Below are 72,089 nucleotides of genomic sequence, written 5' to 3' on the forward strand. Positions count from 1 at the left end.
TAGCCTTGTTTATTTGTCCATCCCATTTCTATCGCAAAAACAAGAAGAACTAGAAAATAAATTGAACATATCATGATATCTAGATCTTGCAAAGTTCTGGTGCAACGAATACTATTTGAATGAAGAAAATAAGATTCAATTTACAAGTATTTCTTTTTTTTCTTCTAAAATATGGCATGCTTCTAGTTTTTTATTAAAGCTTTTGAAGAATTGTAGAGTCTCCATTTATTAAATTAATTAGTGACCTTTGTTATACGATAAGCACATGTAGAAAATTACATTAAATATTGCTTATTACATTCTGGTTACATACGTCTTAGAACGAGACAGCTGAAGCTCACTCAGAAAGGCCGCAGGATACACATTTGAGACCAAAAGAAAATCCGCTGCGGAGGTCAGAAGCAGACGGCGAATAGAAAATATTAATTGAACACAAGCTGACAATGGTTATGCTTGCCCTATATGTGGCAAAATATGTAGGTCACAGCTGGGGCTGCATAGTTACGGAAATTTCTTACTAATTGGCTACTCTACCATGCGAAGACAAGCCTTATTATTATTTTTACATCCTGTTTTTAAAACACTTACATTTATATGCATACAATAATAAACGTAATCGCTAAGAATTGTTTGCTTGAACATCAGTGTTATATAGGGTAGTAAATAACTATCCCCCATAACTAAATACAGCGTCTTCTACTATAAAGAAAGTTTCAAAAATTGTGTATTTTTATGAAAAAAAAAAGCTTGCATATTTAATTTTACAAAGAAAACTGTTCGCTTTCAAATGATTCAACAACTGTAGCACCAGAACTTTGGTTTAGAAAATCATGAAGTTGTATTTTGAATCTCTTTTCTAGTTTTTGAGATGTAAATAAGACGGACGGCCGACAGACAATTCAAAACTAAAAATTTAGAGATTATATAACTGGAAATCCAGCACATTGACCAAAAAAAAATTAAATAAATATAGAATGTAAGCAATGAAAAAACAACAACAAATGCATGTCCATCTACAAACAAGTATATCAATGGAAATACACAACTTAAAAAAAAACAACAACAAGGTTACAAAAGACTGTTTGTGTGGAAACACAAACTCAAAATCGGCCCCCGAAGTGGTCCTCCCAGGCAGGCTTCAATATTTTCAGAAAGAACATCCAAATGAAATTATATCAAAGACAAATGAGAGATAAGAATGGAGAAAGAAGGTTAACAGATCTTGTGTAGTGCCCCAACGGTCCCGCAGATCAAAGGATAGGTAAAAGTGAATATAAAGTTAGATGTGAACCTGGCCTTGCTAGTTCCCCTTTTAGACCTTGTGGTCTATAGGGCAGATGATGCAAAGTTCATCTGTTTTTGTGGCCTACGGTTAACGAGGGTGTCATGTAGCCACCACAAAGACCAACCGCCTTTACTTTTCCCCAACTAACGTCAGGTACCCATTAGAGCTGAGTGGACTCAGAGGCGCCCAAAGATTCCAAATTTGAAAATCCCAGTCTTCACCAGGATTCGGACCTGGGACCCCCAAGCGCTTTACCGCTCAGCCACGCGCCTACCCTGGCCTAACTGATGTCTTATAATTGATCTCATTGTTTTGAAAAGGCTCAACCTCTTAATCGATTCCTCCAAAAAAAAAAAAAATAATAAAAAATACCGCAATATAAAAAAAGGTTTAGGAAAATAAATCTTACAAGATTACTATTCGTTTTAAATTAGGTATTATTTATAATGCATACTAATTAGCTTTTTCTCTTTAAAAAACTGCTTGCATAACTGATTAAAAAAAATTAGACTATTCGCTTTCAGAAAAAGAAAGTTGCCGTTGCATCAGAACTTTGAATGGTCTAAAATATTGTGATGTCGGATTTTCAATATCTTTTCTAGTTTACGAGCTCTAAACGGGACGGACGGACAGACGGACAGACATTTCGCACAAAACTAATAGCGTCTTTTCCCCTTTCGGGGGCCGCTAAAAATGAGAATACATGAGCAACGTAAGACTTTTGTTGTTTAGACCTTATATCAAACTTAGATTCTGTAGCGAAACTTTATCGTCATATAAAGTAATGGTTCAGTTGGGGGAAAACCTCTTGCCATTAGTGCAAAACGTGGAGTCAAGAAAACATTTCTAGTGTGCAAAAAGTAGATTGAAAAACCCCAAAGTGATGTTTGAAAACTGGAATAAAAACCTCAGCCAAACATGAAAATGAAAAACTATTTTTTTTTGTTTGCTAAAAGTGAATTAATAAACCCAGCCAATCATTTGAAAAGTTGTGTATAAAACCCAGCTAATCACTATTAAAACGTAGGTTTAAACCTCGCCCCCCCCCCCTCCAAATAAAAACTGATCGAATTTTCTAAGAGTAGCAAAAGTGAGATCTACGTTTAAGTAAGTAAGCAAGAGGGACTTGGGGATGGGTAAGGCTAAAAAAAAGTCTACTAAAATTCAAGAAACTGTTTGAGAAAATGAAAGCGAACTACAATGACTAATTCTATAAGCGTTGCCGGTGGGACCGGGGCGTGTGTAAGGTTCAATCCTTCTCTAAGATTTCATGCATTGATCTGCCTGCCCATGAATAAAGTGCAGTGAATAGCAAGTATGATGTTGAAGGAGCCGATTGTTTTAAACTTAAAGAATAGCAGGATATTGTTTGTACACACCTCACAAAATGCATTTTTGAAGCTCAGAATCATGCAAAAAAGTGGAATGAAGAACCGATCGCTACACTCTCCCACACATTCTTTTAAATCCTTGTAAAAGAAGATGTGAAGTACTCCTTTCAGACTTTGCGATCTATTGGGCAGATAATGTTAAGGTCATTCGTTTCTTTGGACTACGGTTAACGAGCAGAATGTCATGTGGCCAGCACAACGACCAACCGCCGTTCCTCTCCATAATTTAAGTCAGGTACCCATCATTAAAAAATTCTAAATCCCAGTCTACACAGAGATTCAAACCCAGGGCCAGCTTAAAAACTCAGCCACCGCGCCCCCTCTTTAAATCCTTGAATGTTCATGTAACCAATATTCTCCCGTGGAGCAGTTGGAAAGTGAACCACTATTCACAATTTAGTCTTCTCTTTACACATTAAGTTTCGTCCCTTATAGATGTAAGTAAGTAAAGTACTAATCTCATTTCAGACCTTGTCATCTATAGGGCAGATGATGTAAATGTCATCTGTTTCTTTTGCCTACGGTTAACGAGGGTGTCATGTGGCCACCACAACGACCAACAACCTTTACATTTCTCCAACTAAAGTCAGGTACCCATTAGAGCTGGGTGGAATCAGAGGCGCCCAAAGATCCCGAAATTAAGAATCCCAGTCTTCATCGTTTCAGAAGCCGAGGGCTTTACCGCTCAGCCACGGCGCCTCCTATAGATGTAGACTTTACTTTTTTTTCCCTGATAATTAAAGAACGTAGAGAAATGAAATAGCCCCAGTACCCAACGGTAGGTACTTTATAATATAGACACGGAACTCAGAGGACAGACCAACGTTTTACTTTGGTGCACTGATTAGGTCATCATGTTCTGACTCAAGCTTGGGTGAAATAGATCCTATCAGTTACATCATCATTGTAAGCGAGACATGGGTATCGAGATAATTGAGCAAACAAGGTCACTTCCTTGTTTCTAAAAGTTAATAAGTATGATTTCAAGTCTGGGCCTGGGACTTCCTCTTTTATCACATGTCATTAATGACGTATTGGAATACATTATTACATAGCGTCTTTAGGGTTGTTTTTATTTGGGAAGAGTATCTTAAGGTCAAGGACACGCTTTCTCACCAAACCAAAGGCTTTCTATTTATTAAGACTGATACATGACACGAGCTTACTGTACAAATGTAGCCACATCGTTTGTTCCTTTTTGTTTGTTTGTATAACGTCTTCTAGTAGGTAAATCTATTTATAGACATAGTGATTTTAGTACTAATAGAATTTTAATCAATCGTCCAATAAATATCTTTCTAATATCTATCTATCTATCTATCTATCTATCTATCTATCTCTTTCTCTCTGTATCTCTCTCAGAGATAACCCAAATGTTTATTTAGTTTTTACAAAGCTTCTATGAGCCCACTCCCTTTCTCTGGTAAATAAGTTTGTACACGTAATTTCTCCCACTCCGAAATTCGGATTAAGTTGAATAATTTCTTTTACCTGACAATATTAGATTCAATTAAAAAAATTAGCAAATTAGTTAATGATATATTGGCAATTAATTATTTTGTTTGGTATCTCGGACAAGGGAAAGAAAATTGTACTTGACTGATGTGATGGTATAAGTTGAATTAGTTCCCTTTAATTTGCAGAGAGAAAAGTTTGTTTGTTCTCCACCCCTTCCCCAACTGGTCTATACAAATGATATCAGAATTGTGTAGTATTGAAACTAAAAGCATGAAATAGCGTTAAACAAAAACAATTGGTAAAAATATTACTAATCACATCGGTATATTATTTTAGTCAATATTTTTGTTTTACAAATTCAATTACATGACTGATCCAAACTAATTCATAGAAATTTGCTTAATATAAGCTTTGTTTTTTTAATGAATCTGTACATATTGTACCAGTTATGGATAAAATATACATAATCTGGTAAAAGAAAAGTTGATAGAGCTCACCATAGGTCTTCAATAACATTACGTCATTGTAGAACTTTGATATGTTTTATATGTCTCCATATTTATATTCAGGTAAACACCAGCAAAAAATACAAAAATAAAACACTATTTCTCCCGGCTCTTACTCTCTGAAGACTGAGTAGTGGAGAACTCTTGTCTAGGTAGTGTGTACAGTCAGAGTATAGCCTGTGTTTTGTTGGTCCTGTTCTCAGTGTTCAATTTATCTAAAAGAAAAACAAGCTAAGTTTAGCACCCCAGAAATATTAAAGGCAACGTAAAAATTGTCCGAATGATCAAACGTCACATTTAGTACATTTAGTAACGATATTTGTTTTAAAAAAATGCCGATAATTTTTTCCAATTTTTTCTATGCAAAAGAGAAAACCCATTTTTTTTCTATATCTTTAAATAAATTTAACATTAGACTCGGCAGAATAAACAACAGGTGCCCACTCTTCCGAAACAAAAAAAAAAGAAAATTAATGATATAGGCCTAATCTCCGAAATAGGTTTAAATGATAGATAATTAGATAGATTATAAAATTTGAAAAAAAAAATAGGTCGATTCCTCGCAGACACCTGTATCTGTCATTACGACCTATATATTAAAACTTTCTTTAGTCAATATAATAATAAAAGCTTATCCTAAAATGTCGTATATTTATTTACAATTTTTGTTTATTTAATGTTTGGAACATGTCAACTAGAAGTTAAATTGGAGCTTTTTAAAGAAAAAAAAGGCAGAGAACTGAGGAAAGATTAACAATTTAACAACATTAGATCGTTTCTTTACAAAGACTGCTTTGGGGCCCCATGAGTGCATTCATCTGCATATAATATAACGAAGTAACAAAAATAAAGATTTATAAATTAGAAATCCAAGAGTATAGAGGATACGGCATAAAAACTATATCAACAACAGAGTGTTAAGTGAATTAGAGTAAAGATGAGAATTTTTACTGGTTAGGAAAGGGGTCCGTCAAAAACTGTCTCATTAAAAAAATCAATTAAGTTTTTTAGCAAACAAGACAAAAAGCTTGTTCTATACCAAACAGACTAATGCTGAAAAATATAGCAGAGAATGTTGTTTTTTTTTATTCGTCATGCATGAAATATCGTGTTTTTCTAAGACAAAATGTAATGAATTTATCCAAATTATGAAACATAAAGTAAGAGTCATAACCTTTGATGATTTGAGAACTGCGTAGATCTTACGATTATCTGTAGACTCCACTCCAGCCCAGTCCTATATTGATCAGCGGACCGTAAATGTGAGGTATGTTTAACCAGATGTTTGTTTCCTATTGAATTCCTACTATCCTTGAGATAGGAGAAAGTATGGCTAAGATAATGTACAGTTACTTAGAGATAGGTAGCCAAACAGGAGAAAGTATGGCTAAGATAATGTACAGCTTACTTAGAGATAGGTAGCCAAACAGGAGAATGAAAGGCTAAGATAGTGTATAACTTTCCAAGAGATGAGCCAAACAGAAGAAAGTATGCCTAAGATAGTGTACAGCTTTCTTAAAAAAACAGTGATTATATTATTATTATCTTTATTATTATAATAGATTAGATTAAATGTTGAGGCCAGCCCTAAGATTTCTGAGCAAGAAACAAGTACTGCCAGATATATTCCATGTACTGGGAAGCATGAAGAATGACAGGAGCGTCCGTCTTTGTGACTGCATAAATGACGGATTGATGTGTATAAATGTGTTATGCAGAAATACAGAGTCTAAATTTGTTTCAAGAATTTCCTACATTTCTTCAATTCGGGACAATGCTTGGACAATCCAGCATCCACTGCACACAACCATGGGAATGGGAGCCAATCTTTTCAGAAATCTTGTTGCTTTGCTCATCTCGTCCTGTTATGCTACTAGGAGGTATAGTGAGGGTTACATGTACATACATGGTAACATGGCCATGTCTTTTCCATTATTTTGCCATATTAAAAAAAAAAAAATCGTCCCGAGACATGACGTTAAACTGCGCTCCTCTTTCCTTAGCACTTTTGAAGCTCAAAAGTGCCCTACTTCTTTTCTATCATTGTGTCTGCCTCCTCTTTTCCTAAGTCTGCCTTCATTGATCATCACACTGTCTCCTTAACTTTAAATTCTCACTACGTCCTAGACCAGTCCGTCTGCCGTGGACTGCGACGGGTAAGGGGGGATAAAGAGATCCTGGTGTTTGAGTGGTGGCTATCTGAGGATAAACCACAACAACACAATACTTTGGCTCCAAGTTCCCCTAGACCTGAGACCCAGATGGCCCGCTCTGGGTCAACCGGCTGGTCATGCCGAGCTACCAGCATAGGTCGTCGACCTATGCTGGAGGGCGGTGGCTGGAGGGTCAATCAGGGAGCTGCTGTATCGGACACATGTCCGATGTAGCAGCTGACTGAGTATAGCACCTGTGTAGCCCTGGCGGGCTCATTCTGGACATCCGAATGGCCCGTCCCCTTGTTGGACTCGATGGCGGATGGGGAGCACAGGTGCCGAATTAACCAAAATATATATGGACAAAAAAACACACACAAAACTACTTGCCCCAGACCTATGTCTGGGCAAGAAACGACGAATTGACGATAAAAAAGAGGAGGTCCCAAAAAGCTGTGCCACCTGGCCATCATTTCTGGTGGTTAGATGCACAGAGGAGGGAAAAAGCCTGACCAAGTTGAGCCCTTTTATTATCTATAAGGGACTCAAGTCAGTAGTGGGAGAGCCCAAGAGTGTGTCTAAGCTACACAAAACAATGGAACTCCTTGTAGAAGTAGACAGCATGACACACTCTGATGGGCTTTTAAGATGCAGAAGACTCTGTGATCTCCAAGTGGAAGTCATGCCACACAAGAGTCTGAACACCAGCAGAGGTGTAATCAGCTCTAGGGACCTACTGGAATGTTCCGAGAAGGAAATAGTGGAGGGCATTGAAGGAGTCACCCATGCCCGGCGCATTACCAGGCGCAGGGAGGGTGAGGAGGTCAAAACCGCCACTATTATCCTCACATTCGGAACTAGGACACCGCCAGAGTATGTGAAGGCAGGATACCTACGAGTTCCAGTGAGGCCCTACATACCTAACCCCATGAGGTGCTTCAAGTGCCAGGGTTATGGACACGGCGCGGCAGTCTGAAAGAGGAACACTGTGTGTGCCAGATGTGCTGGAGAGGGTCATGAGGACAAGGGCTGCACAGCCCAGTTCAAATGCCCAAACTGTCAAGCTGGCCACTCAGCCTACTCCAAGGACTGCCCTGTGTGGAAACAGGAGGTTGCCGTGCAGGAGTACAAGGCAAGAAACGGATGTACCTTTAGCCAGGCGAAATCGGCTGTACTGGCCCTACCCAAGGGCCAATTCGGCTTGACAAAGACCTACGCCCAGGCTGTTGCTAAGAAAGGAAGATCCATAGCCACACAGACGGACACATTGACCCCACCACCCCCTCCTCCTCCCCCAACTCAGAAGAAAACACCGCCAAAGAACACACCTCTGAAGAAACAAGAAAGCCCTGTTGTCATGCTAAAGAACAGGTTCTCTGTGCTCGCTGATGAGAGCATGGAGACTGAGCAGCATGTCAAAACCAATACTCCGGGAGAACCCGGAGACATCATGTCTGACACAGGTTCTCCTCAGAGAACCCAGCCAGACACCCCAACCTCTACTGAGTTAGAGGTTGACCAACTCCCTAAGGGGAGAAATCAAAGCGGAGAGGATGCCCGAGGTGAGAGAGGAGGAAATAACCTCCTCTCTAACCAGAGGGATCTCCCCTCTCCAGAGAGAAAGACTTCCCCCAAAAGGGGGTTGTCCTCCTCTCCATCCAAACCCAAGAATAAAAATACCAAGGTCACTGGAATAAAGGGAAACCCCTCCGGGGGCCTCCCAAGGCCAAATAGCTCCAAGTAGGTCATCTAGAATAAGCCATGGATTCCAGAATTGTACAGTGGAATTGTAGAGGCCTCAAGGCCAACTACGAGGAAATGCAGCTACTGATGGACTCTGAGACTCCTGTAGCTGTCTGCTTACAGGAAACATTTCTAAAAGATTGCATCAGCTTCCGAAGCTACCGTGCTTACACCAAGAATGTTGAGGATGCAGAGAGAGCATCAGGTGGAGTCTGTATCCTTGTGAAGGATAGCATCCCCCATGAGAGGGTAGAACTACAGACCACACTACAGGCCGTAGCAGCTAGGATAACCCTTCACAAGGTTATCACTTGCTGCAGCCTGTATCTACCACCAGGCGCTCCATTAAACCGAACAGACATGGAGGACCTATTGAAACAACTCCCCCGGCCTTATTTAATCCTTGGGGATTTCAATGCCCATAACACCATGTGGGGATCCAACAATACCGACACAAGAGGTCGTATGCTGGAGGATATCTTCCTCCAACATGATTTATGCATACTTAATGATGCATCACCGACCTACTTGCACCCAGGAACTGGATCATTCACATGCATTGACCTCACCGTATGCGTCCCCGGACTTCTGGACGATTTTAAATGGTCAGTTAGCAATGATCTACGGGGAAGTGATCACTTCCCAATCATCATTACTAACAATCTCCCTTCATTGGGACGACCTCAGCGGTGGAAACTGAATAAGGCCGATTGGGAACAATTCCAAAAAAGATGCTCTGAGGATATCACAGAAAATATCCTCCATGAACAGAACCCAGCTGATACCTTTGCTAGCAAGCTACTAAGTATAGCCAGGAAAGTTGTACCCCTAACCTCTGCAAATCCAAAACGGCCTAGCAAACCATGGTTTGATACAGCTTGCAAAAGTGCTATTGGTGATAGGAAAAAACGACTGGCTGCATTTATAAAGAATCCTTCCCAGGAAAACCTAAAGCTATTCAGGATAGCTAGAGCAAAGGCTAGACAAACCATACGGTCAGCCAAAAGGAATTCCTGGAGAAGTTTTGTCGGCAGTCTGGATGCCAAAACTTCTGCTAGAGCGGTTTGGAAGGCAGTAAGGCGAATCAAAGGGAAAGAATCAAATGCAATAGGGCATTTGAAAAACCAAGGACGAACTGTCACGTCTCCCAGAGAAATAGCTGACTGCTTTGCATCCTCAAAAGCAGAAAAATCATCCACTGCACACTACACGCCAGAGTTCCAAAAAGTCAAAACCAGGGAGGAAAGACACCCCATTGATTTCAGGTCAGAGAACAATGAAGACTACAACAAACCGTTCTCGCTTGAGGAACTGAGGGAATCGCTGGACAAGTCACATGACACAGCGCCTGGAGAAGACGAAATCCATTACCAGTTCCTCAAGCACCTTCCCGAACCCTCATTGGCAGTCCTACTAGGGGTCTATAACTGTGTGTGGCAAACAGGCGCTTTCCCAAACAGCTGGAGGAAAGCCACAGTTATACCGATACCTAAACCGGGAAGAGACGGCTTTGACCCAGCTAACTATCGACCAATAGCACTAACAAGCTGCATCTGCAAAACCATGGAAAGAATGATTAACAGTAGGCTGGTCTGGTACCTGGAAAGGAATAAAGTAATCTCAAACTACCAGTGCGGATTCCGGCAGGGGCGGACAACAACTGACCACCTGGTAAGGCTGGAAGCTTATATTAGAAATGCATTACTCAGAAGAGAACATCTAGTAGCTGTATTCTTCGATATAGAAAAGGCCTATGACACAACCTGGAAACATGGCATTCTACGTGACCTGGCGCTTATGGGGCTTAAGGGACACCTCCCCCGTTTTGTGGAGGAATTCCTGAAAGACCGAAAATTTCAGGTCCGAGTGGGCAACTCCGCTTCTGACACTCATGACCAGGAAATGGGTGTACCCCAGGGCAGCATTCTGTCAGTCACCCTGTTCAACATTAAAATAAATAGCATCATAAATGCGCTGTCCCCTAGCATAGAGTGCTCTTTGTATGTTGATGACTTTGTCATTCTTACTTATGGGAAAAACATGAACACCTTAGAAAGGAAATTACAGTTATGTTTAAACAAAATTCAGGGTTGGGCAAACTATAATGGTTTCAAATTCTCTGACTCCAAAACAGTTAGTATGCATTTTTGTAATCTAAGGGGGCTCCACCCAGACCCTGAACTATTTATACACAAAAAGAAGATCCCTGTCGTGAAAACTACAAAATTTTTAGGCCTCACCTTAGATTCCAAATTTAATTTTCTCCCCCACATTAAGGAACTTAAGAAGAAATGCCAAAAGTCATTAAACATACTAAGAGTACTCAGCCATACGGACTGGGGAGCTGACAGAGATACCTTGCTGCTGCTCTATCGGAGTCTAATTCGATCCAAGCTAGACTACGGATCCATAATATATGGAGCAGCAAGGAAGTCGTACCTAAAAATACTGGAACCAATACAAAATGCTGCCCTGCGTCTCTGTCTCGGCGCGTTTCGTACATCACCTATCCCAAGTCTCAATGTGGAGGCTGGAAAACTCCCCATGGATATAAGAATGAAAAAGCTTGCAATGCAGTATATAGTCAAGCTAAAATCCAACCCAACGAACCCTGCTTTTGACCCCATATTTAACCCCACAGAGGTAGAATTATACAATCGAAGGCCTAACGTCATACAGCCGTTGGGCCTTCGAATGAGAGAACCCATCCAAAATTTAACCCCACCCATTGACCAAATCTCTAAAATAGAAACCCCTCAGAATCCTCCTTGGCTAATGAATAAACCTAAATTAAATTTATCCCTCCTTAATTTCAAAAAAGAAAATACAGACCCAAGCATACTACAAGTCCACTTTAGGGAACTGCAGGAGAGCTACGGAGATTGTGGCACCATCTACACAGACGGATCCAAAATGGAGGGAAAGGTCGCGTGTGCCTGCTCCTTTCGGAACAAAACAATCTCCCGTAGACTCCCCGATGGCTGCTCCATCTTTACGGCCGAATTGCACGCAATATTGCTTGCACTTATGGCCGTAAAAGCATCAGAAAGGAGTAAATTTATAATCTGCTCCGACTCCAAATCTGCATTGCAAGCTTTGGGGCGGATGAAGACTGACATCCCATTGGTACATAAGAGCCTGAAGCTGTTGGACCTAATAACAGCCGACCGTAGGGATGTCACCTTCATCTGGGTCCCCTCCCACGTTGGCATTGAGGGAAACGAAGCCGCAGACAGAGAAGCAAAGAGAGCCCTAAATCATGCAGTGTCAGGAACCCAAGTTCCCTACTCGGACCTGAGACAAAGTATTGCCTCTGCCACCTATCGAGAGTGGCAGAACCGATGGGAGGCTGAGACTCACAGTAAACTCAGGCAGATTGTGGCGGATGTCAGGTGGCGGCCCACATCTAAGGGTCTGACAAGGCGTGGTAGCACAACCATGTCCAGACTTAGGATTGGCCACACCTACATCACGCACTCTTTTGTACTGAAGAGAGAGGAGCCCCCACTTTGCGAGTACTGTGACTCTCGCCTCACCGTGGAACATATCCTCGTTGATTGCCCCAGATACCAGGATGTCAGGGCGAAACATTTTAGAGCCACTAATCTAAAAACACTATTTAATAATGTCGACCCTGGGAAGGTACTGGGCTTTATTCGGGAAGTGGGGCTATCTACGAAGATCTGATTTCTGAATTTGTGAACATGCACTATTTACATTAGATTTTTACCAAATATTTAAATTTTTACTACCTTTACTATTTTAACTGTGAATAGACCTTAATTTTAATTATATGACTGTATAGAATCTGGCCCTTGTTGTTTAGAGAGAGAGTAGTCCTTAAGGGACTGCAGGCACGACATGGCCTAAATTGTGCCGATGTGCCTCAAATCAACAATCAACAATCAACCATATTAAAAATGTAGAGTTGCCTCCCTTAAGTTAATACAATAGCTTTGCAATATTTGTTAAGTGTATCTATCTGTTATGGCATGCAGTTTGAACCAATAACTTACTATAGCAAGAAAATATAATATATTGCAACCTTATGACGAGTAGCAAATAGTATAATTTGGAAAATTTGTGTTACGTCATACTTTCGGAAATTCCCATTTCTAAAAGTTTCGTGCTTACTCTAGTGTTTGGGAGATTAAAAAAAACGACAACAAATAACATAAAATGTAAAATATAAAAAAATCAAGGTTTTAATGAAAACACTATTTTCCCTTTATACAGCTGACCAACCTTTGTAAAAGAGATTACTTTGCACTTAACTTCACTCAGGTGTTAATGTAATACTGTCCAATGTGGTGTCCCGCAGGTGACCGTCGACATAGTTTGTTTGTGTTGACATCATATGTGTGTCTAGCTCTACATATCGTTATGTTCCAGTCATGTTCCAGAGGTTCGGTTTTCCCTCACACGTCGGGACAGCCATTCTACCTTTTACAATAAATTGACATTTATCAATACCCGTTCTTCCACTATATACCTATTTTTTTTTCGGGCATTTACAAGTGTATAAGATTGCGAGTTAGAATAGGATACACAGGTCTGTATCCGACAGTGATGATAGAAGAGATGACTGTGGTATCGGAAATACAATATCTTGACAGGTTCCATAATTAGACGGGGGATTGGCTAGTTTCCATCTTGCGTTTTCTAGATTAAAAAGATAGCATTTTAATTCTGGCCATTCAGTATCTGACCTGCGCAAGCCTTAAAGATAGTAACCTACATGACAAAATGACCAGGTGTAATCAGTGTAATAAGTGAGAGCCTTGTACTACCACTTGTAAACTTCATTTCTGTAAAGCGCATTGATGTTAAAATTAAACTAGTTAACTTTCCCTACCAGATAAGATAATTTAAGTTCATCTGTCTCCTTAGCCAACAATTAATGAGTGTGTCATGTATCCAGCATAACGACCAACGGCCTTTACTTTTTCCAAACTAATATCTGGTACCCATTAGTGCTGGGTAGACTCAGAGGCGCCCTAAAAATCCCGAAATTAAGAATCCCAGTTTTTACCAGAATCCGAACCTGAGTCCTTCCGGCTAAGGAGCCAAGCGCTTTACTACTCATTCACCACCCCTCCTTTTTTGTAAACACACATTTTACATTTATATTTAGACTTACTGCTCCAACTTTAATGTCCAAAAAAGTATTAGATGAAATCTTCGTTAGAACACAAAGGCATTGATTTGAAGTCGATCAAGGAAAAGTCTGGCATTTCCCTTAGGTACAAAATGTATGCTTTACCCTGTAACTAGGATTTAGCATCATGTCATGTTAGATGAAGCTAAGAAGCCATAATGAATACATGACAAAATTCTTCTTTAATTTTCCTAGATTTCATACATTAACTGCAATATTATACGTCTGAACGTAACTATTTGACAAGTTACAATGCAAAGAACTTCTCTCAAGTCAATAATAGACCAATTGTTATATGCAAAAGCTACAACGAAAAAGACTCGACGTAAACAACGGTTTTTTCTAGACTGTAGGCTGAATTAAAAATATTTTTTATTCTAATTGCCTTGTACAATGACATTTACAACTATTGAAATGTGAAAGTGTTTTTTCAGTGTTTTCACGTTCACCCATTTTCATCATTAAAATATTGTTTCAAAATGAGTTCGAGTCAATATTAGCTTTCCATGAGAAATTATTCAACCAAGTTAGGCTTGGACACCAGGTACTTTATCTTGAACAGACTATTCTTCTTCGGGATTTCCGCTGTAAGATATAAATACATGTATATTCATGTTTAGGAACAATTTGAACACCGTCTTATAAGTCTAGATTTAAAAGTCTTTTGTTAGAATGTTATAAAGTGAAGTCTAGTAGATTTATACATTCGCTTAACCAGGATTTTTGTTCTTGGGAGGAGTCCCTTAAACCACCCCGACCTGCAGGCAGCTCGCTGATGTGTCGTACCACATCGTTGTAGTTGTAGTTGGCTGATGTGATACAGAGGAAGCAATATGGGGGAGTTTCCTAAATGTACTCGGCCTTTGACCTCCATTCTATACCGAGCGTCCTGAAATGTCAACCGTTGGTAATACATTACATCTACATGAATATTTCCTAGATAAAATTATGTTCAAACAGTCAGATTGGGGCAAGCTTTATTTGGCCTAGAGTTCCAACAGTGTTACACTCAATGCTTAGGACAAAGAAGAAGAAATATAAAACATTAATCACAGGAAGAATTGCGAGCGATTTTTGAGTGAAGAGGCGTCGATGATGGCCAGGAAAAAAAAACAACTATAAATAAACTTTAGAGATAGCTGATAGTCTAACAGTGTGTGTAGAACATAATTATACAGTGTATTTTTAGCGACCCCCGTAAGGGGAAAAAGCCGCATTTAGGTTTGTGCAAAATGTCCGTCTGTCCGTCTGTCCGTCTGTCACACTCAGATCTCGAAATCTAGAAGAGATTTGAAAAATATTATTTCATCATTAAATGCGGCTTGAAAAGTTTAGGTGCAACGGCTGCTTTTGGTTTTCTAAAAGCAAACCGTTTAATTTATAAAATTAATTATGCAAGCAATTTTTTCATAAAAATAAACCAATTCTAAAACAATTACGTAAATGTAAGGGAGGCAATGTTACAATATGCTAACAAAGATTGTCGTGTATTTTCAGTATCACTAAGTCAAATATATTTTTAAAACGTACAGGAAATGTTTACAACAAATATAAATAATAGTTAAAGACGTTTTTTCTGGTCAACTAGCTGCTAAAATTAAAAGAAAACATTTCTGTATGTTTATAAAGGCTAATAATGCACTTTGTATGTAAATATCACGCACATATTTTTAAATGGACTTTTTATGCAGCGATTTTCGTGCAGTAGCGTAACGTCGCAACATGATCAGGTGCTAAACCAATTCCTTAAACTTTTTTTAAAAATCAGATTTTATTTATTTTTTGTTTAGTGCCCCCATCCGAATAAAAGAAGATTATTTTTGTGCGTTTTGTCTGTTAGTCGGTATGTCCGTCACGATTAGATTAAAAAAACTAGAACTCTAAAAGCTATTGAAAATCTAATTTACCCTTTAATGTTCCTCCCGTAACATCTCAATAGTTTTAAGTATCTAAAATTGATTGTTCCGGATTTTCGTGTCAAAACTAATCAACGCCAACAAATGTTTGTTTGCTCTTCTAACTTATATTACATTCAATTTCCATGCTTAAACGTTGCAAAAACACATTATCAATAATATGTTGTTCCGTTTTTTATGTAAATAGCATATTAATGCTTAATCAAAATCTCTATACTGACTTATATTTCATTAAGTGTAAATATGTTCCGGATATTGTTTTATAAAACATGAATTATGCCTAATGATTGTTTGAAATCGTATAATTTACTAATATTACACTTATATTATTTGACAATGCGTCACTATAATTTGGTTATCAATATCAAATTGTTCCGTATTTTCATCTTTAAACAAATGTTAAAAATATCGACAATAGGTTGTTCAGGGCTTAAAAAAAAGTAATTTACTAGAATTGATTACTAAAAATTACTTTTTAGACTTATTTTTTTTGCTGAAACATAATATAGAAGTTTTGTAATCGATAAAAAAAAGTTCCGGATTTTGTTTCTTACAAATCGTCGCCAGAAATTTACGAATTTATTTAAAAATCTACTAACGCCAAATAATTGTTTGTACTCCCTCTTCTAATTAATAAACAAATAATCTTCTCATCTACGAAATAATGTTTTTACGGATTTTTATGAAAAATATTTTAACTCACTTCTCTCTTACAGTACATTTAACTTTCTACCTAAAACATTAAAAAATCTAATTATCTTTAATATTATGTTCCGATTTTTAAGGAAAACAGAATCCAAACACCAAAGTAAGGTTTGAAAATCTCTCCACATGGCTGTAGTACATCTAATTTTTATACGAGACCATCCAAAAAATTTAATTAACGGTATTACATTTATCTGAAATTCTCTTTTTCTTTTACTATTTATACAAACATCTATTATATAAACTTTTCAATTTTGTTCATACCTAAAAATTATTGCGATGTTTTGAAACGTAAAATAAAGGTTAATCAATTTTTAATAACTTTTAGTTGGTTTTTTTTTTTATATCAAGATGACGGACAGACCGACTGACAGACAAAACGCAAAAACAATGCGGCTTTGATCCTTTTTAAATAAATTCTATTAGAACTCAGTGCACCAATGTCTATGAACCCTCGTTAAATATCTCGTGTAAATAAAGACATTTTTTTATGGTACCGGTTCTACTACCCTATTGTGAGGTAATGGAATTTTTTTCCACGACGTCATATGAATGGACTCTTTAAATGTAATGCTAAAAGAACGCATTCTGTGCACCAATGTCTATTAACCCTTGAAAAATTGCTCGTATTAATGAAAACATATTTTAGTCTAACTAAGCCGTGTGACGTAGTGTTTTTTTCCTTTGACGTCATATGGAATGAATTCTTTAAATGAAATGCTTAAAGAACGCACTCGGTGCACCAAAGTCTATGAACACTCGATAAATGGCTCGTATTGATGAATGCGATTTTTAGTCTAGCTAGGCCGTGTGACGTAGTGTTTTTTTTCCCTCTGACGTTATATGGAATTAATTCTTCAAATGAAATGAAAAAAGAACTCGGTATAGTAATGTTTATTAAGCCTCGTTATGTGACTCGCGTTTAAAAAAAGAATTATATCTTGATTTAGATCTAATCTAGATTTTTTAAACTAGATCTAGATTTTTATTACAGTATATCTAGATCTGGATTTATATTCTAATTAAAATTATTTTAGAGTCTAGATCTAATATAATATACTATAACTAATCTACAATTTTTTATTTAATTTAAATTTAAATTTACGGTAATTGAATCTTTGAAACATTATTAGGCCTACTTTTGACCATCAAAATTAAATCACCTCTTGAATATTATTTGCGAATATGCAGATCCGACAGGGATCCGACTTCGACGGGGGCCGCCTCTGAGTTTGTGTAACACAAACTCTCTTTGTAATCTTGTTTATTATTAATGACAGAGCTTCATAAAAAATTATTAATTAGTTTATATCAACGTCTATACTAGATCTAAAGAGTTTATATCAGCAGTTTATACCTAGATCTTAAGAGTGTATATCAGCAGTTTATACCTAGATCTTAAGAGTGTATATCAGCAGTTTATACCTAGATCTTAAGAGTGTATATCAGCAGTTTATACCTAGATCTTAAGAGTGTATATCAGCAGTTTATACCTAGATCTTAAGAGTTTATATCAGCAGTTTATACCTAGATCTTAAGAGTGTATATCAGCAGTTTATACCTAGATCTTAAGAGTTTATATCAGCAGTTTATACCTAGATCTTAAGAGTTTATATCAGCAGTTTATACCTAGATCTTAAGAGTTTATATCAGCAGTTTATACCTAGATCTTAAGAGTTTATATCAGCAGTTTATACCTAGATCTTAAGAGTGTATATCTGCAGTTTACACCTAGATCTTAAGAGTTTATATCAGCAGCCTAGAGATTGCATAGTTATCTACTGTCTCTATTTAATGTTTGTGCTCACTACGCCTGAGACGACAGTCTAAAACTAAAGGGAATAATTCAGCTTATGCCACCACTTGTCAATTGCTATTTGTTTCCTTGTTTGAGACATCAAACTGTAAAAGACTATTCGTTATATATAGTATTTTTCGATACGACAAAACACGCAATAATGCAAACATAAACTAATGTAGCTTAAATATTATGTGTATTGTTAATAATAAGTAAATCTGCTATTTCAGACCTTGTGATCTATGGGTAAGAAGATGTTAATGTCATCTATTTCTTTGGCTAACGGTTAAAGAGCAGTGTGTCATGTGGCCAGCACAAAGACCAACCACTTTAGTTACCATCACTTAAGTCAATTACCCGTAACATTGAGGTGGACTCAGTGGAGTCTTAAAAAACGCGAAATTCAAAATGCCAGTCTTTATCGAGATTCCAACCAAGTACTCCAGTTATGGAAGCCAAGCCATTAACCACACAGCCAGTTAACAAATCGCTACTTATTTAAAATGTTTTGAGCTAAGTAAGACTTTCTATTAATCAGACTTAGTTTGGCATGCTCAGTGTGCTAACAAGAAAGTAACCATTTCTTTAAAAACTGTTAAAAATATATATGCAGTTAAAAACACGGCCACTTCTATAGTAAGTGTTTTACATAGCAAGGCAGTTAAACACATACATACATACATACATACATACATGCATTCATATATACGTACTACATATATACATTCAAACATGCATACATACACTCATACATACATGCATACATATATCATACTACATACATACATACATACATACATACATACATACATACATACATACATACATACATACATACATACATACATACATACATACATACATACATACATACATACATACATACATACATACATATATACATACATATATACATACATACATACACACATACATACACACATGCATACTTATCTTATCTTATATAATACAGACGTTACTTCAAAAAGAAGATGATTACGTCCTACACGTCATGCATTCAGTCAAGCATATTAACCAATGACCTAAACTCCGCCAAGTCACTAGTTTACCTGGCTAGCTCAGGCAAACCATTCCATGCTCTAATAGCGCTAGGGAAGAAAGAGCATTTGTACAAATTTGTCCTTTCATATGGAATGTGAAATGTGAATTTATCTTTGTGTCTTTCTGAGTATTTTATTACATTTTGTTTTTGTATTTGAAGATTATGGTTCACAGTTTCGTGAATAATTGCTACTTTACTTTTGAGTCTTCTATTCTGAAGGCTTTCTAAATTTTGTGATTTTCATAAAAGTGTTACTCTAGTCAAATGTGAATATTCGTTTGTTATGAATCTCACTGCATTATTTTGTGTCTGTTCCAGTTTCTTAATGTTTTCTTGAGGGGTCCCAAACAGAGGATGCATATTCTATTATTGGCCCTACCAAATACCATTTTTAGTTATATTTGATTTATAGAGATTTCTTTTACTAAACCCTAATGCTTTGTTTGATTTTCTGATAGTTTCATCAATATAAGAATATCACAGTTTTTCATTTATTATAACACCTAGGTATTTTGCGTTTTTAGTTTGTGTTACTGGTTTACCATGAATAAGATAAGAGGAATTAATTTGTTATATATTTATTGTTACTCTTAATAACTGACATTTTTCTGGGTGGAAAGACATGCTCCAATTTAAGTCCCATTTCTGTAATTCATCTAATTCTCGTTGTAAAATTTCTGTATCTAGAGATGCTTTTATTGTCCTATGTATTATGCTATCGTATGCGAATAATCTGACTTTTGTTCCGAAACTAATGCAATTCGGTAAATCGTTTATGTAAATTAAAAATACTAGTGGAACTTAGACTGTTTCCTGAGGTATACCTGAGTTTACTGTTATTGGTGTTGATTTAGGGCCATTTATTATTACAGTTTGTTCTCTCCCTATCAGAAAATCTTTAATCTACTGATGCAATGGACCATCAATGCCAAAATATTTTATTTTTTAAGCAAACTATGGTGGTAAACTTTTTCAAAATCTTTGGAAAAATCTAGTAAGATAGCATCTATTTGCTCACTGTTATCTAAACCTTTTGAAAAATCAGCAATTTAGACCTATTAGTTGTGTTTCACATGATCTATATTTCCTAAAGCCATGTTGATATGGGGTGAGGACATTATGTTTGTCTAAGTGGTTTATGATGTTGCTACATATTATGCTTTACATGTGATGCTGGTAATTGATACTGGTATGTAGTTTCCTGGGTCTGATTTTTTTTTTAAATAGAGGGCTGACATTAACTTCTTTCCAGTCCGTTGGTACTCTGCCCTGGTTAGAGATGCCTAAAAAGTATTTTGAACACTGGGGCTAGCTCATTGCTTAGTTCTTTGAGTAATCTAGCTGGAATACCATTAGGTCCAGAAGCTTTATTCGGCTTGATCCTGGCTAATAGTTTTTGGACTCCCATTTTCTTGTACTTCTATATCTCCTATGTTTACTTGGTTCAAATTAAGTAATATGTCTTTGTCTCATGGGGCTGAGAATGATGATGCAAAGTATTTGTTTAGGATGTTAGCTTTAGTTTCATTATCATTATGTGTTAAGTTGTCTTCTCCTTTTATTCACTCTGCAGCTGTCTGCTTACGTTTTGGGTTAGGTAATTAATTTTTCTGTACTTTTATAAACTCTTTCTGCCTGTGTTTCTTTGAATTTTCTATATAGGGTTTCCTTCTTTACAAAGCTTCTCTAATCTATTATTAAACTAGCATTTAATTATTTTATTTCATATATATTTAGGTGGTATATGATTTTCTATAATGTTTTTAAGATAGATTTTTATGAAATTCCAGAGGTCATTGACTAGTTGGTTAATGTCTTTTTCTGTATGAATGTTTTTGAAATGTAATGCAGCTTGGTGTAGCTGTGTTCGGTTACATTTGTTCCATACGTATCTTATACATACGTTCGCATTATTATGTGCTTTATATATTAGATATATATGTATGATAAAAAAATACTGCAATGAAAATTTTAAAAATTTTAATGAAGTTATTTATTTTTGTTCACATTAGAATTTAATTTTTCAATTGGAGTTCAAACAGCTGTGGAATCACTGCTCAAATATTGTATTTAGAAAGACGAACTATTTTCAGACAATGTTTAAAGCAACATAAATACAGCTTAATATATCGATCTCTATGTATCTATTCCTACAAAATTAGAAAAGAAAACTTATCTTTTAAAGAAATGTTTTACTTGTCTCATACAGCTAACTATGCAATGAATTCATAGCAAAATTTATTTTTATGAGGCAGTAAGACTCAATTCCAGTTCTAAGAGGCCGAAACTTTTGATTAGACTTTCAATCCTGTGACAGGAATCTGAATAGGTTTAAATGGTTCCTGTTTATTTAACTTAACCTGTGGGTACTCAACCACAACTGGTTTATCAGCATGACTTGCTTTAGCAATGTAAGTTGTGATGTTTCTTGAAGGAAGCTTATCTTTAGAGACATCACGGCGATTTTGTTTTAATTTATCCCACTTCACACTAATATATGTGCCTTCAACTTTTTCCAATCTCCCTTTTAAAGTAAATTCATACTGAGTTTCATCAGTAAGTCTGTTGATAACTCGACGTGCATCTGGAAACTTCTGAAATAACATTCCCCACATCCAGACTCCATCGTTGTTATCACTTTGTTTCTTAAGATCTTTGTAAAATGGATTGTTGGCGTTTCCAAAGCGAAAATTGTAGGTGGGTCTATCTCTGTTAGTTCTATATTTTTGATGGAAATTACCATTACCGTCTTCCCAGCGCAAGAATCCTCTCATTTCTGTAGAAAACTTGGTGGTAATGATTGCAGTGTATGGTACAGTTGTTCTACTTTTACTCATGATTATCTCGTATCTAGCTCCTTCCTTTGGTCCAAGCGTGATTGAAGATTGTTTAGAAAAGCCTTGAGTTTTGTCAAGAGTCTTAGTGTTTGTACCTGATGTTGAATATTCGAATTTAGTCGTATAAGAAGCTTTTCCACTGACTGACGCAATTTGAAAATTTAGTTCTATTCCAAGTTCGTGACTGTTGGAAAAAGTACTAGTGGTAGAATGAGTGACAGAGTCCTGGACCGTCTTAGTTCTATCAATAGATTCAGTCGAAGTTGAAGTCGCATTATTGTAAAGTTCTCCAATGTCTACACTTTCTGCTTGAAGTTCATCTACGACACTTTTCCCATAAATAATTTCCTTGACAGCAAATCCCCAATCTCCGAAAACCAAGTTGAGTCTTTCGCCATTTTTATCACCATTACACCCTGAGCCCCAGAACGAGTGTGTATCAGCTTCCCATGTGTCCCCATTTCTATTAAAATCTTCACCAACAGCCATTCCGTGGCAGCCATAGCACCAGCCATAACCCATGTAATGTGCTAAGGTAGCCATATTCCACAATGTCGTGTCCATGATGTGCGTCTGTATTTTACTCTTCTCGTCCATGACTAACTCTTTTTCTACTAATGTACAGCAATAAAGTTTTTTCAAAAAGTAAAGGTCATCTCCATCAGCTCGGTACAGTCCGGTTATAAAATAGTCATCTGGACAAAAACATTTACGTTTTTGACTCATGCAGACACTTATGTCAACATACTCACATTTCCCATAATTCAATGGGTGGTTGGCAGGTTTGGCGCATCTTGCATGCTCGAGGTTGAAAAGATAGCCACTCCATCTTGGCCATCCAGTATCTGACCTGTATAAGCCTTGAAGGAAGTAGCCTACAGGACAATAAGCCCAGGAGTAATCATTGTCTAGCGCAGAAGTCCAGTCCTCGTAGACTACCTGCTGTTCCACGGTATTCCAAGGAGAAGGGGGTTGACAACATTCAGCACCTTCTAAGTAAATGAGAGGATCGTCCCCCCAGTTGACAACGACATTTCTGTCCAGTCCATTGATGTAAGCGTTGATCTCATTACATTTCGATTGTCCTTTTGAATCAAAGCTGGACATCCATGAAGAATAGCTGCATTGAGAGCTGACATACTGCATCAGGCTGATGGCCACAACGATTTGTAAAATCATTTTTGTCTAGTTGAGATTGTGTGTCTGTAAAAATAAATAATAATAATCTTTATTATCGCAAGAAAAATGTTCTTACAATTTATTCCTTACACCAAACAAAACATTTTAACTATAGAATACCAAAATGTACGTTCACACACAGACTTACTCCTAATTTACAAGTGAAAAGTTTATATTACATAGTTTCTATTTAATGATTTGGTTGTCAGGGGATCAAAATAGATTTGGTGTCGGTTTGTCTTTGATATCAGTGTATTGTATCTCTGTTGTGATGGTAGTTTTTCAAATTAATGCGTGAACTACAGCGCTGTACTATATCCATAGAATACTTAATTAACTAAAGGATTTTTTTTTTCGGAAATGTTTTTTTCTGTTTTTGACGTAGCAATTAGGTCAATTAGATATTCATTATAAGACTTCAGTTAGGCCAGGTTCACATTTAACTTCACATTTGCTTTCACCTATCCTTTGATTGCTGGACAACTGGGGCACCACACGAGATCTTTCAACCTTCTTTCTCCATTTTTTTCTGTCTCTGTCAAAATATTTACACCATTGAAACTTCTGATGCAACGGCTACTTTTTTTTTCCTGTAAGGAAAAAACTTTTTCTTAAATCACTCATGCAAGCAGTTTTTCATTAAAAAAACACCACATTTACTCCACTTTTACAAATATTCACTATTAATAGTAACAAACACTTGAGGCTCCTCAGTAGGGGAGGTAAATATTTGCCATATTTTCAACACATTTATGCAAATGATTTTGAATTTCGATATTTTAAGTGCGCGCCTCTAATGAGTACCTAACTTTAAAGACCAATCAATTGAAGAGGTTTTTTTCGAAATTGAGATAACTATTGATTTGGATAATAGGTGGTATCAAATATAGTTCTTATAAAATTTGAGTTTAAAGAAATACATATTTATACTAGAAAAAATCATTTGAAAGTGTAAAAAAGTAACAAGAATTGAAATGGTGGTGTAAAGGTCGAAAGCGGAAATGACGTTTTAGGATGGAAATCGGGGAAAATGGCGAGCTCAAGACACATGACCTAGCTAGGATACTAGAACTTTTTTTTTTAACAACAAACTTAACTTATACAATTAGATTGTAACTAGATATGGATCCATATATCTATTAATAGATTTTCAGCTACGTATATTTTTAGCGGCCCCAGAATGGGGAAAAGACGCTATTAGTTTTGTGTGGCCTGTCTGCCGGCTGTCCGTCCGTCTCGTTTATATCTCAGAAACTAGAAGAGAAAATGAAAATCGGGCATCATGATATTTTAGATCATTCAAAATTCTGATGCAGCGGCTACCTTTATCTTTTCCGAAAGTGAACCATCTAATTTTTAAAATTATATATGGAAGGAGATTTTTCAAAAAAATTACACCACTTTTCAATAAAAAACTTTAGTCTTATTAAAAAGTTCACAAGCTTCTTTCTTTAATATGTGTTATCAACCCGTCGGAGTCGGATCCCTGTCGGATCTGCTTATTCGTAAGGAATATTCAAGACGTGATTTAATTTTGATGGTCAAAAGTAATAATGTTTCAAAGATTCCTTTTTGTTGTAAAAATTGTTTTTTTTGTTTGTTTTAAATGTTTCGGGTATCATGGGCGTAGCCAGGATTTTTTTTTTGGTTTTTTTTTTTTTTATATGTATTTATGTGTGCGTGTGTGTACATAATCTTTATTGCATTCTGACCATTCATTCTTTCGGAAGACGTTTATTGTGCCCTAGAATAGGTTCTTCCATGAGTTAGTGGAAAAATTGTAGATTCCCCGCCATTACTAGCAAGGGGGTCTAGGGGAGGGCTAGGGGCTCCCCCAGCGCGGGGCGAAGCCCCGCCGCCAAGCACTATTTCTGGTATTGAAAGCCAACAAAATGCTTATTCTGAGGTATCTACAGTGCATTTTCCTGCTATTAAAAAGTTTTATTTCAAAAACCTAATGTGCTATTCTTACTGACTTAGACCCTCCCGCGCCGTTTGGCGCATTTGCCGTCAATCTGTTAGGTCTGTATAGTTACGTGAAACACCATACTGCTGTGGGGAGGACCCAAGCTAACCACTGCTAATGACAAGTCTCTCCTCATCCAAGCTCTGTGAAATGATTCATATTCCTTTAAGGACTGATACTGGTAAAAAGCAAAAACAAAATCTTCGAGTTACAAAAATAGTTTCTTGCGGTTTCAACTTTGAAAGCCAACAAAATGCATATTCTGAGAAATCTACAGTGCATTTTCCTGCTATTAAAAAGTTTTATTTCAAAAACCTAATGTGCTATTCTTACTGACTTAGACCCTCCCGCGCCGTTCGGAGCATTTGACGTCAAGCTGTTTCCATAAAAATCTATCACTGGTATTGTCTGAAGCCTCTTCCCACCTGCCATGAGGACCTCAATGAATGAGTGGCGTCAAGTTGTACTAGGATGTCATTGCAACTCTTCTTATGCGTAATTCATTTTGTCGGAGAACATGTTCCGCAAACCTCATGCATCGCTTTCTCAAAATCTTATTAAACTGTCGACTCCCAGATCGGCATAGGATTTCCTTGATTTAAACCCGATCTCTATAACTGACTCCTAAAATCTGTCTTAGCCATCTTTGTTGAGCCACATTTAGTGTTTTTCAATTTCGGCAGATGACTATTCACTGCAGTTTATTAAGGGAGCCCTCCCACTGGTAAAAATGTGTAACCTCTCTTGAATACGCTCTTGGAATTAAGTGACTGTAGTTTGCTTTAGATTTTATATCGAAAAGAGAAGTTTTATCGTCAAAATCATCTGTTGGGGTTTTCCACCTCAAAATGCTCTGTAAGGGGGATCTTAAACTCAAAACCATCTGGAGGGGTTTTAAACTTTTAAAAAACGCCATCTGTAGAAGAGGGGTTTAAATTCAAAACCCCCGATTGGATTGGCTACGCTCAAAAAATTTTAGTGTGTAATTTGCTTTTTTTTTTTATTGAAGGGGTATTTTTTAGCATCAAATCCATCTGAATGGGGGTTTAAACTCAAAACCCCTTTTGGCAACGCTCATAGCATTTTGAGTGCGTAATTTGCTTTTTTTCTTTAACTGAAGATGTATTTTTTAGCCTCAAACCCCCCTGGCGGGGGGGGGGGGTTAAACTCAAAACCAGTTTGGCTACGCTTATAGATTTTAGAGTGAGTAATTTGCTTTTATTTATATTGAAGAGGTACTTTTTAGCTTCAAATTCCACTGGAGGGGAGTTTAAACTCAAAACCCCTTTGACTACACTCATAACATTTTGAGTGTATAATTGCTTTGTTTTTATTATTAAAGAGGTATTTTTTACCTTCAAACCCCGCTGAAGTGGGGTTTAAACTCAAAACTAAGTCAAAACCCATTTAGCTACGCTAACATTTTGAGTGCGTAATTAGCTTTTTTTTTTATATTGAAGTGGGGGTTTATCGTAAATTTTGGAGGGGGGTTTAAAAAAAAAATGCAAACGAAAATCCCCTAATTTGTTTTATAGAAGAGGGGGAGTTAACTGCAAAAACCCCAAGTAGGGGGTTTTAAACTCAAACCCCCTGGTAGGGGGTTTTAAACTCAAAACCCCATTGGTTGTGCTGGGGCAAATGATGGTTTAGTATTAAAATCTCACCTAAAATAAACAAAATCAAAGCAAAAAATCATTCACTAAATTCCGATTCCCCCTCCCCAAGGGGGGGGGGATTTCATTTCGGGGGGGGGTTTGAACCCCAACCCCCCCCCCTGGCTACGCCCATGGGGTATTACTTCTAAGTTTAAAATAATTCACTTCTCGCTGGAAGATGGAGGATGGCAGTGAGCAGGGTATGAACCTTGTCTGGTCGTGCAGTTTGTGCGCTGGACTGTCGTTCGGATTTATCGATGGTCTCTGGTTCAAACCCTGCATGCTCCCATCCTCGTCGTCCTACGGGAGGTTTGGACTAGGAAGTAAACTATCTTCAACTCCGAAGGAACATCCGAAACATGTAAAACAAACAAACAAACAACCCGGGACCGTAGAGATAATTAGTTCAGCACGCTAACAGCACGACAAGGCATTGCTCTTAACTTAATAATACACTAATAGCCTATTATTGATAAAGAGATATATTACACATTACGGCATGACATCTATCGGATATGTACAATATGTCAGACGAGCGATTTTAGATAATCTTTCAGCATTGATTTGTAATTAAAAACAAAAAAAAAAAAAAGAAAAGAACAGATATATCGTGCTTGTACTTCGATGTCTCAGCATAGTTAGGCCTATCAACAGAGATATCGTGCTTTTACTTCGATGTCTCAGCACAGTTAGGCCTATCAACAGAGATATCGTGCTTTTACTTCGATGTCTCAGCACAGTTAGGCCTATCAACAGAGATATCGTGCTTGTACTTCGATGTCTCAGCACAGTTAGGCCTATCAACAGAGATATCGGCATTTTCATTTAAATGGAACTAGAATGAGGATGTAGATCTACCTAAATTAAACTTCTGATTTAGCACTCTTAAGATCTATATCTACTAGATCTAGATCTAAAATATAAATTTGGATTAATGTAGCTGTAATTTAAATAAGATTTATGTAAAACAATATCCTAGATAATCTATCTAAAGACTGAATGCAACATTAAATTTAAAAATAGTAGATTCGTTTTAGTATATTATAACATTGCAATATTGATCAATACGTTTGGAAATCAAAATCTACAGGTGTACTGCACGATATGGTGGACAGAAACACACTGTGTTCTGGTCAAATATTCGAATGGATCTACGTTAAACCGGCTAGCTAACTGTGATTAGCGTATACACATAGTCATAAAATACCACTCGTGGACTGTAACTAGAGGTATAGCAGACTGATCCACGTTGTATGGTGGACTAAAACTCGATTCTATTACGCTTAACTGGATCTAGGCTAATGCGGCGACCACTAATTCGCTAAGCTCTAAATTTAGAAGCGTGACCTAATTTCCACCTTATGACGTGGCAGACCCCTGTAGTTAGGGAGAAAGACATCTCGAATGGCTACGAGACTAAGACTTTTTAGTGTCCCTAAAACCCACATTAAAATGCTAATATCTCATTAACGGCTGAAAAGTTATAGAAAATATTTTGCAGACACATTTTTTAAGCATTATATTACGGAAAACAAGTATTAAAACGGTTTCTGTGATTGACCCCAGTTGGTCTTTAATAGTTGAACGTAAAGGCGGTTGGTCTTTGTGCTGACTACATGACGCCTGCTCGTGTCTAAGGTAACATCTGTCCTATAGATTGCAAGGTCTGGAAAGGTACTTTACATAATAAAAGGTGGGCGAATAAATTAGTTGTGTAAGCTGAATAGATTTTGATGAAATCACGAGGTAGTTTGTTATAATGTAAGTTAAAAAATATTGGTTTGAAACACCCATTCGCGTATCAAGTTGAAACTTTCCACAATTATTATTCTAATTAACAAAACACGCATCGATTTAAAAATATAACAAATTAGTCAATTAATTATTGGTAATTAATTATTTAGTTTTATATCAAATAAGGAAATAACTTCTAAATATTGAGAGGTAGAGTGGAAAGAGCTGATATTTTTTCTCTTTGAATAAGCTATGTTTTGATAAAAAAAGGACTTATTTATATTTTGCTAGTATAATTTTACATCCTGCCACAACGCCCCAAAAGAGGACAGAAAAGAGGACAAAGCCATAGAAGGAGGACATAAAAAGATAAGGTAATCCCTAATCTTTCAAAAACTAAGCTTAGGAAAATATTTGGAGCCTAAATCATATATGCAGTATTAGGTGTGTGCATCAGTGGCAATAACCACTTCGCTGCCTGTTGAGTGGGCTGAAGTTATATTAGCGTAAAATATTTCATACGAGCTCCGCCACCTGCTGGTCCCAAGACCGGGTGAGAAAGGAGGAAAGTTTGGTGTGGGGCGAGAAAACCTCAATTGCTAAAGAAATGGCAAACTTTAAACAAAAAGAGAATTTTACATGCAGCGATTGCGGCCAACCCCCGATGACGGTGTTGAACTAAGCCCAACAGGAGGTCCTATGCCTGATACATGGCATAGGAGTTGATAGTATCTCAGACCACTACTTTGTCAGAGGAAAATGTAAACTCTGACTGAAACGCCAACCAAAATCGAGCCACACGACTCGGTGTCCATTTAACGTGATCCCCAAATTTCCAAATCTGATGCTAAAACTTTCAAAGTCCTTCAATGTAACGTCCGAGGACTTATTCCAAAGACACTTGAAATAACTAACCTGCTCCACAAAGAGTATGTGGATGTTGCCTTACTACAAGAATGTCTGATAGGTGAAAAAAGAAGTGTCTCAATACCCGGGTACTCTGTTTTCCGCTGCTCCTGTGGGGATTGCCGAGGCCTGGTTACTTTGGTGGCTAATGCTCTGGTCGCCAAGAAAGTGTCCACAGACTTAAGTCAGGGGAGGACAGACACTTTGGTATTAGAAATTTGGAAAAATAATAGACGCTTCAAGTGCATCAATGTTTATAATCCACCAAAACAAGAACTTGCTTTAGATGTCAGAGAAACAATAACTGTAGACACTATCATAGCTGGAGATCTAAATGCCCATTCACCTTCCTGGGGCTATGATGACACTGATCAGTCTGGTAAAAAAGTTCATGACCTGTGCAATTCTACTAACCTTTTTCTTTTGCAAAATAAACACTCTCCTCCTACTCTTCTGCATGCTAGCAATGGTTCACTATCACGACCAGATCTTTCTTTAGTCTCTGCTAATTTGGAATCTGTCATAACTTATAAAGTACTAGGCGATATTGGTAGTGACCACCTTCCAATATTACTGACTGCCACTCTTTCTAAAATGAAAACCAAGACCACTAAAGAACCACGAAAGTGGTGCTATAGTAAGGCTAATTGGAAAGGATACGAGACAGCTGTCGACAATGCCCTTGAAAAAATCCATGTAGAGTCTAGCTCTGTCGACCTTGTGTAACGTCAAACAACAACAGCTATCCTGGGCATGGCTAAAAAGTTTATTCCTCGAACTTACCCTTGAAAAAATTCAAAAACTTTTGGACGGCTGAAATCAACAAACTTGTTATGGCTCGGAGAAGGGCATACAAAAAGGTCCAAAAGAACCCAAACAATCCAACACTCAGGCAGAAATACAACAGACTCAGCCTACTAGTCAAAACGACTGTTAACAGGGAAAAACGAGAACGTTGGACCAACACCTGTGCAAGGTTATACCTAAGGGATAGCTCTAAGGCTTGGAGTCTTCTGAGAAATCTCGAAAATGCTGGGCGTACGAAAACAGCAACCCCATTATCTTCACCGAGTGGGGTAACCATTTCATCGAAAAAGAAAATTGCCACCTTGTTGAACAAATATTTTGCCAAGATCAACAAGGCTGCCAAGAAGTCCCCAATGTCCAAAGCCATTGATAAAGCTCGCAAAGCTGATGAAAAAAAAAAGACCGAAAGGAACCACAGACCGAAAGTGCTGAGGGAACGATGAACTCCCCCTTCTCGATAGGCGAGCTTAATGCTGCTATAAGGAAATGCCAGCTTAAAAAGGCTCCCGGGCCGGAGGGTATTACCCCCGAAATGCTTAAACATGTAGGGGGGAAAGGAAGGGCCGTGCTCTTGACATTCGTAAATAGAACCTGGGCAGATGGTCATCTGCCCAGGGCCTGGAAACGTGCCACCATTATTCCTATACCAAAAAAGGGAAAAGATGCTTCCACTGCTGAGAGCTACAGGCCTATCTCACTCACATCTTGTGTGGGAAAGATGGCTGAAAAAATGGTAAATGAGCGTCTGGTTTGGTACCTTTAGAGTGCCCGTCTTATAGCTCCAGAACAGGCTGGTTTCAGGGCTGGAATGTCCGCTATAGACCAAATCAACTTCTTTGTGCAGAGCGTAGCAGATGGATTCCAAAGGACCGAAAGCACATACGCATTCTTCATTGACTTAAAACAGGCATATGATAAAGTATGGCGGCCTGGTTTGCTTCATAAGATAAGAGCCGTGGGGGTGCGGGGACGGATATATTACTGGATTAGAGACTTCCTACAAGAGCGTACAATAAGAACAAGGATGTACGAAGAAGTCTCAGGGAAAATGACCCTCGAGCACGGCCTCCCCCAGGGCTCCGTCCTGTCATGCGCCCTTTTCACGGCCTTCATAAATGACCTACCGGCTCAGCTAAAATGCCAAAAGCTGCTATATGCTGATGATATTGTCCTTTGGAAATCCGGAAGGAGCGCATCCTCTATACAAAAAGTGCTACAGGAGGACCTCCATACGCTCTGCTCATACACACAAAAATGGAGGCTAGAAATAAACACCTCCAAGACGGTCTATTCTCTGTTCACGCTCGGGACTGGCATTCTCGGGCAACCTTTCCAGCTCTCCCTCAACGGAGTGGCTCTCAGCATGGAAAAGCTACCCAAGTACCTTGGTGTAACTTTAGATCGCAAACTAAAAATGTGTGAACACATCCAGGATGTTGTAAGAAAGGCCTCAGGGAAACTTTGCATTGTGCGGAAGCTGGCATCCACGAAGTGGGGAGCCCGAGCAGACATGCTCCGATCCCTGTATTTAGGAGCAGTCCGATAATAGATAGACTACAGCCTACCTCTGCAAATTTATGGCTCTAGGACTGCTCTTGAACAACTTGATAAAATACAGTCCCAAGCACTAAGATTTGTCTGTGGAACCTTTAGGACAAGTCCAGTGAATGCGGCTGAAATAATGGCTAATATAGCTCCACTAACCCTTAGGAGGGAAAGGTCAGTACTGACCTGCTATGAGCGGTATAAAAGGCTTGATGAATACCTCCCAGCTAGAAAACTAGTGGATGGTTGGAGATGCATTTTATGCATCATGCCACTAGACTATCTGATGAAGCTGGCCTCTCCACCAACCGACAAAACATTCAACGCTTTCATCCCCTTCCCCCTTGGTGTCGCCCAACAACCCCAGACATACGCTTGAAATTAGTAGACCCTAATGCCACTCAGCAAAGCCGTTCATCTAACGACCTTCAAATCCTAGCTCTGGAGACCATTAATACCTTCAAGCCCAGTGCTATTTTTGCATACACTGATGGATCGGCATCAATAGATTCTGGAAGAGCAGGCTATGGAGCCTACATCGACTTTCTTGGCTCTCAACAGTCAAAATCTTTGGACCATGTGGTAGTGTTTGCAGTTTTGATGCGGAGACATGGCAGTCTGTGAAGCCTTAAATGTCATTGACTCTCAACTCGGCGAGGGACATTTGAGGGCAACACAGATTGTTGTGGTCACTGACTCAAAATCTGTACTATATGCTTTGCAAAGCCCCGGACCATGGCCCCCCAATATCAACACTGTCATCATGGCTTCACATAACATCAAACAATGCTATGGCATCCCTGTAATAATGCAGTGGGTACCGAGTCACATAGGTGTGACTGGCAACACAATCGCAGACTCTTTGGCCCACCAGGGAGGGCAAATTCCACCCACTGATCAGGCTGTAAGCTTTCATCAAGCCCTGGCTATAATACAAAAAACAGAAATGGAAAAGTGGTTTGAGTGCTGGGACAAGTCCCAAAAAGCCCATGGAGTCTGGGAGCGCATGAGGCGCCCTGACCGCACTTCTCCGTGGTGGAGGCTGTCCAGGCCTGAGCAAGCTATTATAGCACAGTGCAGGACAGACCACTGTCCTGTTGGCTCATATTTCTCGCGGCTATGGCCAAATTTCGATTCACGGTTCCCTCGCTGCGGAGAAGAAGAGGAAACCGTGCCTCATATTCTGTTTGACTGCCCCAGACTTGCTGATCTCCGTCTCGACAGGTCTGGGAAACCCAAAATTCTCGACCTGTATGGCGACATTCATGCACTACGCAAGACAGCAGGGTTTCTGTCCAGGGCTTTTGCAAGAGTGGATTTGAGCCTCTCAAGCCCTCACTCTAATGGAGTTTGATGATGATGATGATGATGATTTAACGTGGACACGCTCAGTATTGCAGAACAGATCCAATTTAAACTAAAAAACCGCTTCGATGCTATTGCAGATAAATTTTGACCCTTGAAGAAGAGGGGGTTAACTTCTGAGATTCACTATTGAGTGTGCAGAAGAATTCATCGGAAGGAGGCGAGGTTCATACTTGATCGATGAGTGGAAAGAAGTCAAAAGTAGACTAGAGCAGAGACAACACATGATAACAGCTTAGCGGAAGAAGCCTACAGGGGAAACAGATATAAAAGTTCAGAGAATTAGCCGGCGGGATAAACGAAACTGGATTGAACAGAACGGCCAAGAGGCACACAAGCAGCGGAATGCAGACATGACACACAAACTTTCCATCGTAGTCCCTGAGACCTGACTGGAGCAAAGAGTGGACACGGAGCATCAGTAAAAAGCAAACAAATATATAAAGAGACAGAGAAAGAGAGAGAGAGAAAGAGGAAGAAATTTGAAATATGTTTAACCACTATGCTCTATAAGGAGGACTAGAATAACAACCAAAGTGAATACATCTTACCTCCCTGTCTAGTCAGTCTCACTGAGTGAGAGCTGGTGATAATAGTCTCTTCTTATTAGCATTATATAGAAACGGTGACTCACAAGATGGACCAAGGTGTTACACTCATAAAATACTTTTTAAAAACTGATAAGGATCCAACAAGATTTGAATTGCAAACTATTATTGGCATAGATAGGAGGATCATATTTTGTGTGCACCGGGCCAAGGCCGAGAGCAAGTTATGCTCACCATGAGTGTAGCCAGGGGGGAAGGGAGAAGGGGTTGGGGTTCAACCCTTCCCCCGAAATGAAAAAGCCCCTACCATTTGCAGTCCAATCCCCCCCCTCTTCTATAAAACAAAACCGGACAAAAAAAGAATGCAAACGAGAATCCCAAATGTCCAAGAGCGTAGCTAAGGAACATTTTGATTTAAAACCCCCCTCCGAAATTTACAATAAAACCCCCTCTTCAATATAAGACTATCGATACATCAGTCACCAGATTCTATGACCGTAGCCAAGAGTTGTGTGTGTTTAAAACCCCCTACAGCGGGCTTTATAGTTAAAAACCACCACTTCAATATAAGGAAAAAATTATATACTCAAATTCTATGAGCGTAGCCAAAGAAGTTTTGAACTTTAACCCCCCTCCAGCGGTGTTAAAAGCTAAAAAAACAACTCTTGAAATAAGTAAAAAGAAAATTACACACTCAAAATGCAATGAGCGTAGCTAAAGGGCGTTACCCCCTTCAGTGGCGTTTGAAGCTAAAAAAAACCCTCTTCAATATAAAAAAGAAAATTACACATTCAAAATTCTATTAGCGTCGCCAAGCCAGGGGGGTTTTGAGTTTAGCCTTCCTCCTCTAGAGGGCTTTTTTTTTTTAAATTAACCCCCCTCCTGAAGGTTTTGAGTTTTAATACTCCCAAAACTAAAGTCACTGCTTAACAAAGATGGCTAAGACGGATTTTAGGAATCATTTATAGAGATTCGGGTCTCATTCAAGGAAATGCATAATAAGAGTGATGATGACATGGTGTTCATTACGAGGAAAGCGCAAACAGGGACATCCTAGTACAACTTGGAGCTACACTTTCATGGAGGTCCTCAGAGTAGGTGGGCAGAGGCTTCAGACATTGCCAGTGACAGATTTTTGTGCCGCCAAATGCACCGAACGAAGAATGCACATAAGGTTTTTGAAATGCGACTTTTTGAAAGATAGAAATAGTTACTGCTAGATTTTCTATTCTATGGCAGGAAGAACCATATAAAAACAAAATGAAAAATTTAGATAAAAACTATAAATGTATGATATAAAAAAGAAAAATGCTTTCGTTCTCGGGACAATTCTAATGTTTGTAATACTCTTAAAACACCCATCAAAAATTTTAGCCGTCTTGCTAGATCTATCTGACGCCGGAAGCTTGCGGATCAAAAGAGAGATCCTCTAAAAAGAAAAAAAGTAAAGTTGAAAGTTAATTTAAATATACCAACACGTCGCACACGAATATAAAAACGCCCCTGCAAAAAATGATTTTGTCAGAAAGGCCCAAACAGATCAACAGATACACGTATAGAGTGTTTGTTTGAATGTAAACAGAACTCATTGGTAGTGTATCAAATGAAATGTAAAAAATAAAACACAAAAGAATGTATTACCTAATATATCTACAATGTACATGCATTACGAATAATCACTACTTGACTTCGCTTTTGTATAATAATAACAGCTTTTCCGTGCTTAAAAGAAACACTGATGCTCTTTTTGTGTTTCAGATTCCCGTTTAACGGTTAGTTTAATCAATGTTTCAAAATTTATTTTATGTTCAGTGGCAAAATCAATAAAAAAAAAATAATAATAATCTTCATAAGTAAAGTTTCCCTTTCAGACCTTGCGATCTATGGGGCAGATGATGTTAAGGTCACCTGTTTCTGTGGCCAACGGTTAACGAGCAGGGTGTCATGTGGCCAGCACAACGACCAACCGCCTTTACTTTCCCCAACTAAAGTCAGGTACCAATTAGAGTTGGGTGGACTCGGGGGCACCCTATATCCCAAAATTCAAAATCCCAGTCTTTACCGATTTTGAACCTAGGACCCCAGGTTCGGAAGCCGAGCGCTTAACCATTGAATTGAATTGAATAAGATAAAGGAAAACTTTCTATAATCTAAATTGAAAAAAAAAAGTTTGTACATAAACTAAATTAAATGTGTAATAAATCTAGACTATCAAGAACACATCTGTGCAATTTGAAATAGTTTTACCAATCGTTTTTGTTTATAGCGATTGTATCCTTTTAGCTTTCTCAATGCCCTATGATCCTATCACTTGAATTCCGACTCAGTGCCCAAACTTCCACAAGCTAATAGACTTACCATTGTGGTAGCAGAGTGCTTATGAAAATAGGTTTCATTTTTATCTATTGTTAGTTTCAAACGTTACATAAAGCATAAAGGGGACTAATTCAGCTTAAATCGCCACATAAGACATGTAAAATTTATTTCAATTGTTCGATACCAAACAAAATAACTAATAACCAATAATTAATTAACTTTTTTTTTTTCGACTGACTCTCTTTGTTCCAGGTATATTAAATAACTGTGTAAACTTTCATTTTGATTCGAGAATGGGTGGGTCGGTGTTCAACCTTTTTTACCAGACAGAGTGATTTGATATAAGCTTTGTAAAGATGTTTTCATTAATATGTACATATTACCAATGTAATGCACATTGACAAATCTTCATAAACACATGGTATTGTATCTAGCAAGTTGATGATATCAGATAAAACGCAAGTAAAAGACTCTTGTAGAATTCAAGTTAGCATAACCGTAATGTATAACACAGATTAAGGAACAAAATAAGTTATTAGATTTAAGGGCCGTTAGCAAGTGTGATAAATATTTTAATACATTTTTGCTTTAATAAAAATTTCTAGAAAGTCATATTTGACATCGAAATCTTTTGGCGCCATCTGTTTGTGGCGTCCTTTTGAGTGTTGAGCCGGAGATATGATGCACCTCCTTGCCTTTCCTCTCCCACCTCTGGCTACACGTATGCTCTCGCCGTAATAAGCATATCTGCTGATACTTCAAAATGTTTCTGCAGTCAGCCACAAATTTAAATAATGACCAAGTGTTTTCCATGTCATTGATACGCCAGATAAGACTTGTCAGCTATTTAATAGTGTTTAGTGTCAAATACGTCGAAAGGTTCCATTGTTTGATATTTCTATTTAAAGTCGACTGGGAAGATCGTGTTTTTACTGACTCCCGCTCAGTAGGGAGTGCTGTACCAAACAGGTTTAGGTAAATAAACCTATATTTTGTCTTTCTTTATCTATAGTTGTGCTTCTGTTAAATGTTTGTACACATTTTCTATTGTTTAGATACGATTTTAATTTACTTTTTTTTTAATTAGCTTTAATTTTATACGTACATTGTTGATCACAAACCAAGAGATTAGAGACAGGGTTACTGCAGCGATCAGACCCCATCATGACCTGCATAATTGTGTAAAAAAACGCAAGCTTAGAATCTATGGCCATATTACAAGATCTACGGGGCTCGCAAAGACCTTCCTACATGGAACAGTACCAGGAAAAACATGAAGACGCAGGCAGAGAAAATGATGGGAGGACAACATAAAACAATGGACGGGCCTACCAATGAATGAGTCTTGCTTGGATCCCCAACGGTCCAACAGACTAAGGGATAGGTAAAGGTAACATTGTTTCCTGTTACTAGATTTAGTGTTAGGTATTCTAGGGGACTGAATCAGACCATCGACACAGGAGTTATCCCTAAAAGTACAGGCGTTACTTCAAAAGAGATTATAATTACGTGCTACGCGTACATGTAAATCTTATATCTTATCTTATCTTATATAATACAGACGTTACTTCAAAAAAAGATGATTACGTCCTACGCTTATCTATCAGTGACTTAAATTCTCCTAAGTCATTGAATTTCCCGGCTGACTCTGGCAACATATTTTACGCTTTTATAGCCCAAGGGAAGAAGAACTTCTAGGAATTTGTCCTAGCATATTAAATAAGAAATCTGTATTGATCTTTTTTTCTTTCTGAGTTATTCTTATGAGGTTTTGTTTTAAGTATTTGTAAATTATAGTTCAGTGTTTTATTTACTATTTTACTTTTTAGTCTTTTCTTCTGAAGAGTCGCATAAATTACTAAGAGAGTTACTCTTATCAAATGTGAATAATCGTTTATTGTACATTTCAAGGCTCTTTTTCGCATCTGCTCTAGTTTTTTTAAAAAATGTTTTATTTAGTTGAGCAGTCCAAATGCGTATTCTATATTGACCTAGGGATTTTTGCATTTTAGTTTTTTGATCTTGTTTGGTTTGTAGACATTTCTACCCATGTATTTTCTATTCTTACTGATTATTGGCATATTTATAAGTTATCGAGGTCTAAATTCTTAGCAACTAAAATGATGTAAAAGCTGTTATTGTTTTGTTTGATTGATAAAATAATAGATCAACAAAATGAACTGGACAGGGCCCATTTGTTAACACTACATTGTCTAATAAAGGTAGACATCGGCCCTTGAGTGTAATGTACATCTGTTAGTTAAATATCAGGATATAAGCACGTAATTTTGTAGTATTATTTTTTGTATTTGTACTTTGACAAACTTGTTTGTTAGTAGTTGATACATAAGAAGACCCACACATAAGTAATACACCTACACATTTTATTTTCGTACTATTATTTTGACAATGGACACAATTGTACCTATTGATTATCACAAATACTGACAACGGCTTATGTTAACATTATCTCACAATCATGTTATGTTTTAAAAGAGGTGTATTATTTTGGAAACAAAACAAATAGTTTAAAGGTTTCAGAAGACAAAAAAAAAATTAGCTGTTAAACTCAGGAGCGGATTGGGTGTGATTATCGGCCCTAGCAATACGAGCCATACTGCACTCCTTATCGTGGCATCTTTTAAACCTGTCCTCAAATAGTGCGAAATTTTGATAATGCATTGAATAGATAATCATAGCCCATGGTGTCACCTTCCCCCTTGCTATCAACTTTATCCACTTTTCGAAATAGAAATTCATTTTCTTGAACCTATACAGTAAGCAGATTACTTATTTTCTTCGATTTCTGCACAAATATTAAATTAGTTAATTCTTTTTGACAGTCCCATTGTTTATGACATTTTTCAATAGTTTTTGCATATTTTACAATGTATATTTACTAAAATCACCTAAACATGTTTCCTTTGTTAGACTTTTAGACGGAAACGATATCACATTTTGCTGTGTTATTCAAACTTTTACTATCATCTTAAGGGGAAAATGTAAGTTATCTGCTACCTTAGGTCTCAAAGGAGAGCTTAAATATCACCTATCAAGGTCCAGGGCTAAGCCCCGGGCACCAAGTATTTTTCAGCATTTCTGAGCTTCAGCAACTCATTTTACTTAAGTGTTTCATGTATAATTTCTACTAGAAAAAAGTTTGCAGGTCAAATAAAATTCAGTTAAGGAGAGGTGAACGGGCTATATCTGAAGTGTGAGAGACATTCGAGGCAGTGTTTCTCAAATTTTTACCATTGGCACCCGCTAAACTTTTTTTTTCTGAAATAGTGCTCTATGCATAATTTTTAACTGTTTTGTATAACCGATAACGTTCTTTCTGAATATAGTATTAGAGAGACATCAGGTTCCTTATTCACCCAGCAATTTGTCTGTTGAAGCGCCGTTAGCTCCTCCAAGCGTTTTCTTTCGTTCTCAGCTTGTGTCGTCTTCAACGTATTGTTCTTCCCGTAGTAAGAAGAGCCTATGTCAGTGTTCAATTTTAACGGAGTGGGACGTTCTGATAAAGAAATATTTTCTGGGAATCTGAGTACACTATTTATTAATTTTACTAGTTTAAAAAAATTGCTAAAATTAAGCCTATTTAAGAAGGGGCAGCATTGGTCATTACTATTATACCGGGGATGTTTAAGGAACATATAGCGCACGCTTGTCTTAAGATCATTTTCAATTTCAGTAAGAAGCCTTGCCGCGAACTTTTTAGTTTTTGTCCAATAAAGGTCGTCACCATAATGATGTAAACACTTGAGAGACTTTTGACCATTCAAAAGAATCTCGTCAGTATAGACACTATCTTAAATGTCTTGTACAAAAAATTTTTAATCGATATTTTTTCTCGACGCCATACAATAAAAAATGGTACACATTTTAAAATAGTCTTATTTGTAGATGATACGAAGTCTTTATCTTACAATATTTTAACTTTTTAAACATTCATAAGTCCTTTCACTGGTTTTAGTTGTCACAAGACGCTAGCAGTGTACAGGCGCCTGCTTGAACTGGTCGTGGTCTAGGGTGATTCTGGAGGCCCGACTGTTGACGCTGGAACTTTGGTGGCTTTAGCCCTGTCGCGATTTGGTGTTTGTCTATAGAATTAACATATAAAACTAAACACCAGAATAATAGTTAGAAAAACGTAGGCTTATAACTTTATTTACATCCAATATAGAATCTTCCAAATAAAACGTTTACATACAGGTACATCAACAACTGGTGACTAAACTCAGATCTCTAATGACTATGAACGTTAGAATTTGCTATAGTTTTCTCGTACAATCTTAGGAAGACAAGCAGGAGCGGGAAATACGACCGTCCGCTCTACAAAACCTACGCTCACTGTCCGTCCGTTTTAAGAGCAAAAAATTCCTAACACGTGGACTACACCGCAACACAGTGGTTACGTCCCCTTGCATCATCAGTGACGCATAACCTCAATGGTTACGTCCCCTTGCATCATCAGTGACGCATAACCTCAATGGTTACGTCCCCTTGCATCATCAGTGACGCATAACCTCAATGGTTACGTCCCCTTGCATCATCAGTGACGCATAACCTCAATGGTTACGTCCCCTTGCATCATCAGTGACGCATAACCTCAATGGTTACGTCCCCTTGCATCATCAGTGACGCATAACCTCAATGGTTACGTCCCCTTGCATCATCAGTGACGCATAACCTCAATGGTTACGTCCCCTTGCATCATCAGTGACGCATAACCTCAATGGTTACGCCGACATGCATCATCGGTATCTTACCAGTGATGACGTAGGCCGCGCCAACTGCCCCTTTCCCCAAATTTCCCAGGTCACCCCGCCCTCGTTATGGCCTAGGTCCCCTGGTCACGCGACAACAAAATAAACATTAAAGCACAAAAAAAATACTTATTTCCCCTTCCAATAATAAAATAAATCTAATTCAACTAATTAAAATATATTAAAACATAAATAATTGCATTAGATCTCAAATATAAATAACAGTAAACAAACTTAAAACTTTACACAATAACTAAGGCCATGGTAGTGGACTGCGGTTGTTCTGCTACACACACACAAACGGTTGTGGGCTCACAGCGGTTTGTGACATTAGTATTCAAAATTTAATTAATAACTACAAAGAACAGACAACTATCGAATTATGCATGTGATTTACAATTTAAATTATTTCACCCTCTCCCCTTTGATAAGGATGTTGCGTCCTTGTGAGAGAAAGTGGGCGCCATCCCAAGGAGTGCCTTCACCACAGCTTGAGGAAAGCTGCAGTAGTTCATGCGAGTTTGTATTGGGCTTGTTGTCCTCAGATCAGTTCAAATAATAAGACACTCTCAGGAGAAATGCTTCAATATTATGATAAGTTCGTCAACATGAACTTTTCATCTCTCATCTTGTCAATCTCCTTCAGGCTTCCTCTTTTTAACATCCCTTCCATTCAATACACCAATTAGCACCTTTTTTTCATTCGCTCCATGCTGCGCTATGACCGTAACAATATTAGTGGTGAGAAATGTGTTTGTACTGTCGTAAAAAGGGGTAGACTCTAGTATCACGTTGTTGAAGAGGTTAAATTGTTTTATTTCAAAGAGCCATTTGAAACGATCTTGCAGCTAACGTAAAAAGGTTCTATTTGGACGAAAATTAATATTTTAATTTGTCTTAAAATTTAATAATGAGGTCGCTGTGGCCTAATTAATACTAAAATACAAAATAACTACAATACAAATACAAACAATGTTTGTTCTTTAAAAAAAACTGCTTTTACCTCCCTTTGTTATCAAGTAATTTTTGGGACATTTTTACCAAAGCAAAAAAAAATACAACAAGGCCTTAAAGATCTAGATTAGTACAGTTAATATGCATAGACAATTGCGTATGTATCTTGGGATTTATTTATTTTTTAATCTACTAGTTTTTGCTGATATTAAATTTTTCCATTCGATCTTTAATTTTTTATTTTTTTGCCAATATTCCATTTTTTTCCATTCGGGCGTCAACGGTGCGGGCCGCACCCCCGACACCCATCTAGTGACATCACTGTCTACTTGTACTTAAGCTGATAGGCTATATAAAATAACTAGCAGTACACACCGACTACGTCAGTTGATTTAGAACATACTTTATTTGGTTTAATAAGGCTAAAACATCTCCTTCATTTTTTTGGGGGGACAAATTCAATGAACAGGCTTTATTTTAACCATCCCCCTAGTATAATTACTTTTTAGCCCGTGAATTAGTGTATCTGTTGCAATGCCTTTCAACAACCCGCTTTCTTTCTCTTTCCATTTTCTCTTTTTCTGGAGCGCACATGTTTAGTTTTTCTTTATCACCCAGCGCATCGTTATTTCTACGATATTGAAGCTTAACTTGATATAGAAAAGTCTGCTTTTATAACGCCCTCCATCCTTTAAATCTTTATCTCTGAAATTATTTTCCCGAGTTTCGACATTTGGCTCATGACAATTTCACTCCTCTCTTAAGATTAAGCTTCAATAGCTTTGTCGTTTATTATCAGAAAATGTTTTATTTGGTATGGAATTAAAGTGGAAAGCAAGCTATTTTCATAAAGCACAAAGTCAAGTTTATAAAATTATATATAAAATTAATTTAATTTAAAGTAATTTAATGATGTGAAATCAATGATTGAATCGGCATTTAGGAGAGAATGAGTTAAGGCATATAATTCTAGTATCTCATTCTTCTTATCTGCCCCCCCCCTCTTCCTACTTCCTACAAACAATTAAGTCTTACGTACAATCTCTGACATTTCTTTGATGCCAGACACCCGCCCTTCTCTTCCTACTTCCTACAAACAATTAAGTCTTACGTACAGTCTCTGACATTTCTTTGATGCCAGACATCCCCTTCTCTTCCTACTTCCTACAAACAATTAAGTCTTACGTACAGTCTCTGACATTTCTTTGATGCCAGACACCCCCTTCTCTTCCTACTTCCTACAAACAATTAAGTCTTACGTACAGTCTCTGACATTTCTTTGATGCCAGACATCCCCTTCTCTTCCTACTTCCTACAAACAATTAAGTCTTACGTACAGTCTCTGACATTTCTTTGATGCCAGACACCCCCTTCTCTTCCTACTTCCTACAAACAATTAAGTCTTACGTACAGTCTCTGACATTTCTTTGATGCCAGACATTCCCTTCTCTTCCTACTCCCTACAAACAATTAAGTCTTACGTACAATCTCTGACATTTCTTTGATGCCAGACACCCGCCCTTCTCTTTCTATAAAAAATTAAGTCTTACGTACAATCTCTCACAATTCTTTGATGCCAGACCCCCCCCCCCACACACACAAATACCCACTTTCACACTTTTCGGAATTTTAAAGAAAAGCCTTCACTTTTTTTTTTAGCTTTTTCCAATTGATCGACCTATTACCATACACTTTTCAGCTTTTTAAATCTATATATAGCATCAAAGAAGAGTTGTAACCTATTTTATTTAAAATAAATCTTTTAATCATGAGAAAAAGACTCTAGAATCTACAACAATCTTTTAATGCTATTTAGATAATTTTTGTTTTTATTTAGACGGCGTCTAAAAGGAAGCTGAATACGGAATATAAAAAATAAGTAGACTTAGAAAAAAAACAGAGAAAACGATTCCTTTAAAGATAAGCTATTTCTATGTACAGACTGCAGGCTTCTGGGGAAAATATCGAAATTATACATAGGTTTAATAGAAAGCTTATGAATATTTTTTGCAAAGTGCTGTTGTCATGATGCGAATCTATCAAAACCGGTTCATAGCAAGCGCATAAAGGTCAAAGGAACTTGTGTACGAAATTTCATGGCAATCAGTAAGACAGTTGAAAAGATCTCTTATTAATCAATCAGTCAGTCATTGATGAGTAGTAAATTAGAATATATTGTACAATAAGTTACAAAATGAAGTACAACATTAATCTTTCATAGTTTGAACTGAATATATGTGAATCAAAATTATATAATATTACCAATTAAATAAAGCATAACGCTTTAAAATTCAGGATCTATAGGCGCATGCAGAGGAGTGTGTGTGTGCACGGGATGCATATGCACCACAGCTGGATTCTCATTAGCCATTTAGAGACAACTTTTTGCACCGTTCAATCAATTCAATTCAAAGTAGCAACTGAACACGTAGGGCATCCACTGAGCTACAGATGTCAGAGTAAATTAATGTTTTGGTAGACTTATCTTGGCTTATCAGACCGACTTATCTTGGCTTATCAGAAATTGATGGTTGACATAATACGTGCACCTCTCTGCATTCTGAATTGTCCAATTTTAACAATTTTTACAATACAGATAAATTATTTCTGTCTGTCTGAAAAAAAAAGTTCGTACACGTTATTTTTCCGACAACCAATCTTGGATCAAGCTGAAATTTTGGTCTACTTATCTTTTTTTTTTTTTTCATGACAGCACAAGAAGTAATTAAATAACATATCATGATGGCGAATTTGCAGTCATCATCATTACCATCAAACTCCATTTGAGTGAGGGCTTTAGAGGCTCAAATCCTCTCTTGCAAAAGCCCTGGACAGAAACCCTGCTGTCTTGCGTAGTGCATAATGTCGCCATACAGGTCTAGAATTTTGGGTTTCCCAGACCTGTTGAGAAAGAGATCAGCAAATCTTTGGCATTCAAACAGAATATGAGGCACGGTTACCTCTTCTTCCCCGCAGCGGGGGCTCCGTGAATCAAAATTTGGCCATAGCCGCGAGAAAAATGAGCCAACATGACAATGGCCTGTACTGCACTGTGCTTAGCTTGCTCAGGCCTGGACAGCCTCCACCACGGGAAAGTGCGGTCAGGGCGCCTCATGTGCTCCCAGAATCCACGGGCTTTTTGAAACTTGTCCCAGCACTCAAACAAATTTTCCATTTTTATTTTTTTGTATTATAGCCAGGGCTTGATGAAAGCTTACAGCCTGTTCAGTAGGTGGAATTTGCCCTCCCTGGTGGGCCAAAGAGTTGTGTTGCCAGTCACACCTATGTGATTCGGTACCCACTGCATTGTTACAGGGGTGCCATAGCGTTGTTTAATGTTATGTGAAGCCATGATGACAGTGTTGATATTGGGGGGCCAAGGTTTGGAGCTTTGCAAAGCCTGTAGTACAGATTTTGAGTCAGTGACCACAACAATCTGTATTGCCCTCAAATGTCCCTCGCCGAGTTGAGAGTCAATGACTTTTAAGGCTTCACAGACTGCCATGGTCTCCGCATCAAAACTGCAAACACTACCAGATGGTCCAAAGATTTTGACTGAGTAAGAGCCAAGAAAGTCGATATAGGTTCCATAGCCTGCTTTTCCAGAATTTATTGATGCCGACCCATCAGTGTATGCAAAAATAGCACTGGGCTTGAAGGTATTAATGGTCTCCAGAGCTAGGATTTGAAGGTCGTTAGATGAACAACTTAGCTTAGTGGCATTAGGGTCTACTAGTTTGAAGCGTATGTCTGGGGTCGTTGGGCGACACCAAGGGGGAAGGGGATGTAAGCGTTGAATGTTTTGTCGGTTGTTGGATAGGCCAGCTTCATCAGATAGTCTAGTGGCATGATGCATAAAACACCGCATCTGGATACGTCTTCTGCATCTCCAACCATCCACTAGTTTTCTAGCTGGGAGGTATTCATCCAGCCTTTTATACTGCTCATAGCAGGTCAGTACTGACCTTTCCCTCCTAAAGTTTAGTGGACCTATATTTGTCATTATTTCAGCCGCATTTACTGGACTTGTCCTAAAGGTTCCACAGACAAATCTTAGTGCTTGGGACTGTATTTTATCAAGTTCAAGAGCAGTCCTAGAGCTATAAATTTGCACAGGTAGGCTGTAGTCTATCTATTATCGGACTGCTCCTAAATACAGGGATCGGAGCATGTCTTCTCGGGCTCCCCACTTCGTGGATGCCAGCTTCCGCACAATGCAAAGTTTCCCTGAGGCCTTTCTTACAACATCCTGGATGTGTTCACACATTTTTAGTTTGCGATCTAAAGTTACACCAAGGTACTTGGGTAGCTTTTCCATGCTGAGAGCCACTCCATTGAGGGAGAGCTGGAAAGGTTGCCCGAGAATGCCAGTCCCGAGCGTGAACAGAGAATAGACCGTCTTGGAGGTGTTTATTTCTAGCCTCTATTTTTGTGTGTATGAGCAGAGCATCTGGAGATCTTCTTGTAACACTTTTTGTATAGAGGTTGCGCTCCTTTAGGATTTCTAAAGGACAATATCATCAGCATATAGCAGCTTTTGTCATCTTAGCTGAGCCGGTAGGTCATTTATGAAGGCCGTGAAAAGGCGCATGACAGGACGGGGCCCTGTGGGAGGCCGTGCTCGAGGGTCATTTCCCCCGAGACTTCCCCCTACATCCTTGTTTTTATTGTACGCTCTTGTAGGAAGTCTTAATCCAGTAATATATCCGTCCCCGCACCCCCACGGCTCTTATCTTATGAAGCAAACCAGGCTGACATACTTTATCAAATGCCTGTTTTAAGTCAATGAAGACTGCTTATGTGCTTTCGGTCCTTTGGAATCCATCTGCTACGCTCTGCGCAAAGATATTGACTTGGTCTATAGCGGACATTCCAGCCCTAAAACCAGCCTGTTCTGGAGCTATAAGACGGGCACTCTCAAGATACCAATCCAGACGCCCATTTATCATTTTTCAGCCATCTTTTCCACGCAAGATGTGAGTGAGATGGGCCTGTAGCCCTCAGCAATGGAAGCATCTTTTCCCTTTTTTTTGGTATAGGAATAATGGTGGCATGTTTCCAGGCCCTGGGCAGATGACTATCTGCCCAGGTTCTATTTACAAATGCCAAGAGCACGGCTCTTCCTTTCACCCCTACATGCTTAAGCATTTCGGGCGTGATACCATCCAGCCCGCGAGCCTTTTTAAGCTGGCATTTCCTTATGGCAGCATTAAGCTCGCCTATCGAGAAGGGGGAGTTCATCGTTCCCTCAGCACTGTCGGTCTGTGGTTCCTTTCGGTCTTTTTTTTTTCATCAGCTTTGCGAGCTTTATCAATGGCTTTGGACATTGGAGACTTCTTGGCAGCATTGTTGATCTTAGCAAAATATTTGTTCAACAAGATGGCAATTTTCTTCTTTGATGAAATGGTAACCCCAATTGGTGAAGATAATGGGGTTGCTGTTTTCGTGCGCCCAGCATTTTCGAGATTTCTCAGAAGACTCCAGGCCTTAGAGCTATCCCTTAGGTCTGACCTTGCACAGGTGTTGGTCCAACGTTCTCGTTTTTCCCTGTTAACAGACGTTTGGACTAGGAGGCTGAGTCTGTTGTATTTCTGCCTGAGTGTTAAATTGTTTGGGTTCTTTTGGACCTTTTTGTATGCCCTTCTCCGATCCATAACAAGTTTGTTGATTTCAGCCGTCCAAAAGTTTTTGAAATTTCTACAAGTTTAAGTTTGGGGAATAAACTTTTTAGCCATGCCCAGGATAGCTGTTGTTGTTTGACGGTACACAAGGTCGACAGAGCTAGACTCTACATGGATTGTTTTAATGGCATTGTCGACACCTGTCTCGTATCCTTTCCAATTAGCCTTACTATATATTACTGACTGCCACTCTTTCTAAAATCAACACTACGACCACGAAAGTGGTGCTATAGTAAGGCGAATTTTCAATATCTTTTCTAGTTTACGAGAATTACACGAGCGGAGGACGGACAGGCACACCACGCAAAACTAATCGCGTCTATTCCCCTTTTGGGGGAGCTAAAAAAAACAATTAGTTTTTTAACAATTGGTAATTAATTATTTTGTTTGGTATCTCGAAGAAAGGAAAAAAATTGTACTTGACAGAGTTGTTAGTATAAACTGAATTACTCCCATTTATAGGTTGCCACTTTTAAAAAAAGTTTGAAACGATTAATAGATACACTCTTCTATTTTCGTACACACCTCATGAGCAGAGTGGTTAGAAGGTCGGCCTGAGTCATGTATTCGAATTCACAAATATTCTTTCTTTTTTTCTCCTCCCCCATTTTCCCATCAGGGCCAGATAGTGATAGGACCATAGTGTGCCGAAAAAGCTAAAAAGTAAGAAAACGCGTGAAATAAAAAAAAAATTGTAAAAATATTTCAAAAAATTGTGCTTGAATTTACATACTAAGTGTATTCTTAGCTTTAATGAACGAAAATAAATGTCATCATGTTTGTAGCTAATGTACCAGAGGACACACAATAAGGAGTTATTATTAATGTAAACATTTATTTATATATATTTATATGAATGAATGTTATTATAAGTGCACTAAGAATATATCATTCTTTGTTGATTTGATAACACTTAAAATTATATATCGTTTTAGAAGTGGTGTGCTTGTTTAAAAAAAAATTGTTTGCATAATCAATTATTAAATAAAGCAGTTCGCTTCTAGAAAATACAAATATTCGTTGCTGCAATACCTTTGTTAGCCTTTGAGATCTGAATGTAACAGATGGACTGACGGATGACACGCACATCACACAAAGTAATAGCGACATTTCTCATTTCGTCGGATTGTTCTTTATGTTATGGTGTCAGTGTGTAATCATTTTCAAAAATTTTTATTTTTTTTATTTCACAGATATTTGAGTAGCTAATAGCTGAAACATGATTTTGCAAATCTTTGTGGGCGTCAGCCTGATGCAGTATGTCAGCTCTCAATGCAGCTATTCCTCATGGATGTCCAGCTTTGATTCAAAAGGACAATCGAAATGTAATGAGATCAACGCTTACATCAATGGACTGGACAGAAATGTCGTTGTCAACTGGGGGGACGATCCTCTCATTTACTTAGAAGGTGCTGAATGTTGTCAACCCCCTTCTCCTTGGAATACCGTGGAACAGCAGGTAGTCTACGAGGACTGGACTTCTGCGCTAGACAATGATTACTCCTGGGCTTATTGTCCTGTAGGCTACTTCCTTCAAGGCTTATACAGGTCAGATACTGGATGGCCAAGATGGAGTGGCTATCTTTTCAACCTCGAGCATGCAAGATGCGCCAAACCTGCCAACCACCCATTGAATTATGGGAAATGTGAGTATGTTGACATAAGTGTCTGCATGAGTCAAAAACGTAAATGTTTTTGTCCAGATGACTCTTTTATAACCGGACTGTACCGAGCTGATGGAGATGACCTTTACTTTTTGAAAAAACTTTATTGCTGTACATTAGTAGAAAAAGAGTTAGTCATGGACGAGAAGAGTAAAATACAGACGCACATCATGGACACGACATTGTGGAATATGGCTACCTTAGCACATTACATGGGTTATGGCTGGTGCTATGGCTGCCACGGAATGGCTGTTGGTGAAGATTTTAACAGAAATGGGGACACATGGGAAGCTGATACACACTCGTTCTGGGGCACATCATGTGATGGTGATAAAAATAATGAAAGACTCAACTTGGTTTTCGGAGATTGGGGATTTGCTGTGAAGGAAATTATTTATGGGAAAAGTGTCACAGATGATCTTCAAGCAGAAAGTGTAGACATTGGAGAACTTTACAATAATTCGACTTCAACTTCGACTGAATCTGTTGAAAGAACTAAGACGATCCAAGAAACTATTACTCATTCTACCACAAGTTCATTTACTAACAGTCACGAACTTGGGATAGAACTCGAATTTGAATATGCGGGAGTCAAGGGGAAAGCTTCTTATAAGACTACATTCGAATATTCAACTTCAAAAACAAATGAAAAGAGTATTTCTGAAACTCAAGGCTTTACCAAACAATCTTCCATCACGCTTGGACCAAAGGAAGGAGCTAGATACGAGATAATCATGAACAAACGGAGAACCACTGTACCGTACACTGCAATCATTACCACCAAGTTTTCTACAGAAATGAGAGGATTCTTGCGCTGGGAAGACGGTAATGGTAATTTCCATCAAAAATATAAAACTAACAGAGATAGACCCACCTACAATTTTCGCTTTGGAAACGCCAACAACACATTTTACAAAGATCTAAAGAAACAAAGTGATAACAACGAAGGAGTCTGGATGTGGGGAATGTTATTTCAGAAGTTCCCAGATGCACGTCAAGTCATCAACAGACTTACTGATGAAACTCAATATCAATTTACTTTAAAAGGGAAACTTGAAAAAGTTGAAGGCACAAGTGTTAATGTTAAGTGGGATAAATTAAAAAAAAATCGCCGTGATGTCTCTAAAGATAAGCTTCCTCCAAGAAACATCACAACTTACATTGCTAAAGCAAGTCATGCTGATAAACCAGTTGTGGTTGAGTACCCACAGGTTAAGTTAAATAAACAGGAACCATTTAAACCTATTCAGATTCCTGTCACAGGATTGAAAGTCTAGACCTCAAGAAATCTTGAACCTGTAGTATGTTTTCTTAACAATAATAATGGCAAATAATACTTGGTTTACTCACAAACCAGTGTAAAACATTAAATATCTAGATTCAGTTCTTTAGTGTTATGACCGGCATTCTAATTATCTCAATTCTCAATGCTTTAATTAAAAAAAAACATCATAACAAGTGCATTTTAATTTGATTTTCTTTAAATATGAAACAGCCTCTTAAATAAAATATTTATTTTAAAATAAAATATTAATCACTTTTAAATTATTTTCATTGTGTTGTAGATTTTACCCAAGTTAATTTATTATGTTCAACAAGGCTTCAAGTGCATTTTTTTTTGTCTGAGATACTGACACATATTTCAACATTGAAAAATAAATAGTGCTTAAACACACATATAATAGAGTCGTTTTGAAAAGAATCTTTATAATCAACACAGTGGCTTGTAAGAAAATATGGTTAAAAAAATTATAAGTTATTTTTTCATAACAATTCTTACTATCAGTTTGATCTAATTGACTTTAGCGAGACCAGTCGTCACGGTGGTTCTCTGCTTTGTTTAAAACAGAGGTGGGTAACCTTTTTCCATTGAGGGCTGTATTTAAAAATTTGGAGAATGGAGTGCCGCATATAAATATAAATAAATAAATAAATATATGTGTGTGTGTGTGTATTTATGTGCTTATAACATTGTCACTGGTACCAATGTTACATTTACTTCTATTTTCGTTACACTTTCAATCAAGGAATAACAAGAGTTAGCCATTTCTAAAACTAATTTTAAGAATAATTTTACAATAGATTATTGTTCTTTTCTAGCACAACAATTTTTCACAAATGTAAAATTGTGCTTAATGTGAAATATTAATATTTAACGATTTACAGTCGTTCTTAATGTTCCGGAACTGTTGAACTAGCTTACTAGTTGCATTCTTTATGACTGCTTTCAGACAGTCAGCATCCAACATATCTTACACTTTTTATTTTAAAGAAAAGAAAAAAACTTGTTTACAGATGTACGTGGACCCAAATAATGTCTATATTTAGAAGCGAAAGTTTTTCAATGTGTGGAAATGCAGCATCTTGCACTTAAAATACTCCCACAAATAAACGCCTTGAATTTCTCTTTCAGGTCATGATTTGTTTGGAGGTAAGTCCTTTTGAGCTGAATCGACGTCTTCGTTAAATTGTGAACTGAGGTATGGAAAACCGGTTCGTAGTTCTTGACGTCTAAAATTTCTTTTCAAATTCCGCATTGAAGAAATCGAAATAAGTTTTCTACTTTTTAAACCATTTCACTAGAAATAATTCTATCTCTCAGCAAAGAAAAATAATAAAAACTGTCTTCACTTGTTTGCCTGGAGAAATGAAAAGATCTAACATGCACATTCATGTCATGTGCAAGCACCTCATTGCAATATTTTCAATGACAAACCTGAAGTCTGTTTTCCACTCTTCATTAGAATTATAACCAACAAGGTCACCGTCAACGACCTTCAAGGGACACATCTTTTTCTTTTCTTGAGCTTCCATATCTTCTCATTACCTAGCACGTGCTAAGGCAGTGGGTACTACTGTGGTACTGAACATCGGAATGTTTTGTTTCTAAATCTTAAAGTACTTCTTGGAACTGCCCGTGGTTATGACCCCTAGCTATGATTTGTTTAATTACTCTTACTACTTTGCCAACAATATTGTTACAAATGAATAGTGACAAGTAGAGGTCGACGTGTGACCCCAGCGAGATGACACAGCTGCCGGTATTCTCTGGAATCTACGCATATAAACAAAGACAGGATGTGACGTGTCCTTATGTGTTATTCCAGATGGCGCTAGCAATGTCCAGTGACAGATAGAGGTCACAACTTGTGTCCCAGGCAAGATGACCCTGCAGCAGGTGTTCTCTGGAATCTACATGTAAAAACAAAGACAGGATGTGACGTTTCCTCACGTGTTATTTCAGAGGATACTAGCCGTGTTTGTGCAACTTTGGACAAGCGATTAGGGACTCTATATAAGCCAGAGAGTTAATGTGAAAGTTAGTCGTGAGTGAACCGTTAAAGTCGATACAGACTATGTAAGACGTGTGCGGCTCTTGTGGAAGAGAAATGTGTACGACTCGATGCAAGTTAACTAGGGTAGAGTTAACTGGAGTGGACTACTGTCGTTAAAGTTTATACAGCGAACTACAGTGGACTTGAGCCGTTTCAGTCGATACAGTCGATGTAAGACGTGTGCGGCTCTGATTCGGTAGACTTGAGTACGACTTGGTTCAGCTTTGGAAGACCTGGACGACACTGGGAAGTGTGTCGTTGGTCTGTTCTGTGGAATACGGCTCCATGCAAGTTGAGAAGAGATGAATTGCAACGAAGTGAAGAGATGAATTGCAACGAAGTATAGCTAACTGTAAACTGACAGATATTGTACAGTCTTCTACGCTACATGTTACAGTAACAAATTGTTAGAGTTAATAGTCATTAAAGTTATATGAAACTGAAAGTTGAGTCGTCAAGTTCTTTGCAGTGTTTTTATTTGTGTGCCTACTAGTACATCTAGCCAGAAGATTTAGAAATACGTAACAATATGTTTGATAGTCAGTGCAGCATTGTGAAAACTTTCCTATTTAGAGTTTATGGTTGGGATCTTGTTGATTAATTTATGTAAAAAAATGAAAATGTTTTTTTCTCAGTCAAAGTACGAGCTTTAACAGTGATTGCAGTGTACGGTACAGTGGTTCTCCGTTTGTTCATGATTATCTCGTATCAAGCTCCTTCCTTTGGTCCAAGCGTGATGGAAGATTGTTGGGTAAAGCCTTGAGTTTCAGAAATACTCTTTTCATTTGTTTTTGAAGTTGAATATTCGAATGTAGTTTTATAAGAAGCTTGGACCAAAGAAAGGAGCTAGATACGAGATAATCATGAAGAAACGGAGAACCACTGTACCGTACACTGCAATCATTACGACTAAATTTTCTACAGAAATGAGAGGATTCTTGCGCTGGGAAGACGGTAATGGTAACTTCCATCAACAACATAAAACTAACAGAGGCAGATCCACCTACAATTTTTGCTTTGGAAACGCCAACAACACATTTTACAAAGATCTTAAGAAAAAAAGTGATAACAACGATGGAGTCTGGATGTGGGGAATGTTATTTCAGAAGTACGAGCTTTAACAGCTGTTACACTTGCCATCTTATCTTTAGCCACTTCATCATAATTAACAAGACTCGGAATTTTCAGTAATTTCTGTAGCTATTTCAAATTATTTATTTTAATACGCTTGCATTTTGTATATGTATAATCAGTGGGAATACCTGATTTCTGTAGGTGTCCGTGGGCCGCATAAAACACTCATGCGGGCCGCATGTGGACCGCGTCCGTATTTTGCTCACACCTGCCACAGGTTGCAACGTCTCAGGCGAGCCTTCTATGACGTTTGGTCTCATTCCCTGCCACAGGTTGCAACGTCTCAGGCGAGCCTTCTATGACGATTGGTCACACTCCCTGCCACAGATTGCAACGTCTCAGGTCAGGCCTTATGTGACGATTAATCTCGTTTTAAGTTCCATCCAGATAGAACAAAACATCACCGCCAGAGAATAACACGAGGCAATGAGCAGCTTATTTTGCACACTAAGTACTAAACAAGTAAACACTATCATACATAGAAATCCATTGATTTCAACTTGCCTGGTAAGTCCCTGTGGCGTTTGTTCTCAACATAAGATCATTCATAAGTAAAAAAGACCAGGGCAGAGTTGGGGCATGCAAATGAAAAATAATATTTAAAAAAAAAAAGGAAAGCTTATATTAAGTGTTTCAAGTAGTTGGGATCAATCATGTCATTACATTTGTAATAAGCCTCAGACGACAATATATTAATAGGACTAATTCAGCTTAAGTACCACTTCAGTCAGTACTATTCCTTCTAAGCAAAGTAATGTATTAATGAGTAATGAATTATTAATTAATTATTGGTGATTTTTTTTTATTGATTCTTGTGTTGTCAGGTAAAAGAAATAATTGTGCTAATTTTCCGCTTGGTCGGAGATTTGTAAAAGCGCGTAGTAGACAAATAGAATATGTCAACTGCAAATTTTGTTTAATTATCCGTTCTTTAATAATAATAAAGCTTGTCTTCGAGTTTGAAGATTAACGAGAAATTCAGTATTTGCAGCCCCAGCTGTGACCTACATATTTTGCAATAAACAGGGATTTCTCTCTTCGCCGTTTGCGTCTGTCCTTTTATGGTCTGATATGTATAAATTAATGCATTGCCTTGCGCAGACAAATACCCACTCTTTAAACAAAACGCTGTCCAGAGTACCCTTTTCATTAGATAAGTTAAAACAACTGATTAGAACATTATTATATTGATTATTTATTAGTATTTAAGAAGAAAATAACAATTTATTTAAAAAAAAGAGCAGCAGTATATGTATTACTTTCTCTTTTGTTGCTGCATGAAGACTTTTACCTGCTTACTATTTTGGAAACGAAACAATTATCTTGCAGACAGTTACTTCAAAAAAAGATGATTGCGTCCAACGCATCTTGTTATGCATGTTAATCAATTACTTAAATTCTGCTAAGTCACTGATTTTCCTGGCTGGCTTAATCAACACATTCCATGCTCTAATAGCACTAGGGAAGAAAGAGCGTTTGTACAAATTTGTCCTAGCATATGGAACGAGGAATGTACCTTTATCTTTGTGTCATTCTGAGTATTTTATTAAATTTTGTTTTTGTATTTGAAGATTATGGTTCAGTGTCTTATGTATAATTGCTACTTTACTTTTAAGTCTTCTATCCTGAAGCCTTTCTAAATTTAATGATTTTACTAAAGGTGTTACTCTAGTCAAATGTGAATATTTGTTTGTTTTGAATCCAACTGCTCTATTTTGTGTCTGTTCATAATGTTTTCTTGAGTTGAGGGGGTCCCAAACAGAGGAGGCATATCGTATAATAGGCCTAACCTAATTTATATTACTATTTTAAAATACGATTCGTTAATTTAAATAATTATTTTATAATTTAAATACTGACCTTGTATTTGGCTCGGGGTATGAAAACATGGTCCTACAGATGTAATTTTAAAATTTAAAAAAATTTCCCCTTTCAGACTAAGAAGTCTATTGGGCATATGATGTAAAGGTCATCTATTTCTGTGGCTTACGATTAACGAGAGTGTCATCTTGCCAGTGCAACGACCAGCTACCTTTACTTTTCCCTAGCTAACGTCAGGTACCCATTAGACCTGGGTGGACTCAGAGGATTCAGAGGACCCAAATATCATAAAATAAAAAATTCCAGTTCTTACCAGGATTCGAACCCGGGACCCCTGTTTCGGAAGCCAAGCGCTGCAATGTTCAGCCACCGCTCCATCAGAGGTAATTTTAATGCTCAGAAATCCTGTTCTTTTTTTTTCCTACTCATTTAAATGTACTATAAATATATTATGAAGAAAATATTCTATAGAATGCCCTAGGTAAAGTAGGAAATGGAGAACCATATTCTATTTTTGGCTAATTACGCCAGGTATTCTTTTGAACGCCTGCATTTCGAACCTTGTTTGTAGTTGTGACTATAAATACAAATACATTATTCTGTTGTAATTTATTACACTATACAGATTTCAGCCATGGTGGGTAATATTGTTTTGAAAAAAATCGATAGATCATGAATATTGTTATAAAGATTTTGCTCATTTTTCAAACAAGTTGATTGTAAATTGATAAGTTAACAAGTAAGGGTTGCTTAAACAAAGTTTATATTAACTCCGTCTGTCTATCTGTCTGGCAGGAATCTTTCCCCTTTTTTTCTCGCACTTCCCATTCTTGGATTAAGTTTTAAAATCTGCATAATTATTAATTACTGATGACAACACACGAAGCAATCCCGCTGGGGTGCGAGATCATCATCATTGCACTGTGAGGAGTTGTAGAAAAAGGTCCCACAACCTGGTCACATTCAAGGCGCCATTCCTCAAAGGACCGTATCATAAACGGCGTGTCTTGCACGATTAGCCTAGTATAAAATAAGAAACTGGGGTGCATTCGAAAGTAAAGTTCCCCTTTCAAACATTGTAGTCTATAGAGGAGGTAACATAAATGGTCATCTGTTTCCACGGCCCATTGTTAACGAGGGTGTTATGTGGCCAGCACAACGACCAACCGCCTTTACTTCCCCCAACTAATGTCAGGTACCCATTAGTGTTGGACTTAGGGACACAATAGAGATCTCAAAATTTAAAATCTCAGTCTTTAACGGGATTCGAAAACGGGACTCTCTGGTTTGAAAGCCAAGCGCTTTACCACTCAGCCACCTCGCCTATGGGCAAACATGAGTAATTTAAAAAAAAATAGCGCCAACATCCTACTCTCCTCTTAATTTTTCTAAACTAAAACAAATACATCAGAAAGAGCATATTGACGTTTTTAGCATTTAACTTAAGCTGAGCCGGTAGGTCATTTATGAAGGCCCTTAAAGAGAACGCACGACAGGACGGAGACCTGGTCGAGACCGTGCTCGAGGGTCATTTCCCCTGAGTTTTCTCCGGACATCCTAGTTCTTATTGTAGGCTCCTGTAGGAAGTCTCTAATCCAATAATATATCTGTCCCCGCAACCCCCATGGCTCTTATCTAATGAAGCAAACCAGGCCGCCATACTTTATCATATGCCTGTTTTAAGTCAATGCATGTGTGCTTTCGGTCCTTTGGAATTCATCTGCTACACTTTGTTACAAATGCCAAAAGCACGGCCCTTCCCTCCCCCTCCTTATATAAAAAATAAAGAAGATAGAATTGTAAAGTGTTTTTTTTTTCAAGTACTATTGAAAGAAAATATCGCGAATGGAGTTTCATACTTTTTTTTGCTTGAAAGATAAACATGTAAACGTCTGACAAGTATAGGCCAGTGATAAACATATATCTACAGCCTGAGATCTATCAAGATGTTTTCATCAAATACTTTTATAAGTTTAATTTTTGACGTTTATTTTGTCTTTATATTTTTTTCTGTCCTTTTTTTTGTAAAGGTTTGAATCTTTTTTATTCTCTTATGGGCTTAAAGGCGTCTGATAAGCCTCAGTGGGTTTCATCAAACCTAATAAAGCATCTGGACCTGATGGTATTCCAGCTAGATTACTCAAACAAATAAGCAATGAGCTAGCACCAGTGTTTAAAATACTTTTTCAGGCATCTCTTAACCAGGGCAGAGTACCAAGGGACTGGAAAGAAGCTAATGTCCCCCCCCCCCCAACTTTAAAAAAAAGAGAAAAATCAGACCCAGGAAACTGCAGACCAGTATCACTTACCAGCGTCACATGTAAAATCCTAGAACACATAATATGTAGCAAAATCATAAACTTCTTAGACAAACATAATGTCCTTACTCCATACCAACATGACTTTAGGAAATATAGATCATGCGAAACACAACTATAAGGACCCTAAACTGTTCCTTTTGATACACCAGCTGCGTGGGGAGGGGGAACTGATGTGTGGGCGACATTGTTTCAACCGCAACTAATCCGAAGGTACTCATCTCATTTCCATGATATGATCCATGGTCATTTCGCGTCTTATCTAGATTTAGTTTTTTATTATCTAAATATATACTCATGCTATTAGCTTAAAAAAATAAAAAAGTAAAATATTATTTATTACAATTTCAAAATGTATGTCTCCCAACCCTACATCCCCACATACAGTTGTATAACCCAACACCAAAAACAGAAAAAAAAAATAGGAAAGACAACAAAATAAAAAAAAAGACCTATACCAGCGGTTCTCAACCTTATAAGCTCGGCGACCCCTTTTAACAATCCTTTACTCTGCCGCGGACTCTTCCTAACACACACACACACATACACAGCAATAAAAGAATAGACAAAAACAATCCAAATTTGCGATGGTCTTAGGCGACCCTTGGCAAATCGTCAATCATGATGTACAGGTTGAGAACCCCTAATTTATACGAATAAATAACAACGTATTATATGTATTAAAATATCATATTTAAAAAAAAACAACGTAATCTCAACTAAACAAAAATGTTTTTGCAAAGATTTGTGACCCTCACTTTATTGCAGCATGTCATATATACATACATACATACATACATACATAAATACATACATACATACATACATACATACATACATACATACATACATACATACATACAAACATACATACATACATACATACATACATACATACATTCAAAGAATAGTACCAGGTGGCCAAGCCTCGCTCGGTTAAATAATTTCTAAAGGAAGGTTATATACCCGAAGTCATTTTGGGAATATTTTTGTAGTTACGAAAATGAACGAACTGGTAAAAACAACTAATCAGAAGAGTTGCTTTAGCGTTCTGCTAGTCTAGACAAACCGTGTAGTTTTACATAGTGTACTACTATTGGCTTGGAAAAAAGTCATTGCAATAGTAACTTCTTAGATTCAGACATTTAATAATGAAATTAGTATATTCATTATGGCTTTAGTCAGTGGCGTAGCAAGCTACCCATGGACCCGGGTTCAAGAATATGTTGATGGGTCCCCCCTCTCGTATGACAAATATTTTGTGTGACAAAGAAATCCAGTAGTTTTTATATATCGGTACATTTACTAAAAGACATTTCAATGCAAGTTCATGAGCACAGCTGATAGAATCATTTAAGTCGGTGTGGGCAAATACGGGCCGCGGGTCACATGCGGCCCGCCGGAGTGTCTTTTGCGGCCCGCGAACACCCACAGAAATCAGGTGTTCCCACAGATTATACATATAAAAAAATGCAAATTTATTATAAATAAAATAATTTCAAATATCTCTTTATATATATATTACTGAAACTTATTCTTATCACTTATGATGAAGAGGCTAAAGAAACGTCTCTACATGACATTCTAAAACGTTTAAAGTAAATGAAAAGTATTCTTATTGGCAATATTTCAAAACATTCAGTCAAAGATACAAACTCATGACATTATTTGAAGAACTGTGTTGAAAGTGTTGGGTTGGCTTGGAACAATTTAGAAAGAGCATGGGCGTAGTCAGGATTTTTTTTTGGGGGGGGGGTGGAGGTTGGGGGGATTTTTTTCCGCCCCCCGAGAAATTTTTTTTTTATGTATGTATGTGTGATTGTGTACATAATCTTTATTACATTCTGACACTTGGAGTTAGTGGGAAAAATTGTAGACTCCCCGTCTTAGCCAGAAAGGGGGTCTGAGGGAGCGCTAGGAGCTCCTTTAGCGCGGGCGAAGCCCCGCAGCCAAGCACTATTTCTGATATTGAAAGCCAACCAAATGCATATTCTGAGGTATCTACATTGCATTTTCCTGCTAATAAAAAGTTTTATTTCAAAACGTAATGAATAATTTGCTTTGTTTTTATTATTCAAGAGGTATTTTTACCTTCAAAACCAGCTGAAAGGGGGGGGGGGGTTAAAACTTAAAACTGAGTCATAACTCAATTAGCTATGGTTAAAACATTTTGAGAGCATAATTTGTTTTTTTGAAGAGGGGGTTTATCGTAAAATTTGGATGGGGTTTTAAAATCAAAATCTTCCTTAACTGTGCTCTTGGAATTTGGGCATTGTCGTTTGCATTTTTTTTTTGTTTTGTTTTATAGAAGAGGGGGATTTCACTGCAAGAACCCATGGTAGGGGGTTTTAAATTCAAAACCCTTTTGGCTGTGCTAAGGCAAGTGATGGTTTAATACTAAAATCTCACCTTTAAAAAAAATCTAAGCACAAAATCAGTCACTTAATTCCGACCCCCCCCCCCCTGCGGGAGGGGGATTTCATTCCGTGGTGGAGGGTCAAGCCCAAGCCACCTTCCGGCTATGCCCATTGGAATGAGTAACAACTCATGGAGCGTGTGATTTGACTTAGATAAACAGAATTTTAAAAAATTAATTAAAGAACAATATCCTGACCATAAACTCTAAACGGTAAATTTGTGTCAAGTATTATTGAATATCAAACATATTACTGATCCAATTATTTCAGTGATCAAATTTATCAAAGCTAGTAGTCTTAACCACACAACATTCTGATGTTTGGTACCACAGCAGTATCTGTTGTTTTAGCATAGGTAACGTTTTGAGAAGACTATTGGATCTCAAGGCAATGTTTTGACCCTTGAAAGACGTTGACTGTTACCTAGTTACTCATATTTCTAATGAAGAGTGGAAACAGACTTCATGTTTGTCATCTACACTATTACAATGGGTAGTTTTCACTTGTATGTATATGTTAAATCTTTTCAAACAAAGCTTTTCCATTTCTCCAGGCAAGCAAATTAAAACAGCTTTTGTTATTTTTCTTTGCTGAAAGGTGAAACTAGTTCTATTGAAATGGTTGAAAAGTAGGCTACAAGACTCATTTTGTTTCTTTTATTGTGGAATAATTTGAAACCAATTTTAAGACGTCAAGAGCTTGGAACCAGTTTTCAATACTCTCAGCTCACCATTTAGTGCAGACGCTTATTCAGCTCGAGCGTTAATTTTGAAAGCAAATTATGACCTAATAGAGAAGTCAAATTGCAGTCAGTTCTTCCTCAAGAGTTTTATGGGATCTGAAGCTGTATTTCAACACATTAAATAACTTTGCTGCTAAAATTTCAGAATATTTGGTTACATATGTTATTAGTCATGGGACCAGGAGATATGAAACCCCTACGCGCCATGCAGTGCCGTATTTAGAGTTGATAAAGCCTAAAGCTATTTGAGATATTGGCCCCCATGTAAGTTCAGATATTGTAGGTAACTACTTAATTTTTCTAGGAGGCCTTAAGCTAGAGCTCATTTTGCATAGGGGTAAATCCGGCACTGGCGCCATGGTTGTTACCATTGGGTTATTGCCCCTAAATGTTCGTGGGCCCGGGTTAATTGAACCCCATTCGCTCCATGAATGATTCGCCCCTGGCTTTAGTAAGAAACATCAAGTGATGCAAATCTCTAAGTATTAGGGTGAAACACGCACTTTGTGACAAAGTAAAATGGCGCATTTTTTTCTTAATAGACTTAAATCATTGCATTAGTTTTCTAAAGAAACGTTTCCGTGGGGCAACTCTGTTACGCCAACCAACTTGCCTTTTGCATATCTTCGACCCCATACGGGATACGTGCCATGCCAGCCTGACTGTCGGACTATAAGAAACTCCTATCGGCTTTTGCCATCCATCCATCCCATTTGCGCTATAGCCCATGGAGTGATATGGTCTGCCTCAGAACGAGACAACTGGAGGTCACCAACAAAATAAAAACAAAGTAAAGGCTATCTGCACCTCTCTACGCAATAAAAGTGTCAACAATTTATAAAGCACTTAAAACACAATATCTTAAAACACAATAACTTAAAACACAATAAATTAAAACACAATAACTAATTATGCATCGGCAAATTGAATTTAATAACTTTTTTTCTATAGTTCCATAATAAATCAATCTAATAAAAAGGTACGTAAATGTTTAATTACGTTTATTGATTCACTTAAACTTGTTCTTGTTTTTAAAAGAAAATTTTCATTTACTGCTGTAAGCCTAGTGACGTCAGTGGCGTTTTTCCCGTCTTACGTCATGGAAAATTTACATTAATGAAACATTCTAGCCAAAATTAATTTTTCGATATTGTGACATTTTCAAACCCATATAAGTAGACTCTAATGAAATATTGAAAGATGCCGAAATATTGAACAAATAAAACTCTACATTGAATAGCAAAAGAAAAACTCATTCATAAGCTCTTTAAATCTGCTCTTATTTGTAAAATATGTTTGTTTGTGTCTTCTTCAATACAAATACAAAATACAAATAATAATGTTCTAATCATTTGTTTTAACTTATGTAATAAAAGAGTAATGAAACAAAATCTGCTAATGAAGCACAATTCTACGCCTTTTTACAAAGCTTATATCAACTCTGTCTGTCTGTCTGTCTAAAAGTTTGTACACGTTATTTCTTCGTCACCCTATTTTGGTTCAAGCGGAAATTTTGCACAATTATTTATTTTGACGACGACACAAGGATCAAATTAAAATTACCAAATAAGTTTATGAACTATTAGTAATACAAATTTTTGTTTGGTATCTCAAACAAGGGAAAGAAATAGTACTTGACTGAAGTGGTGGTATAACTGATATAGTCCCCTTTATAGATTGTCGTCCGAGGCTTATAACAAATTTAAATATATGTCTGATCCAAACTAATTGATACCCTTAATATATGCTTTTTAATTTCGCTTATTATTGCAAGCTCCTACTATGCGTGGATCTTTTTTTTTTCTGTACCTATCTTATGTTGAGAACCAACGTCATGAGACCCACTGAGGCTCACCAGACAAGTTTAAACCAATAGATCTCCATGTGCCACATCCTCTTCTAATACAGTGGGGCTAAAAGCTGCTCATTGGCTCATTTTATTCTCTTTTGTTGTTCTTTCTATCTAGATGGCACTTAAATCGAAATCGTCATAGACCTTTAACGTTTGAACTTGTGAGTAGGGGAGACCAGTGCTTTTTTGTGACGGTAAGCAACAGTATGGCTTAACGGCACCTTTTTTAATGTGGTGAAAAAATGTTGACTTTTCTTATATTTTTACGTGTATTATTAATTTATTAGTAGTTAAAAGTTAGGCATCGCTGAGTACGGGCATCTATTTTTTTTTACAAAAGAAAAGCACTGAGGGAGACTGTCACGTATTAATTTAAAATATAAATACTTTAAAATAAACTTAGGTCTAGGTTAAGGTCAACCTCGAAATTTCGAATGACGTAGCAGACACGTGTCTATCACGCATAGGACATTTGACAAGAAATTATTTGATTGGTTGTATAAAATGATTTCATTAAGTATTAAGTAACATTTTAAAGAACAAATAAAGACGCGGGATCGAAAGTAAAGAAAAATTAGTCTGGAAGTAACTTTGGTAGAGATTAGACGTATTTTGGTTTTTAATTAGAATCAGTAGAGACAAGTTTTATATTTTATTAGATCTAATAGAAATCTTAATATATTTTTTAAGAACTATGTATGACGTTATTCATTTCATACAGTTTACTATTGTAAATACTGTACTTATGTTAAGTGATTCTCAATTGGTGAGTTAAAGTTCTGTAGTTGATTTAAAAAGGATCTCCATTCATTGAATCTCAGAGATAATATTTAGATCTAGAGATATCATGGGCGTATCGGGGGGAGGGTGAAGTTCATCCCTCCCCGAAAAGGGAGGTGGGGGGGGGTCGAAATTTAGTGACTGATTTTTTGCTTTCATTTTGTTTATTTTATGTGAGATTTAATACTAAACCATCACTTGCCCCAGCACAGCCAAAGGGGGGGGGGTTAAGTTTAAAACCCTCTACCAAGGGGTTTTTTAGTTTAAAACTCTCTCTTCTAAAAAAAACAAAACAAAACAAAAATGCAAAACGACAATACCCAAAATCCAATAGCACGTCTGAGAAAGATTTTGATTTTACCCCCCACCTTTCCAAAATTTACGATAAGCATGTTCTGCGACAAAATGAATTATGCATAATAAGAGTTGCGATGACATCCTAGTACAACTTGGCGCCACACTTTCATCTAGGTCCTCAGTGCAGATGGGAAGAGGCTTAAGACATTGCCAGTGACAGATTTTTGTGGAAACAACTTGCCAGCCAAAGCACCGAACGGTGCGGGTGGATCTAAGTCAGTAAGAATAGCACATTAGATAAAAAAACTACTTTTTAATAGCAAGATAGAGCTCTGTAGATACATCAGAATATGCATTTTGTTGGCTTTTATTATCGTCCCTCGCTGGGGAAGCTCTCAGCGCTCCCCCAGACCACCCATCTGGGGAGAACGGGGAGTCTACACATTTTCTACTAACTCCAGGAAGAACCTATAATAGGATACAAATAACGTCTTCCAAAAGAATGAAGGATCAGAATGTAATAAAGATTAATTATGTACACACACACAAATACACATTCATCCATTTTTTTCGGGGCGGGGTTGGGGGGAGAAAACTCCCCCCCCCCCCTTAACTGAAAAATCTTGGCTACGCCCATGAGAGATATACATCTATTGAATTTCTGGCATGTCACAGTAACATCTTATAACATCCGACATCTCAATAAAGATGTCTACACTCTAGCACTTCAAAGCACCTACGACTTCAAACACCTTTAGGGATCAGGAGAAAAGAAAATACTGTGAAAGAGACCAATAGCTCTTAACGTGGCAGCAAACCATAGGTCCAAACAGTATTCAGACCTACGATAATTACAATTGCACAAGGTCAATTAGATAAAACTGAAAGCACCAATTTTAATGAGAAATACCTTAATTTATTTAAAACATTTATTTTAAGCATTTTTTAAAGCAGCAGTTGTGTTGATAATAAAGATGAATTTGAATACGAGTATATTATATACGAATATTAGCAGATCAACGCTTACATCATTGGACTGAACAGATGGAAATACAACTATTGGGACGATCCTCTTGCTCACTTAGAAGGTGTTGAATGTTGTCAACCAATCGCTCCTTGGAATAACGTTGAACAGCAGGCAGTCTACGATGACTGGACTTATGCACTAGACAATGATAACTCCTGGGCTTTCTGTCGTGTAGGCTACTTCCTTCAAGGCTTGTACAGGTCAAATCAGGCATTTCCACCATATAAGGGCTATCTTTTCAACATCGAGCACGCAAGATGCACCAAACCAGCCACTCACCCATTGAATTATGGGTCATGTCAAGATATTGACATAGCTTACTGTATGACTCAAGAGGGTAAATGTTTCTGTCCAGCTGAATCTTTTCTGACCGGACTGTACCGAGCTGACGGAGATGACCTTTACTTTTTGAAAAAAATTCGATGCTGTACACCAGCAGCCAAACCTTTAAAAATGGACGAGAAGAGTAAAATACAGACACGCATCATGGATACGACATTGTGGAATATGGCTACCTTATCACATTACAAGGGGTATGGCAGGTTTCAAGAAACTATCACTCTTTCTACCACTAGTACTTTTTCCAACAGTCACGAACTTGAAATAGAATTAATCTTTAACACTAGCTTAATCAAGGGGAAGTTTTCTTATAAGACTACATTCCAATATTCAACTTCAACTACTAATTCAAAGAGTGTCTCTGAAACTCAAGGCTTTATTAAACAATCTTCTATCAAGCTTGAACCAATGGAAGGAGCTAAATACGAGGTAATTATGAGTAAAATAAGACGAACTGAAATCATTATGACCAAGTTTTCTACAGAAATGAGAGGATTCTTGCGCTGGGAAGACGGTAATTGTAGCTTCCATCAACAACATAGAACTAACAGCTGCAGACCCACCTACAATTAACGCTTCGGAAACGCCAATAATCCATTTTACAAACCTCTTAAGAAACAAAGTGATTATAGCAAATGAGTCTGGATGTTGGGAATGTTATTTCAGAAGTTTCCAGATGCACGTCGATTCATAAACAGACTTACTGATGAAACTCAATATCAATTTACTTTTACAGGGAAACTGGAGAAAGTTGAAGGCACAAATATTGATGTGAAGTGAGATAAAATTAAACTAAATCGCCGTGATGTCTCTGTGAATGATGCACCTGGAAGAAATATTACAGCTTATATTGCGGCATCGGGTCTTGCTGATAAAGGAGCTGTCGTTGATTACCCAAAGGTTAATTTAAATAACAAGGAGCCTTTTAAACCTATTGAGATTCCTGTCACAGAAGTGAAAGTCTATAACTCATGCATGTGTTTTTTCTTAATAGCCAATGTACAATTATTTGCAAAAAAAGCATTAGTTAAATTACAAAAATGTCTAAAACAGAAAACATCGGGGTCTTGTTCTTTAGTAATGTGTAAAATAGACTTAAATTACTACAAAGAATGTTTTACAGCAAAAGCAAAAAAAAAAGCTTTATCTATATAGATCAATATTCACAATAATTTTTTAAAGTTGTTTTATTTCGTTGTAATGAAAAAAGTTTCTAAGATAACATTTTATATATCTAAATGTATGTATTACTTTAAAAAAACACTTCATAAAGATGTTTGTTATACAAGTATATTGTGTAAATTTCATGACCGAATGTGACAAGTTGGATTAAAATTGAGCCGTTACGGGTGTCTAGGGGATTTTATAGTTTGTGATCCCACACTTGCACATATAATCTACAAGCACAGCGTTATAATGCAGGCAACAAATACTATATTTAGATGTAAAAGTATGTACAGTTTATTATACAAAGGATAATTAAAAGGTAAAATGCTGTACAGTTGCTAGGATGGGATCTAGCGTATTTACATGTAGGGGTCTATCATCGATAGATTTAAGAAACAAGTGATCTGAGTGTCATTAGGCTGGTTGCTTAGCTTTTGGTCGGTGCTGCACTGATGAAACGGGAGTGGCTGGTACTGATGCTGTCTGCTGATGAGCTGGTGTAGTGGATCCAGGCTCCGGATGCAGTCCAACGTTGTATGGTTGCAGAGATAAGCTGCGTCTACCATTCAGTCAAGCCAGTGACGGGTCTGTGGCTAGCGTTGTTGCCTGGACTCTTGAAGGATGAGTAGGACTGATGTCTGCAGATCTGGTGCCAACAAATCTGGTATCAGCTTTATGTTGCTAAAATATCAGGCGGATGTTGCCTAAAAATAAAAGCTGCAACGATATGATGTATGCGACGGTTTAGCCATAATGATAACACGTTAGGTAGATGCCTTTCCGTGAAGGACATCATCAGACTGAAGCAGAAAAACTAAAAGCAAGTTTCATAAATATCAAAGGGAACTAACAAATGAATATAGTGTCCCATCAAGGGAGATAACAAAAATAATGGGGACTCCCATTAAGGGAAATAACAAACAGTAATAAGTGATATTTGATAAGTAATACAAGTGATGTTCACCAGTCACGGTGAATAGCAAGTACATACATCGCTTAGATAAATGAGATGAAAGGGAAGGGTAGATCAACGTCCGATACTCGCCCATGCTCTCACATAAGTAAACATAGAGCATAAGTAATTACATACTCAGTAATAAGACATGTTTACAGAAATGTTTTGATAATTCCCTGCCAAGGAATTAATCGATAACAATATATTGAAGGCTCGTGCTGAGCGCTAATATATCAGAGTTATATTAATAATAGTTAAAGAGCTAATTACATCTGGTAAGAATTGTTAATAAACTCTAGTCCAGATGGCTTGAACATTTAGCCACAAAAGTCATGATATAAAATATAAGTATACAGTAATCTACTTACACTATCCATGATGAATACACAAATATGTACACAATAATAATGTAGTAAATAAATGCACAATTATATACACCACTAAGTAAAATGGTTCTCAAGCACTTTACAAAGTTACATACCACCAATTCAAAGTGAAATGAGGGAATGACAATAGTCCAGAGCTCAAGCAAGAGATAGATTTGCTCCCTCTCAGCTCTCCAGCGAGAATGTGATAGGACGATGAAGTCTTGTCCATATACACGTGGAGAGGGGGTGAGGCGGGAGATAAGTGCAAAGGTGATCTAGACTATCCGGCGTCTTTGACAGAGAGATCCTCGCTTGACCGTGACGGAGTTTCCGGGAGATAGACACCGCGCGAAGGCGCGAGTTGAAAGACCCGAGGTGGTCAGAGGATATAAAAGGGGGGTGGAAGATTATTAGAGCTCGGCCGGACAAAGAAGATCATACCTTGATAATGGCTATTGCTAGACGAACAGCGTTGCCCGGGGCGTTGAATTGAATGGGCACTTAGAAGTGACCAGCCGGAGTGGAGGTCAACGGATGTTTGCCAAGATAGATGGAGTAAGTGTACTCTTGTCAAGAGTCTAGTGTGGCACGTGTTAAGGTGGGGATGGTAAAATGTGATATCAATGCCAAAGGGGGTGGGGTTGGATTGGAGGGGTGGTGGCTGTGTTTTAGCTCTTGATCACTAAATTAGTAAAATTGATGATTAATAGGTGTAAATAAATTAATTAAATGCTTAGACCTGTGTGATACCTTGAGTGAGCTTAAACGGTTTGTCACACGGAATCAGAATTGGACTGTGAAAGTCCACAAAACAGAAACGGAATATTTTGGGCATGGGTGTTTTGGTGTTGAGTGTTTGAATGACAGACAGTTTAGTCTTGATACCAACGAAAATAAAATTACATTTTAGAAATTAAAAATTTTATTTTTATATAAAAAAACATTGTTTAACTTACAATGTTAAAAATTATTGATTGGCTAAATGGCAGCAGATCCGTATATTAATTTATATTTTTAAACGATGCTCATCTAATAGGAAATCTAAATTTTATAAAAAGATATAGACATTCTCGTTGGTCATTGTGCTGGCAACATGAACAGATGCTCTATATTTTGTCAGCTTTATAGACCACATGGTATGAAAGGTAAACTTTACTTAGCAACAAAAGTTAGCTTTTAGTAGTAAACGAATCTCTCTATTTGTCTGTAAACGTAATCCTCTTCTTTGTTTTTGAAGTAACGTCTTTAATAGATAAGTGTGACCTAGAATTTGGATAGGTCATAAGACCTGTGACTTCTGCTGTACTGGCAAGTTAGTCTAGTGATATTTTGTGGTCCCAAATTATACTATCCAGGCTATTAATTTTAACCACTAGATATATAAAACTTACTAAAACATACAAGTAACAACTTTGAGATTTCAGTACAACTAATAAAGAGTTTATGAAGGAACAAAAGAAAAAGATCATTAAGAGAAAATGGGCATAAGGGCCAACAAAGGCAAATCAAATAATGAAGAAAAAATCAAAATAGTAGGGCCGGTTCAGTTCAACATAATCATAGAACTGTCATCACAGAGGCACAATAGCGTCTCAGCTCAAAACAAACAATGGATTACAATAATATAATACAGGAATCAAAATAGTCCATGAGACACACAACTGTCTCTTCTCAAGACAAAAGTTTGTCTTTTACATACTATACGACCCAAATCTGGCCTTTATAAAAAAAACATACAGGAAAGGATAAGAGACAAGACATAATGTTTGCATCTACCAACTTATTAACAAAAAATAAATAAAGTCTTCTTAGCTCGTTAGGGAAAGATACATTCTCATAAAGTGGCACACTCCTCTTGATTAACACAGTCAGAGCAGAACATCAAAACTATTATAAACACATTATGGATATTTAGTTCACAATAATCCGGCCTTGATTAAACGTTGCTATATGATAAGCGAGGATAGAAAATTACATTCAATTTGCTTATTACATTCTGGTTACATGTGGACTTAGAACGAGACAGCTGGAGGTCTCTCACGAAGGCCGCGGGATACACATTTAACACAAAGACTGAAGAGGGAGTGGCAATTGTACACAGTTAACAGGGACTTAAATCAAGTAATAAAGGGGACTAACTCTAAAAAAAGAAAATGAAGGTAGCCACCCCTATTGTCCCTCTTGTCACAATAAGATAAAATAAGAATCTCTAAAGAAAAACAGGTTTGATGAAAATGTTGTTATCACATTCCTGCAAATTAAAAAAAAAATCTGTTTAAACAATTATTTTTTAAATAATCGGATGCTACATTATTTGACATAATGTACGTAAACTTTATTGAATTTCTTTAGCGGCCACAGAAAAGCAGCTATTATCCTTGTCTGTTTGTTCATCCCATTTCTATCGCGAAAACAAGAAGAACTAGAAAATACATTTAACATATCATGTTATCTAGATCTTGCAAAGTTAGGTGCAACGAATACTATTTGAATATAGAAAAAAAGATTAAATTCACAAGTATTTCACTTCTTCCTTTTAAAATATGGCATGCTTCTAAGTTTTTATTAAAGCTTTCGAAAAATTATAGAGCCTTCATTAATTAAATCCGGCCTTGATTAAACGTTGCTATATGATAAGCGAGGATAGAAAATTACATTCAATTTGCTTATTACATTCTGGTTACATGTGGACTTAGAACGAGACAGCTGGAGGTCTCCCACGAAGGCCGCGGGATACACATTTAACACACAAAAAAACCCGATGCGGAGGACAGAATCAGACGGCGAAGAGAAAATATTAATTGAACACAGGCTGACAATGGTTATGCTTTTCCTGTATGTGGCAAAATATGTAGGTCACAGCTGGGGCTGCATAGTTACAGAAATTTCATTTGGCTACTCTACCATGCGAAGACAAGCCTTATTATAATTTTTACATCCTGTTTTTAAAACACTTACATTTATATGCATACAACAATAAACGTAATCGCTATGGATTTTTTGCTTGGACATTAGTGTTATATAGAGTAGTAAATAACTAAACCCCATAACTAAATACAGCGTCTTCTACTATAAAGAAAGTTTTAAAAATTGTGTATTTTTATGATAAAAAGCTTGCATATTTAATTTTACAAAGAAAACTTGGCTTTCAAATGATTCAATAACTGTAGCACGAGAACTTTGGTAAAAAAAAATCATGAAATCGTATTTTGAATCTCTTTTATAGTTTTTGAGATGTAAATAAGACGAACGGCCGACAGACAACTAAAAACTAAAAATTTAGAGATTATATAACTGGAAATCCAGAACAGTGACCAAAAAAAAATAATTAATAAATATAGAATGTAAGCAATGAAAAACAACAACAAATGAATGTTCATCTACAAACAAGTATATCAATGGAAATACTCAACTTCAAAAAGAACAAGATTACAAAGAGAGTTTGTGCTGCCACACAAACTCAGAGGCGGCCCCCGTGGGAGACGAATCCCTCTTTGGATCCGCATATTCGCTGTTAGACTGAGGATGGCATCGAGCAGGGTATGAAACCGAGACCGTAGAGATAACCTGAGATGAACTCCAATTGGTGACAAGGCAGTGAGACCTAGGTCTCCCGTAGTGCCCTGGTAAGGAACTCTGATGTTTGGCGTAGTGCCTCATAGCTTCCATACAAACATAGTGAACCACTGGATACGTCTTCCCGCAGCTCGCGGAGCTGCGGACACTCTTGCAAGACATGCTCCACCGTCTCTTCTGATTCCCCACAGTGTCGGCAACGGGCATCAAAATTTGGCCGGAACCGGGCAAAGTACTCACCTATGGGGCAGTGTCCCGTGCGCCACTGCTTTATTGTTGTTTGTTCCAAACTTTTTAGCCTCCACCACGGGTTCTCTCGATTTGGGCGACGGATGTGCTGCCAGACTCCCCTGGCAGTGTTGGAGTCATACCAGGATTTCAACCACTTTTCATGTACCCACTCTCGTATAACTGTGGTAGCCTGTTGAAACGTACTTTGTTAATTGGACTTTACCCCTAAGCCAGCCATGGCAGGACTGGGAATCCGTAAACATTACAACGGTTGTCGCAACGGTTATCTTTTCACGCATTTTTTGGAGCAGGTAATTGAGTGTGTTGGTTATCGCCGTTAATTCTGCATCAAAGCTCCATGTGGCGAGGCCGCATTTGCCTGACAGCTTGTCTGGTTCGTGGTCTGGGTAACAGATATAGGCCCCATACCTAGCTCTTACGGGGTCCTTCATGACCGACCCGTCTGTGTAACAGTAAATGGCGTCGGCTGGGTAGGTCTTTAGTGTGTCCATTGCCATTTTTCTTAGTAAATCGGTGTGTGTGTGTCGTTTTGTGGCCCCCTCCAACCCATGTATAGTGAAATTTATGGGAGGGGTGGGCAGTCTCCTTCAGGGCGGGCACGTGCTTA

The 72,089-nt window shown here is 37.5% G+C and overlaps 2 protein-coding genes and 1 pseudogene across 2 annotated transcripts; 2 read left to right on the top strand and 1 right to left on the bottom strand.

Annotated features, from left to right (window-relative positions):
* Window positions 1-21,209: 21,209 nt before the first annotated feature.
* Window positions 21,210-23,207, bottom strand: LOC129926914 (uncharacterized). Its single transcript, XM_056033528.1, has one exon. The coding sequence runs from the start codon at window positions 23,190-23,192 to the stop codon at window positions 21,471-21,473; it is 1,722 nt and encodes a 573-aa protein (XP_055889503.1). The 5' UTR covers window positions 23,193-23,207; the 3' UTR covers window positions 21,210-21,470.
* A 13,740-nt stretch (window positions 23,208-36,947) lies between these two features.
* Window positions 36,948-50,591, top strand: LOC129926611 (uncharacterized). The gene is made up of 2 exons (XM_056031588.1): window positions 36,948-37,009; window positions 48,632-50,591. Exon 2 carries the CDS (start codon window positions 48,658-48,660, stop codon window positions 50,377-50,379), a length of 1,722 nt encoding a protein of 573 aa, XP_055887563.1. The 5' UTR covers window positions 36,948-37,009; window positions 48,632-48,657; the 3' UTR covers window positions 50,380-50,591.
* Window positions 50,592-63,466: 12,875 nt separating this feature from the next.
* LOC129926689 (uncharacterized) lies at window positions 63,467-66,834 on the top strand (annotated as a pseudogene).
* The last annotated feature ends 5,255 nt before the right edge of the window (window positions 66,835-72,089 follow it).

The sequence above is a fragment of the Biomphalaria glabrata genome, chromosome 6 (assembly GCF_947242115.1).
Source record: "Biomphalaria glabrata chromosome 6, xgBioGlab47.1, whole genome shotgun sequence".
NCBI lineage: Eukaryota > Metazoa > Mollusca > Gastropoda > Planorbidae > Biomphalaria > Biomphalaria glabrata.

Coding starts and splice junctions, on each gene's coding strand:
- LOC129926914 (XM_056033528.1), bottom strand. CDS start 23,192: ATGATTTTACAAATCGTTGTGGCCATCAGCCTGATGCAGTATGTCAGC.
- LOC129926611 (XM_056031588.1), top strand. CDS start 48,658: ATGATTTTGCAAATCTTTGTGGGCGTCAGCCTGATGCAGTATGTCAGC.